This window comes from Pinus tabuliformis, chromosome 7 (assembly GCF_031772625.1).
Source record: "Pinus tabuliformis cultivar Carrire ecotype Pingquan chromosome 7, CPIR1, whole genome shotgun sequence".
NCBI lineage: Eukaryota > Viridiplantae > Streptophyta > Pinopsida > Pinales > Pinaceae > Pinus > Pinus tabuliformis.
Genome location: NC_142293.1, coordinates 694,726,177 through 694,798,265, shown reverse-complemented (window position 1 = coordinate 694,798,265; position 72,089 = coordinate 694,726,177). Strand labels below are relative to the sequence as shown.

Genomic DNA, 72,089 nt, shown 5'->3' with positions numbered 1-72,089 from the left:
GTAATTCATCATTCTACTTTGCTATGTGGTTGATCCACTAATGAAAAAGGTATTATAGACTATGTGTGAATTCGCTTATGTTACTTAATGCAATGGATCGAAAAGATTGTGAATAACATAAACACATAAGCAAATTGAAAACACATTTAAACACATCAACACAACCAAATTTAGTAAAGGAGTTCGCAAGAATTTCTCGCTACGTATCATGGTCCTTTCGCTTCCAGTGCTGACCTCTTTATTTTGTCTTCAAAATGATGTTATAGGTATGAGCTCAAAAATAGAGGCTCAAATCAAAAAATGGACATCACCACTGCGTCCAGCTCAAAATTTCGAGTCAAATGAGTATAAACTCGATCATATTTGGCCACAGTGAACTCCAAACCCCTTGGCAAGTCAAAAACCACCTTTGTCCCAGCAAAAACTGTTTTTGCTTGTGAGAAAACCACTCTCTGCAATTAAAAACCGCTTTCAGGATGCGTGTTGTGGTATGGCAGGTTTGGCACCTACATAAACTTAAATATAAGTTGGGCAGCTTGAATACCAAGCTCCACTACTTGGTATATTGGTTACCGAACTTGTGTTAAAGCGTTGGTATATATAAGAGGAGGTCGGCGGGTCGAAACCCCCACTCGACACTCCGGCATTTTACATGGCATATATATATATATATATATATATATATATATATATATATATATATATATATATATATATATATATCTATATCGCAATATATATGTTACGATATAATATATGACATATGACTTGTATGGTGGACATGTATATTCATATGATTTGCGACTATGAGTGGTCCGGCGGTTATGATATACAACAAATGTTAAGGGACCGACGGTCGTGGGGTTGACCTCGACTGTCCGACCCTTTTCCGATGGTTAACACCTATCCACCATAAATACCATATCCGCACTATTACAAACAAGCGATAACATAGCTCATTCGGTGAGCAGAATCTGGCTAAGTCTTAGCCTTTCCAGGAGGTCAGGGGTTCGATCCTCCTTGACCCCAAAAATTTTGGGATTCATGCCAACATTGGGCAAATCTGGGCTGCCATGTGTCAGCATCGGATTGGCCCATGTGAACCAATAAAAAATTGCCACGTCACCTTCTTTGTTGATGTCATCCAAGACATATGGCGCATTCCCGGGACGACACGTGTCCTGATGACGAAAGCATTGACCGTTGACCTATTGACTTTGACTTTCCTTTGACTTTTGACTTTTTTTTCTTTTGCCCTAGTTTTCCTTGAAACTTTTACTGTCCTTAACTTCTTCATCCAAAATTGGATTTACGCGTCGTTTGCACCGTTGGAATCGTATCGACGAGCACTTCGATTTGATTCAACTTGAAATTGAATTTGAAGACTTTGATCTCAAGATAAAACTGAATCCATTTTGGATCACTCCTCCCCACTGGAAGCTTTTAGACCACCAAAAGTTGGTTTTAGCTGTCGAGTAAGTGAGGATAAACTTCCTTCACTTTTCCAATCTCTATCCATCGTGATTTACTTGGATTTGTACCTTTGAGTCCAACTCGAAGATACTCAACATTTCCCCATCGCGAAGTCCTTATCCTCTTGTCAAGAACTGTGTCCTCTTGTAGCTCATTGAGATACTCGGGCAGAAGATCTTCAATGGAAGGTAGTTGACCTTTCTCTTCAGGATCTTAAATCAATGAAGGCTAATACAATCACAAGTTTTCAACATTTACGACGGAATAGATCTGCATATACGTTAGTAGATCTAGGCCGAAAGCATTTTCACCAATTTTATCAAGTATTTTGAAAGGACCATATCTAATTGGTTTCAAATTTTTACCTTCCCCTTGCACTCTTTCTTTGCTAATGTACAACCATACTTGATCACCAACTTGAAAACTATGCTCAACTGGATGCTTGTCATGTCGTGCCTTATACTTTGTTTGGATTCTTTCCAGCTGTTCCTGCACTGCTTGGTGAATTTCCTGTATTTGTTCAATGAACTTGGTTACTTTTTCCACATCACTGTGTCCATCAACTGCTATGTCTTTACCAAAGACAAAATCCAAGGGAGATTTTGGTATAAAACCAAAACAAGTCTCAAAAGGAGATCTCTGAGTAGAAGAATGTTTTGCATGGTTGTAAGCATGCTGCACATAACACAAATGCTCATCCCAAAGTTTGGGATGCTTGCTGCAATATCCTCAAAGAAACTGTATCATTGTCCTATTGACCACTTCTATCTGACCATCTATTTGCAGATGAAATGTCATGCTCTTCTTTAACTTTGTGTCCATTAACTCCCATAGACTTGACCAAAATTTCCCGACAAATCGAGAATCTCGATCGGATACAATAGAAGTGGGTAACCCAAAATGGACCCATACATTTTGAAAGAACAACTTTGCAGTTTGTTCAGTTGTGACCTTTTTATTACATGGTGTCAAAATACACATCTTACTAAACCTATCCACAACTACATACAAATAATGATGATCCTTTCTAGACTTTGGCAATCCCCCAACAAAATCCATGGAAACACTTTCCCAAGGATGAGAAGGAATTGGAAATGGAGTATACAAGCCTAATTTTCTATTACTTGGCTTGCTTGTAGCACACATAGTACATCCTTTAATATATCTAGAAACTATCTCATTCATTCGTGGCCAATAGAAGGATCTTTGTAATTGTGAAATTGTTTTACTTACACCAAAATGACTTGATAAGAGAGAAGTATGTGCTTCTCGAATTATATTAACTCTTTCAGTTTGTGGAATGCATAACTTTCCCAAATGATATAAGAGTTTGTCCTTTATGTAATAATCCAATTCTTCTACCTGCTTGCCATGACTTAAAGTTGCATATACATCCTTAAAATCTGTGTCTTGAGCATATTGTTCAATGTAACTTTCATGAATCACTGAATTATGCTTAAGTATTGTGGATGCATTTGTGATTGGCCTTGATAACATATCCGAAACCTTATTATGTATGCCCTTCTTATATCTAATAACAAGATGAAATTTCTGTAGAAAACCCATCCACCTGTAATGTCGTGATTGTTGCAATTTAGTTTGTGAGTGTAAATATTGAAGTGGTTGATGATCTGTGTGTATGATTGTTTCTTTACCCATTATGTAATGTTTCCACTTTTTAACACTCTGAACTAATGCATATAATTCCTTATCATATGTAGGATAGTTAACTACTGCTGATGTGAATGTCTCAGAATGAAAGCATATAGGCTTTCTGTGTTGCATCAACACTACCCCCATGGCATATTCACTTGCATCTGTCTCAATCTCAAATGGATGTTGAAGATATGGCAGTGCTAGTACTGGCGTTGTACTGATCCTTTCTTTCAATGTGTCGAAGGCTTTATGTTGTTTTCCTCCCCACTGAAACACCTGTTTCACACTTGTCAAAGCATGTAAAGGAGCTGCAATCAAAGAAAATTTAGCAATAAACTTTCTCCAATATTGCGCTGCCCCTAAGAAACTTATAACTTTTGTAGCAGTATTAGGCTTAGGCCAATTTACAATGACTTCGACCTTAGAGGTATCTATCTTCAATTCACCACCACCTACAATATAACCCAAATAATTTAAAGATGTTCTGCCAAATTCACATTTTGACAGTTTTACATAGAGATTTTCTCTTTTCAAAACATCTAAAATTTGCTTTACATGCTTAACATGTTCATCCCACGTTCTATTGAAAACAAGAATGCCAACTAAATAGACTATTGCGAAATCATCAATGAATGGCCTAAATACATCATTCATGACCCGCATGAATGTAGCTGCAGCGTTAGTTAAGCCAAAAAGCATAACTATCCATTCATAGAGACCTTGCTTCATTTTGAAAGTAGTCTTCCATACATCCTGTTCTGCAACTCTAATCTAATTGTAGCTGCTTCGCAAGTCCAATTTAGAGAAGTAAACTGCATCTTTTAACTGATCTAACAAATCATCAATACGAGGAAGAGGATAACGATTCTTTATTGTGATTTTATTTAATGCTCTAAAATCAATGCACATTCTCCATGAACCGTCTTTCTTTCACACTAACACAATAGGTGATCCGCACAGTGATGTGCTTGGTCAAATAAACCCTTGATCGAGCAACTCATGTACCTGCTTCCTTATCTCTACATTCTCTAGAGCCGATAACCTGTACATTCCAATGTTAGGTAGTGGAGCATCTTGCTACAAATAAATCTCATCTTCTATCTCTCGCTTGGGTGGAAGCCCTTTAGGATCTTGAAACAGAATATCATAATCGGAAACAACTTTAACTAGATCTGCTTTCTGTTTAGGATTACAGCCTTGGAATGCATCGGATTTATCAATATCCTTTTCTTTTACAATCATAAGTAGAAATTGATTGCTTGCACTTACAATTCTTTTCATCTATCCTGAATTTATGAGAGAGAAATTATCTTTGAGTTTATGAGCCCTTACAATATATTCAATTCCATCCTTAGTGAGTTGATACTTATTTTCAGTTTGATAGGAAATAGCATTTCTATCGTACAAGTATGGACTTCCTAATACAATTCCACACATATCCAATGGGACTATGTCTAACTCAACCTCATCTACAAATTTTGACCCAATAGCAAAACAAAGTTTACATTGTTTCATAGCTTGTAGCTTAGTTTTATCACACACCCAACCTAATGGATATGGATTTTTATGAGGTTTTATTTCTAGACCCAACTTCTTTACAATTGCTTCAGAAATCAAATTAACTTGTGACCCACTATCAAATAAAGTATCAACTTTAGTATGCTTGGAAATGACTCTTATGTGAAATAGCTCATTTCTTTTCTTCTCGTCATTATCATTATCAGTAGAATGCGAAGAATTACTTGTATATGATTTAGAATCTTTACATTTTATACCTATATTTGTAACCGTTGTCTCATCACCTGAATCTGATCCCAAGTCCTTTTGAATAGCAGCAACATTCTTTTGCTCTTTACCCCTAAACTTTTTAGGCTTCAATTCTGGATGTAAAGACCAACAGTGTGCCTCATCATGTCCTTCCTTCTTACAATGAGTGCATGAAGGTTTATCTTTCTTCACAGTGTTTGCTTTCTTCTCCTTCCACTTAAGTTTCTTCTTGCCTTTATTCTTGCTTTCAATAGGTTTGGATGATTTCCCAACATCTTGGGTTACATTTTTACCTCTAGCTTCTAGATGAGTTGCTTGAAGAGATATATCATCTAAGCTAGTTGGATTAAACATAAGTATGGTATGCCTCAATAACTATGAAGACCACCTATGTATTTCAACAATGTCTCTGGTGAGTCCAATGATATGCCTAATGTTAAAGCTCTCTTATGGTTCCTGAGTATAATTTTGAACACTTTGACCTTTTAATTAACGTAGTGTTTGCCAAATCATCATTGCTTGTTGCATAGAAGCCAATGGATAAAATTGCTTTTTAATAGAAGAAACAAATTCATTCCAAGTTGAAATGATTTTACCATGCTTTTAGAGATCTGCATGTGTCTTGCCTTCCCATCATACAAGTGCGGTTCCTCCAAGTCGAAGGCTAGCAAGCTGGATCTTCTTTCTTTCTAAATCAACTTTATGCACCCTGCAATATACATCAATTTGCCTTATCCAATTATCAAGCTTTTCAGCATTAAGTTCTCCATCATAAATTGGCAAATCAAATTTTACATCTAATTTGATCAAAGAGGCTTTCTTTTTCTTCTTCTTAAAAGAACTAGTTTTATGAGAAGAAGATGATGATGATGACGATGATGGTGATGATGGAGGAGATGGAAGAGGCCTTTCTCCTTTTCCTTTATCTTCTTTATCTGGAGGAGTAAAAAGAAAAGGTTCCTCTTCTCCTTTGTCTCGTTTAGGGGATGAAGTGCCTTCACCTTTACCCTTTTTAAACTCATGATACATCTCTTCCACCATGGCTCGTATCATCATGAAACTATCCAAGAATTGTGATTTTGACCCAAGTGGAGTTTCATCTGCCATCCTTCTTTGTGAAAAGACCCTTCCAATCTCTGGATTCGCCTCAACAAGCTCTCCTTCACCTCATTTGAGCCTCAACCTAGTAAGCATCCAAATCTTCACACAAACTTGTCAAACCTTAAAAACCTTGTTGCTCTGATACCACTTGATCCATTTATGAAAAAGGTATTATAGACTATGTGTGAATTTGCTTATGTTACTTAATCTAATGGATCGAAAAGATTGCAAATAACATAAACACATAAGCAAATTGAAAACACATTTAAACACATCAACACAACCAAATTTAATAAAGGAGTTCACCAGACTTTCTAGATGTGTCTCTTGTTCCTTTCGCTTCCAGTACTAACCTCTTTATTTTGTCTTCAAAATGTTGTTACAGGTATGAGCTCGAAAACAGAGTCTCAAATCAAAAAATGGACATCACCACTGCGTCCAGCTCGAAATTTCGAGTCAAATGAGTATAAAATTGACCATATTTGGCCACAGTGACCTCTAGACCCCCTGGAAAGTCAAAAACCACCTCTGTACCTACAAAAACCACCTATGCCTGTGAGAAAACCACTCCTTGTAGTTAAAAACCACTTTCGGGATGTGCGCTGTGGTATGGTGGGTTTGACACCTGCATAAACTTAAATATAAGTTGGGCGGCTTGAATACCAAGCTCCACGGCTTGGTATATTGGTTACCAAACATGTGTTAAGGAATTGGTATATATAAGAGGAGGTTAGCGGGTCGAAATCCCTGCCCGACACTCCGACGTTTTACATGGAAAATATATGGTTATATATATATCGCAATATATATGTTACGATATAATATATGACATATGACTTGTATGGTGGACACATATATTCATATGGTTTGCGACTATGGTGAGTGGTCTGGCGGTTACGATATACAACAAATGTTAAGGTACCGGTGGTTATGGGGTTGACCCTAACCGTCTGGCCCTTTTCCGATGTTTAACACCTATCTACCATAAATACCATATCCACATTGTTATAAACAAGCAATAACATAGCTCATATGGTGAGCAGAATCTGATGAAGTCTTAGCCTTTCCGGGAGGTCAAGGGTTTGATCCTCCCTGACCCCCAAAATTTTTGGATTCATGCCAACATTGGACAAATCTGAGCTGCCATGTGTCAGCACCGGATTGGCCCATGTGAACCAATCAAAAACTTCCATGTCACCTTCTCTGCTGATGTCATCCAAGACATATGGTGCATTCCCAAGATGACACGTGTCCTGCTAACATAAGCATTGACCGTTGACGTATTGACTTTGACTTTTGACTTTTCCTCTTTTGCCCTAGTTTGCCTTGAAACTTTGATTGGCCTTAACTTCTTCATCCGGACTTGGATTTTCGTGCCGTTCACACCGTTGGAATTGTATCGACAAGCACTTCGATTTGATTCAACTTTCAACTGAATTTGAAGACTTTGATCCAGAGGTAAAACTGAATCCATTTTGGATCAGTGGTTCACCAATTGTATTGGTACCCAAGAAAGATGGAACATGGCGCATGTGTGTAGATTATCGAGATTTAAATAAGATTACAATAAAGAATCGATACCCACTACCCAGAATAGATGATTTTCTAGATCAGTTGAAAAATAAAAAGTATTTTACTAAATTAGACTTGAGAAGTGGATATCATCAAGTAAGAATAGTTGAGGAGGACATATGGAAGACTTTTTTTAAAACCAGACAGTGATTGTTTGAGTGGCTAGTTATGCCTTTCGGTCTTTGAAATGCTCCAGCTACATTCATGAGAGTTATGAATGATGTTTTAAGAGAATTTCTTGATGAATTTGTAATTGTCTATTTAGATGATATTTTGATATTCAACAAATCAAGAGAAGAGCATGTCAAGCATGTTAGGAAAGTTTTGGATATCGTAAGAAAATAACAGTTATTTCTAAAGATGTCTAAATGTGAATTAAGGAAAACTTCCTTAGTGTATTTGGGCCACATAGTTGGAGGAGGTGAGTTGAAGATTGATACCTCTAAAGTTTCAGTCATTGTGAATTGGCCAATACCCAAATCAATCACAGAAGTAAGCAGTTTTTTAGGAGCAACGCGGTACTAGAGGAAGTTTATTGCTATTTTTTCCTCCATTGCAACTCCACTACATGCATTAACCAGCGTGAAGGTTGTCTTCCAGTGGGGAGGAAAATAGAAAAAAACATTCGATGCTTTGAAACAAAATATTAGTTCAGCCCCAGTGTTAGCATTTTCGGACTTGAAACAACCCTTTGAAATACAAACAGACGCAAGTGACTATGCCATGGGTACAATTCTTTTACATCATGGTAAGCCCATTTCATTTCATTCTAAAATTTTTAATGGTGTTGTTATTAATTATCCTACGTATGATAAAGAGATTTATGCATTGGTACAAAGTGTGAAGAAACAAAAGCATTATTTTACGGGAAAAGAAACCATTATTCACACTGATCATCAGCCATTGCAATATCTGCAATCTCAAACCAAATTGTAGAAGTCAAGGCACTTTCATTGGATGGGATTTTTACAGCAATTCCACTTGGTAATCAAGTACAAGAAAGGAATTTATAACAAAGTTGCTGATATGCTTTCTAGACCGGTTGTAAATGAAGCCATTTTACTCAAGAATAATTATAATTTGCCTAAAAGTTATGTTGAAAAATACGCACAGGATGCTGAATTTCAAGAGGTATATTTAAACTTGAGTCAAGGCCACCAAGTTGAGGAATTAGACTACTATGTTCATGATAATCTATTGTATCATTTGGGAAAACTTTTTGTTCCATTGGGAGAGAGAGTAAATGTCACAAGGGAAACACACATTTATCTTATTGTTGGACATTTTGGTGTAAGTAAAACAATGGAAAATATTTAGAGGTATTTTTATTGGCCTCATATGCTTGAAAGTGTGTCATGTTTTATAAGAGGTTGTTCATTGTGTGTAGTCAGTAAGCCTAGTAATAGGAAAACTAGGATTATACACACCACTTCTAGCTCCTTCAAGAGCATGGGAAAGTGTTTCTATGGATTTTGTAGGAGGTCTTCCTTTGTCAAGGAAAGGTAATGATTATTTGTATGTAGTTGTGGATAGTTTCAGCAAGATGTGCATGTTAATGCCTTGTAAAAAAATTACCGCTGAACAAACAACTCAACTTTTCTTTCAAAATGTATGGGTTCATTTTGGATTTCCTACTTCTATTGTAAGTGATCATGATTCTCGATTTGTTGGGAATTTTTGGTCAAGTTTATGGAACTTGATGGACACCAAATTGAAGAAAATTACAACCTTCCATCCGTAAATAGATGGTCAAACTGAAGTGGTAAACAAGACAATAATTCATTTTTCTAAGAGGATATTGCAGCAAACATCCTAAGTTATGGGATGAACAGTTGCATTATATTCAGCATGCTTACAACTGAGCAAAACACTCTTCTACTCTAACTTCGCCTTTTGAGGCATGTCTTGGTTATTTTCCTAAAATGCCTTTGGGTTTCATCTTTGAGAAAGATGTAACTATAAATGGACATAGTGACATAGACAGGGCAAAGAAATTCATTGAGCAAATTCAATTGATTCACCAAACAGTTCAAGAACAACTAGAAAAGAGTTGAGGCAGGTATAAGGCAAGGCATGATAAGCATCATGTGGATCATCAGTTTCAAGTAGGTGATGAAGTTTGGCTATACATTAGCAAGGAAAGGCTTCAAGGTGAAGGTGAAAATTTGAAACCAATTTGTTATGGTCCATTTAGAATTATGGAAAAGATTGGTAATAATGCTTTCAAGCTTGATTTTCCCTCATATATGCAAATCTATTCCATTGTTAATGTTGAAAATTTGAGATTGTATAAACCTCCTTTTGATTGAAGATCAAGGAGAGAATTTTCAAATTCCATCTATTGAAGACTTTTCTCCAGAATACCTTGATGTGCTTCAACAAGACACTATACTTGACAGAAGGACAAGGACAACTAAAAGGGGAAATATTGATTATCTTTGGTTGGATCTAAAAGGTACACATCCATCAAAGGAAAAATGGATTAAGTGGGGAAGGTGAGGGAATAGTACCCTCATCTATTCAATAACTGAAAGTGATCCTTTTAGGGTCTAAAAGGCTTCCAATGGGGAGGAGTGATCAAGTGCTCAGAATTATTCTAAAAAATAAAAGTGTGAGAATCTTCTCAAACTCGGCTTTAGATTGAAGAGCTCGTCATTTTGAATCCAACGGTGTGAACGACACTCGAATTCAAGTTCGTATGCAGAAGTTACAACAATTCAAAGTTCAAGTTTGACTTGCCTACATGGCAGGATTAGGATGATGTGGCAAGTCTTCAGTGAATAAGGGGGCACCAAGTGGCAGCCCGCCATTATCCCTTGCAAATCACATATCGTAGCAGTAGGTGGAAAATGTGTTTCAAATCGGTCCCCTACAGGTTCAGGATGTGATGTGATCTAATCGCAATCGCATATCGCAGATGGTGAAGGGGAGAACAGAATAGGTATCAGCAAGGTTTGCGATGTGATGTGATCACATATCGCAATCGTGGTGAACATGTAATCAGCCCAGTGCAGTTAAGTCCTCGCCGATTACGATTTGCGATATGTCCGACAAAATATGGCTTGTGATGCATAGAAATTATTGCCCGGTTAGTGGATTTTGGGGCTAAATTGGAGTTTTCTGCAGGTTTTGGAGCATTTTGTGTTACAAATAATTAGAGAACTGGGAGAAGTCATAACTTCTTTGGTTCTTATCCAAATTAGATGCAAATATGATCAATTCTAGCAGTTTTGGGTATTCTAAAATCATTGGGACAAGTTTCAGAGGCATCTAAGCATTGTAAACACACTTTTGATGTAATTTGAGCATAATAGAGAGGCCCAAACCATTGGAAGCTAGACCAAGGAGATGTAGCCCAAGAGGGGTGAACTACTTTATCATGTGATTGTTATGTGTTGTATATTGATGTTCATTGTTGTTATATTGATGTTGTTCAACATATGTTTTTATGTTAAATTGTTTATAACATTTACATAAGAAACTCTCATGGGAATCTGTTAATTGAAAAAGTTTTTGAATCCTTAAGCACTTGAAAAATCAAATGATAAGCATTTTGGGTTTTATTCTGAATGGGGAATTAGCACAACATTACTAATCTGCTCTAATTTAGATCAGATCGATAGTCTTCCTTTAGCTGTCTGTCCAACATGTCCTCCCAGGTCACCTCGGTAATCAACCTGGCACTCTCGACCCCTTCATTTTCCACTCTATCCGCAAATGCATTAGTCGAGTGTCATACCATGGAAAAGTCCACCATTTTCAACTCCTCTAGGTGGCTCTGAATCCTTTGGCTAATCTAGGAAAGGTGCCAATTATTCGTGACTTTGTTCATGTGAGAGCCACGTTCCAGTTGATGTGCCACTTGAATAGATAATTTAAAATCCCCCTCCACTATTACATTCACCATTCACTCTCTTTGCAATGTTTTGAGCCCTTGCTCTAGGGCTTGGAAATATGCTGCATTATTTGTGGCCTGACCCATATTTATGAAATATAACCTTTGAATTTTACCAGTCCAATCTCGAATGACTCCTCTGACTCTAGCCTTACTTGGATTTCCTTTGGACGCTCCATCGAAGTTCAGTTTCCAGAAACCCTTCAGGGGAGTTTGCCACATTGTAGAACCTAGCTTTACATGGCTTTCTCTAGATCTCCAGGTTGCACCACTCAGGTAATCCAGGTTGAAAATTTTTAAAATTGTCGCTTCTTAAGGGGATGGTTGTTCCTATGAGATTTTAATTCTTCTCCTATTGATGGTTTCCTTAAGTTGACGACAAATTTCTTCCATCTGGTTTGCAACTGGGAGATTTTTTTCACAGAATATTTGGCAGTTGTGTCCCTTCTAGATTGACCAAGGGGTAAATCCGGAATTAAGTTCCAGGTCATATTCGCCACTTTGATCTTAGTAAATCGTTGTTGTCATTTTTAATTGTTTCTTGTATACTTTCCTTGTTTCTGTTAGTTTGTTTATAAATAATGGTTAGCCACTCCCATAGAGAGTCTATGGAGCTATATGTATTAAGAAGGTGATTAATGATTTCTTCTTCCCTCTAACATAGGTAGCACCTCGATGGACCAGTAATCCCTCTCTTAACAAAATTTTCTGAAGTTAACACCTTTCTATGTAGAATTAACCACAATTCTTTTTTAATTTTCAGCCAGTGAGCATCCACCCAAACTTTACTCCATGATGGCTCATTGACTTTGAGATTTTCATCTTTGAGGTAATCCTTAGCTTCCTTTAGGTTGAACTCCCCCCTTCTATTTCCCCATCGGAGTTGGTCCTGGTCATTATTCACCAAGATTTTTCTTTTGTTGAGTTCCTCTGTAATATCTTGGATACCTGAATCACTTATATTTTCCAAACGAAGGATGTTTAGGTTCCATATCCTCCATTTGTTATTTTCCAATCCTTGAGCCCATAAATGATGGACTTCCTAGTGCCCTTGCCTCTCTGTGGCTACCTATAGAGCCTGCCATTTTGGTATATTTAATTTCGGTTGTTGTTGCAAGGAATTCTCCCATAATAGAGCGTCATTTTTGTTTCTTATTTCCCAAAATCTATGTTGTTGTATGATTTCTCTGTTATTCCATGCAAGGTTCCATATAGCCAACCCCTAGATTGAACCTGTGAGCCTTTCTAGGTATTTTATTTGGAAATTAGGGGCATACTTTGCTTTCCATAGTTTCACCCATGGAGTCTCCCCTCCATTAAGCCATCTCCACCATAATTTGGCCCCATTTTCTCTATTAGTTATCTCAGGGTCCTACAGCCCTAGGCCTCCTGCATTTTTAGATTTACATATCATGGTCCATGCCACCAGTGCCCATTTTCGTTTTTCCTCTTCCCCTCGCCAAAGAAAGTTCATTTGAACCTCCCTTATTTTTTGTAGCACTCCCTTAGGCATAGGTAGAATAGATAACATATACCCTGAGATACCCTTAAGCACCGTCTTTACTAGCACCAGTCCTCCTGACAAATTCAACGCTCTCACCGTCCATCTTTTAACCCTATATTCTAGGTTAGAGATTACTCTCTCCTAGTTGGATTTCATCCAAGCTTGTATTGTTTGGGGGACCCCTAAATACTTAGAAGGGATGGGTTTCCTTTGGAACCCTAGAATAGAAGAAAGGTTTCTCTGGATAGCAATGTGACTGTTAAAAGGGAAAATCATATACTTTGACTAGTTTAACTCCATAACTGATGCCACAATGAAGGTATCCATAATGGCTTTGAAATTATGTGCCTCCTTTACCATAGGAATACCATGAAGCATGGTATCATCCGCAAATTGTTGATGAGTGGTCGCCTGAGCATCGTCATGCATCTTAAGTCCTTTTATGTCTCCTCCTTTGTTGGTTGCTCCAATCACCCTCCCAAGTCTTTCCATCAATAAGTTAAACAGGAAGGGAGACAATGGGTCCCCTAGCCAAATTCTTATGGACAGAAAGAAAGGTTTTGACGGGGATCCATTAATCAGAATTGAAAAACTAGGTGATGAGACCAATCCCATAGTCCAATTGGTCCAGTTTTTATTAAACCCAAACACTTCTAGCACCGCCACCATGTATTCCCAACTGATCTTGTCATATGCTTTAGATAAATCTAATTGCACAATCATACCAACCTTTTTATGGGTTTTCAATGAATGAGCTACTTCGTGCACCATAATTACATTATCCAGAATATGTCTCCCCTCCACAAAACCAGATTGTTCCTCATAGATTAAACAAGGCAAAATTGTTTTCATCTAATTAGCCGCTACTTTGAATATGATTTTATATAAAACGTTGCAAAGGGATATTGGCTGAAACTTCTTAGGGGTACTGGCCAATTCTTCCTTGGGAATAAGGGCTATAAAAGTCGAATTTAGGGATTTGAAAATTGTCACTGACTCCTAGGAATCAACCACCACCTCATATATATCATATTGTATAGTTTCCCAACAATCTTGAAAAAAATCTATAGTAAATCCATCCGGTCCAGGGGCTTTCCTGTTTTCCATTTCGTTCACTACCATTACCACTTCCTCCATGGAGACTGACCTGTTTAAATTATTTTTGTACTCATCCGTGAACACCTTCGGGATATGCCTCACAATCCTTTGGATATTTTCCCGTTTCTCCACTTGGGGTTCTTCATAAATATTTTGGAAGTGCTAGACCAAGACCTCCTCAATGTCTTGATGAGCTTCGAAAGTTTTCCCCCTCTCATATTTATTCTAAGGATTTTGTTAGAGTTTTTGTGTTCTATTGTTGAATGATGAAATAACTTAGTGTTTCTCTCTCCCTCCCTAAGCCATAACAGTCGGGATTTTTGTCTCTATAGAATTTCCTCTTGTTTACATATATCCTCCCACTTCTTTAGTAGATACATCTCCTCTTCTTTTCTGTCCTCTAAGTAACATTATGAGATCAGTCATTGTTGCAATGCTTCCATCTTCTGTTCTAGTTCCTTTTTTCTTGGAAGATGTTCCCAAATTCTGTCTTATTCCACTGCTTAATATGTTTCAACCTTGCCCTTAAGGTGTAAACTGTCAAGCCTCTAACTAGGATCTGTTCCTCCCACCATCCTTTGATATTCTCCATAAAGGCAGGGTGTTCTAACTATTAGCCTTGAGGTGTAGTGCTGCTATTTTAACGGAAATGTCCCATGTTTTAGTTCCGATTGTTCATGTCTCCTCTTGCTCCGCTTTGGCCATAAGCTGGACTTAAAAAAATATACACCTACACTCATAAAATCGGCGGGTCCGCTCTCGGTTCATCTCCTTTCCGCTACGCTCTAATTTCTCCGATCTCCAATTAGATCGATCTCCGCCGTCCATTTCATTCGTCGATCCAACAACTATCGCACATCACTTAATCGCCCATCGGCGTATCGCAATTTCATCACACTATCCGCTAACCCTTCACCTCTGCGATTAGCGATATGATCATGTCCATTGATCATATCGATCTGATGGCTCCTGTGCACTCTCTCATCTATTCTTCCTTGGCTCAATCTTCGTTGCTTGACCAACAACCCGACTGTCGATCCACACCATCCAACGACCCCGTACCCCACTTCCCACCAGTCACCCGGGGAGGAAATTTATTGGCTTTGTCAGTGTTTTTTACAGTTGGACAGTTGAACTGAAATAACAAAATGCATCGTTGAAAGGGGAAAAACAATAGCACGATGCGATCGAACCAACATAAATGATCATGGAACGCGCTGGAACGAGTGAACGACCTAACAGTGCAATGAAATTACCAGCATTTGATTACTGTGTTTGTTAGAAACAGAGCTCTCTGAGCTCATGTTGTCTAGTTATGGCATCAAGTAGTTAGAAGACATAGGGGATAGATTAAGACATCTCGAGCTTCAGAGAGTTTGAGAGTATTGTAAAAAGCCTATAAATGGCTGAAAGTTTGAAGGAAGAGAGGTTCAACTTTCGGAGACTGTGGATACTCTATTCCTCCCAATGTCTCATCTTCATTTTAGTAATACAAGCTTCTTTTCTTGTTACATGTTCAATCGCCATCTTCTCCTTTGTTCTAAGCTTGCGCTTGAACGAGTTATTCATGTTTTCTTTTGTGTCGAATGCCAGATAACTGCCATCTTATCTCTGCGATGATAAATTAGATTTGTAAGCTTCATTTACTTTCTGTAACTAGCCATTCATATGTGTTTATGTATGTATCTGCTAGTATAATTAGGATCTCCATCTATTCATTGAATCTATCAACTATTGAGAATTAGTGGTCGAAAACCTTGTCAAGATGAGGGTGTTCATGCATGTCTTAAGTGAAAACAGAGTTGAAATAGTCATCTAAATTGATCCAAACCCCAATCCATTCCAATGGTTCAGAGAATGATATTCAAGATTTATATGTTTCCAAGCATCTCTGAGCTACAACCTAGGAGAGTTTCCTGGAGTGCTAACATAATTGGCGCCATTGCCAGGGAGAGGAGACCGAAGCTCAACTTCCCTGGGAGACGATACAGATCCAGTTTTGATGATAGACAAATTCTAGACACTATTTGGGTTGTAGTCATCTATCTAGCGACTCTACTGGAGGACGAACCTCTTGGCGACTCCACTCCATAATTCTGGCTTAGTTTGTGAGGCATACTTGGGGAAATCCTCAGAAGCCATGAGCTGACCCAGTACCTGACCCTGAAAAAATCATCAAAGAAAGAAAGGCGTTGCAGAAAGGAGCATCAAGTTCAGGTAGCTCTAAACATTATTCTATATCTCTTCAAGAAAATCCTATAATAGAACAAATACATGTTGAGAGTATAGCATCTAATACTAGCAGTGAAGAAAAAATCTCAGAGATTCATAGAGCTCCTTATTCTTTAGGTTCTTCTTTCGTTGTAAGCCCAAAGGAAGCCTCTCCTCCTATCCATCATACTCCTTTAGTCCTATCAGTCACTCCTCAACCCTCTATCATTCAGACTTCCAGTACCCTTATAGTCACCACATCTATGGCAGGTCTACAAGCACCTACCAAAATGGAAAGAATCATAGCTACTAAGTATGGACCTCTAGTACTACCCACTCCTTTGAATGCCATACCTACTAGAGAATATCAAAAGTATATGCCTAAGTTCACTGGGACTGAAGGTGTTACAGCTGAGGAACATCTTGAATCATTCTATAGTTATGCTGATAAATTGGACATTAGTGAAGCTGATGTATGGATGAGAGTCTTTGTCCAAAGTCTAGATGGAGAGGCTAGAAAATGGTTCAGAGAACTGACCCCAAGGTCTATAGCAGATATTGAGGCTTTAGATGATGCATTCCTAAAGCATTGGGGGGATAATAAGGATCTACTCTACTACCACACCGAGTTTGGGAACTTAAAGAGGGAAAATGGTGAGTTGTTGTCTGATTTCAATAAGAGGTTTAACCGCATGTACAACAAGATACCAGCTGAAGTAAAACCCACCACCACCTCTGTTAAACTCACCTATGCCAGTGCCTTTGATTCTGACTTCTGTCTACTGTTGAGGGAGAGACGATGTGCTACCTTGGCTGATATGCAGGATGCAGCCTTGGAAGTAGAATCAAACATCATGGCTGCAGAGAAGCTCAAGGGGAATGTTGATAGAAGGAGACAGAGGGGTGAATATTCATCATCTTCAGATCCTAACATAGATAAAATGACCAAGATGATAGAGTCATTAGCCTCTGAAATCTCCAAATTAAAGGCTGAGCAGCACCCTGGGAAAGGAAGAGTTCCTAATACCTTTGCTCCTAGAAATCCAAATCCATATAGAAGAGCTAATGAGCAATTGCAAATTCTGCAAAGAAGCAAATATGCCAATAGACCAAAGGGTGAAGACCCCTTTCTAGAATGTAGTCATGGAAGAAGAGAAGTTTGAAGATGATGATGAGATCCATTGTCTGGAAGACAAAGGCAATGCCTCCTTTTTTACCTCAGCTTCCTATGAAAAGTCATTATTCAATGACCAGATCAACCAAGAGTGGGATGGTGGAGCTGTTCTGCAAACTGATGATCAACACAGATATGATCTGAGGTTGAAGATGAATAATGCCAAGGAAACTCCTATTAGAGAGCTGTTGTCCCTGCAATACAGCAAGTTAATGAGCAGAAATGACCGCCAGTTGATCCCGTCATCCTCAAAGATCCAGCTCACAAGGTAAGAGGCCTTGATAAGTCTCCTTCTCCTTTCAATTTTGAATCAGAAATTCAGAAGCTAAGCATACCTATACCTCTGATTGAACTAGGGAAGAATGAGTCCTTCAAGAGATCTATCCTCGAGGCCCTTGAGCCTAAATCCATCTAAGCCTCCATTGACTATGTAAATCTACAAGATGATAAACTAACTGTTGTTCTCAGCCCAATGATTGAAAATTGTGATGACAAATCCCCATCATTCTATGTCTCTTTGACTATTCATGACAAAATCCTTCACAACTGCCTTCTAGACACAGGAGCCAACCATAATCTAATGCCCAAGGCTGTCATGGATGAGTTGGGTCTTGACATTACCAAGTCTTATCATGACTTGTTTTCTTTTGACTCTAGAAAAGTGAAATGTTTGGGGTTAATCAAAGACCTAGCCATCACCTTGTCTTAGCTGCCCATGAAGAGCATGATGATGGATATTGTGGTAGTAGATGTACCCCCCAAGTTTGGCATGTTTCTTTCCAGAGGTTGGATCAAGAGATTAGGTGGAACATTGCAAAATGATTTGTCATATGCTACTATCCCAAATTTTGGAGGTGAGAGTAGGAGATTATACAGAGAAGCTCAATTGGCTTATATCATCAGTGATAAAAATAATCCCATTAATCATCCCATCTATGTTGTCGAAACTGATTTTGGAGCCTATATTCTTCAGATTGAAGAATCCCAGTTGGCCTCCATGCAACTTAGGAAACCGGTTTGCCAGATCACAAAGGAAGAAGGCCCACAAATTTGGGACATGTTCTTTGATGGAGCTTTCTCTAAGGAAGCTGCAGGGGTAGGTGTAGTCCTTGTGTCCCCCACACAAGAATGCATTCATTTATTTTTCAAGTTAACTAGATCATTTTTGGGATTCAACTGCGTTAAGTAAGTCATTCAAACGTATAACCATTTCCATGAGAGGTAGTCGTAAAGTGACTAATTTCTCATGATTTTTGAATAGTTCACTTAGCACTCATTGCATCGGGTGATGCTCACAGAGGTGAAGAAGTGGGATTGAAACTAGTGAAATGTGGAGAACGAATCACATAGCATCAATCATCACTTCCGGGGCTTGCACCCGGTAACCAGGACTTCCCAGGAGGTCACCCATCCCAGAACTCCTCTGGCTCAAGCGCGCTTAACTGTGGAGTTTTTCCCACAATCAAGCCCACTTAGCTTGCAAATGGGGTAGCAAGCTAAGTGGGCTTGATTGTGGGAAAAACTCCACAGTTAAGCGCGCTTGAGCCAGAGGAGTTCTGGGATGGGTGACCTCCTGGGAAGTCCTGGTTACCGGGTGCAAGCCCCGGAAGTGATGATTGATGCTATGTGATTCGTTCTCCACATTTCACTAGTTTCAATCCCACTTCTTCACCTCTGTGAGCATCACCCGATGCAATGAGTGCTAAGTGAACTATTCAAAAATCATGAGAAATTAGTCACTTTACGACTACCTCTCATGGAAATGGTTATACGTTTGAATGACTTACTTAACGCAGTTGAATCCCAAAAATGATCTAATATAATGCACTGCGTAAATCCCCCATACTTAAATTCAAAAAGAGTCAAGGGATCTCTACTTGAATGGTTCATGAGGCACAATGCTTGCTAAGGTTTTGCAAATGGGGTAGCAAGCTAAGTGGGCTTGATTGTGGGAAAAACTCCACAGTTAAGCGCGCTTGAGCCAGAGGAGTTCTGGGATGGGTGACCTCCTGGGAAGTCCTGGTTACCGGGTGCAAGCCCCGGAAGTGATGATTGATGCTATGTGATTCGTTCTCCACATTTCACTAGTTTCAATCCCACTTCTTCACCTCTGTGAGCATCACCCGATGCAATGAGTGCTAAGTGAACTATTCAAAAATCATGAGAAATTAGTCACTTTACGACTACCTCTCATGGAAATGGTTATACGTTTGAATGACTTACTTAACGCAGTTGAATCCCAAAAATGATCTAATATAATGCACTGCGTAAATCCCCCATACTTAAATTTCAAGTTAACTTTTCAGGTCACAAATAACATAGCAGAGTATGAAGCCTTGATATTGGGCTTAAACGCTGCTAAAGAAATGGGCATCAAAGGTCTGAAGGTGTTTGGAGATGCAGACCTTATCATTCAACAGGTCAACAAAACTTTCCAAGCAAAGCATCCAAGGCTGAAAGCATACAGAGATGAGGTATGGAAGCTCAAGGGTTCTTTTAATAGTTTCAACATTTCTTACATCCCTAGAATGAAGAACCAACTTGTTGATTCCCTTGCTGTGTCTGCTAGCACATTTATTCCTCCTTTGCCTCCTAAATTGACTTATGAAGTTCAGGTGAAATATAGACCATCTCTGCCTGACAATGTCAAATACTAGAAAGTTTTTGAAGATGATGATGAAATTAATAGGTTTTTACAAGTCATTGATGAATTTTCTGAAATGCACATTGACCAAGAAAACGAAACCATTGAAGAATGCAACCAGTCCAAGATAAGCGACGAGATTGGTCAGGATAGCATTGTTCAGCTGCCTAGTAAACGTATACCCAAAGAATTGGTGCTCCTAGAGAAGTTGTTTGATCATAATGATGTACCTTATAAGCCTGCCAAAAAAGAAACTAAGTCTGCAGTTCATAGACATAATGTAGGGAGTCCAACCCATCCAAAGTACATAAATTTGTCCACTCACTTGTCTTTTGCCCAAAGTTCCGAGTATTGCACCCTGATGAAACAATTTGCTGATATTTTTGCTTGGGAGTACAGTGATCTCAAGACCTATGACACCAACATCATTCAACATAGGATTCCACTGGAGAAGAACACCATCCCTTTTAAGCAGAAATTAAGACTTATCAGCCCTCTCTTATTGCCTTTGATTGAAAAGGAAATCAAGAAGCTTTTGGATGCCAAGATCATAGTTCCCCTAAGGTATTCAAAGTGGATAGCTAACCTTGTGGTAGTAAGAAATAAGAATGTAGAAATTAGGCTTTGTGTTGACTTCAGGAATCTAAACAAATGATCTAAAAAGGACAACTACCCCTTGCCTAAGATGGAACACTTGCTGCAAAAAGTTTTAGGGGCTAGAGTCATGTCTTTCTTAGATGGATTTTCAGGTTACAATCAAATTTTTGTACATCCAGAAGATCAGTAAAAGACTGCCTTCACTACTCCTTGGGGCACTTTCATGTACTCCAAGATGCCTTTGGGACTGATGAATGCTGGGGCTACTTTTCAGAGGGCCATGGACATAGCCTTTGTGGGAGAGAAGAACAAGTTTGTCCTTATTTACCTTGACGACATAACAGTCTTTTCCAGCAGTCACAAGGATCATTTGCAGCATTTGAAGAAGCTTTTTCTAAAGTGTAGACATTTTGGAATTTCTGTGAACCCAAAGAAGTCACAGTTTTCTCTAGAAGAAGGAAAACTTTTGGGACATATTGTTTCTACTGAAGGTGTGAAGATCGATCCAGCAAGAGTTCAAGCAATTCAGACATTGTCCATCCCAAGGTCAAAAAGGGACATTCAATATTTCCTGGGTAAGATTAACTTTGTTAGGAGGTTTATTCAAAACTTTGCAAAGCTAGTGAAGCACATCACTCCCATGCTGAAGAAAGGATCATAAATAAAATGGACAGATGGTGCAAGAAGCTCTTTTGAAGCCATCAAACAAGCTATCATGGAAGCTCCCACTCTAATCAGTCCAAATTATACCAGGGAGTTTTATATCTTCTCTTTTGCCTCTTATGATACACTTGCAGCAGTTCTATTGCAGAAAAATGATGAAGGTATAGAGCACCCTGTCGCCTTTTTAAGCAAAAATCTGAGGGAGGCTGAACTAAGGTATGACCTTCTTGAAAAACAAGATTATGCTCTCATAAAATCTTTAAAGGCATTCAGAATTTATATTCTGCATTCCGAAGTGGTTGCGTATGTACCTTCAGCCTTAGTAAAAGATGTCCTAACTCAACTAGAAATTGATGGAAAGGGAGCTAAATGGATTGAAAAATTCATAGAGTTCAACATAGAGGTGAAGCCCACCAAGCTTGTCCAAGGCCAGGGCCTGGCTAAGCTTATGGCTGAGGAAAATTGCAGTTTGTTAGGCATCAATTGCATAGGTTCAAATTCAGGTGGTGAGCAAACAGAGGGAGCAGCAGAAGAGCAAGAGCAGAATTAGTCTTTGGCTGAAAATCTAGCCACCTATGAATGGTATTCCAATGCAGTTCATTTTTTAAAGAAGCTAGAAGTCCCTCCAGGGAATAGCTCAAGTCAAGCCCGGGCCGTTAAGCTTAGATCAGCCAAATTCTGCATTACTAAAAACCTACTTTATTGGAAAGACCCATCAGGGATCCTCTTGAGATGTCTAGACAAAGGACAATCTGTGGAAGTCATGTACCAGTTCCATTCTAGCATCTATGTAGGGCATCATTATTGGAAAACCACAGCCCACAAGATCCTAAGAGCTGGGAATTATTGGCCTACTCTGTTCTCTGATGTGTTTTCTTTTGTGAAGTCTTGTGCCAAATCTCAGAGGTTTGCAGGAAGACAACAACTAAAATCTCTTCCCTTGAAGCCAGTACATGCCAATGGCCCCTTCCAGTAGTGGGGCTTGGACTTCATAGGCGAGATCAATCCACATTCCAGTGGCCATCACAAATGGATCTTGTTAGCCACTGATTATTTCACCAAATAGATTGAGGCTATACCCACTAAAAATGCTAATCATTAGGTTATCATAAAGTTCTTGAATGAGAATATTTCAATATATTTGGTTGTCCAACCAAACTAGTCACCGATAATGTAGCAGCTTTCAGGGCAGAAGAATTGGTGGACATGTGTGAATCCATGGACATTCAATTGGTGCATTCTGCCTCCTATTATCCTCAAGGAAATGGCTTGGCAGAATCATCTAACAAGAGTCTTGTAAGGATAATCAAAAAACTGCTGGAGGACAACAAAAAGAACTAGGATTCCAAGTTGAAATTTGCACTGTGGGCTGACAGAGTTACCAACAAGAAGTCCATAGGAAATTCTCCATTTAAGCTAGTTTATGGTGCTGATGTTGTTTTTCTTATCTAGCTGATTCTTCCTGTGGCCAAACTCTTGCAAGAAGAACATGATGAAGAGAACGACATGGCGAGGAGAATGAGTAACTTGGTTGAATTACAGCAGATCAGAGAACAACTAGTTGAGAAGTCAAGAATTCATCAAAAGAAGATCAAAGAAACCTTTGATGGAAAGGAAAAAATGGACAGTTTTCAAGTTGGTGACTGGGTTCTCAAATGGGATGCATTGAAGGAAAAGAAGGGAAACCATGGTAAATTTGATGCCTTATGGATGGGACAATTTGTCATTGCTCAAGTTCATATGAACAACACTTTCATTCTGCACAATTTGGAGGGGGAAGGTGATTTTGATGGCCCAGTCAATGGGAGGTTTTTGAAACTTTACTTCATATGAGGCTTTAAGGCCTTAATATTGTAATAGGTTTTTTTAGTTTTTGTTTTCTATGCAAATAAACTCTATGCCCAATGGAACACTAGGAGATAAGTTTGTTTTGGTTGTTACTGGAAAGGCAGTAGTCTGCTTATCCTTTTTGTTTTGTTTTGTTTTGCTTATCCTTTTCAAGTTTTATTAGCTTTACAGCTTTATTTTATAGTTTCTATTGTTCTTGAATCTCAAATTCCTTTCGGTTTTTGTGTGGGCATTGTAATGGTTTGATCTTGTTATGAAAGTACTCTTTCTATTACACTTATTCTATTACTGTTTTAAATATATGTACTATGATCCTGTAATGAACTATTTTGTTGCTCTAAGAAGTATTTACTCCATTCATTTATTATTACCATTACTTAAACAAAAGTTATGATACTTATCTGATTAACTTATCGTAAAATACCAAAGATATCTGAAAAGTCTCCCCTCCCAGCCACGAGCCTGGCGATTAGGTCCAGGCTCTCCCCCGAGCACTTTCGCTATTTTGCACTAGATTATATCCAATTACAGTTGGTGCCTTGGGCCTCAGGACACTTTCCAACCTCAAGTACTGCACTTGATTCGACTGTTAATGAGAAACTTCCCACTGCTCTCTTATTTTCCCAGCTCTAGGATAGCCCCCAATTTTCCCTCTTTCCCCCTCTATATTTCCCTTTCCAGGACAGGGGTGTCATTGTTTCTTGTTAACTGTCTCTTTTAATTGTATCAAACAGTTTATTTTTATTAACATTTCTCAATTCCTACTCAATCATAAATTAGGTAACAACTCGTTATCTATCTTTCCAGCCGCAATGATTGTCATAACGCAAAAGAAAATAAATGCAGTAAATCATAAAACTGAATTTAATAACCACAATCCTTCTTTCATGGAGCCTCAGGTGTTATAGAAACAGTGAATCAAAACCTGAAACGTTGTGTGGAAAATCAGTTAGCCTAACATGTAGCAGAGTTCTCTTGACAGACGTGTTGGAAATAATACTGAGAGGGGGGGTGAATCAGTATTATAAAGTAAAATATTCCTTTTTCAAAATCAAATGATATTCGCTACTTCAGTTATTTAAACCCGCGTATATATGCAATTATGTAGAAGAAAACCCGCGTATATAATGCAAACTTTTAATTTACTTTATCTTTCTGATGTTGATTGTTAATCTGTGTTTCAGAAGCAAATAACCAGTAACCAGAAACAGTAAAACAGAGCAGAAAGACAATCGCACACAAGAACACAAGATATAAGGTGGAAACCCAATGTGGGTGAAAACCACTTGCTGCAATTCGTCTCTATCTTCTCTTTAATTAGAAACTTCTTTTTACAATTGTACTGGTGCAGTCCTTTACCAGTACGCAGGCTGCAACCTGCAGAGAGCTACAACCCTCTCTCGTTTTCCAGCTTCTCCTGGAAGGGAGCTACAACCCCCTTAGCTCTTGCACTAGCCAAGATACTAGTACGTAGGTGCTGGCCTACATAAGGCTACAACCTTCTCTTTCTTTTAGGGACCACATTTCATAAACTTTCAGACTGGATCCATGAACATCAATCAAACATCAAGAATTTCTGCATCAACCAATCACCTTTTCACCAATCAAAACTGAATCAACATAAACACTTCTCTGATGACTGTACCTAGATCACAGTAACAGTACCACACACCAAATCTGAACCCAGAACACTGCAGCAATAAACAGAAGCAGCAAGATCACAACTCAAAATATATACACTACTTTAATGGCCTGAAACCTGCGTGCATATGCTTCTGCGTATGGAACAACCTGTGTATACGTTGTTTTCCTTCATTGAACCAGTGTATATACGTGCCTTCACTTCTCTGAACCTACGTACAGATCTGTAAAGGATAATTCGATCTTTCAGATATAAATAACCCAGATTATCAGTTTTATAGATCAAGCAAGCGCCACAAATAACAGATCAAAGTCATACAAAGATACTATCATTCAAGCTTAAAGATTATGATCCATCAATAGAACTTATCCTTCTCTTTGCGCTAAGGTTCCTCCTTCATCCAGATCTGCACCATAACCCAATTACCAGTATTCCAGATCTAGCACTTTATCAGATATTCAATAATAATTCAGATGATGCCTTGCCAAATGATCTCCTTCCTCATTTATAGTTTTAGGCCTTCCACAATACCACGGTCCAAAACCATAATAAACCAATACCATGGACCCAATACCTGGGATCAACACTCCTGACAAGGTACCATGGTCCAAAACCATAGGTTCAAATACCAAGGACTAACTACCACATACCAAAGATAAGTTCTCCAACATATACGCGCTTTTCCTTGCATGAAAGTGCGTGTATACGCATACGCGCCTTTGAAACATATAACCCGCGTATATACGCGTCTTCGTCTAGATGAACCTGCGTATATGACTTTTCCTTCATTCTGAAACTCTGAACTGAGATCTGTTACCAAAGAGAGTTTCCATCAAGGACAACACCTGTGCCATAGCTCCAATCTTGTGCCATAATGCCAACAATCTCCCCCTTTGGACTTGATGGCAGCCCAAAATCCTCAAAGTCATTCTCCACCTTTGACATCAAGGGCAAAGGGTTGTGCTCCCCTAAGTACATGCTGAAAATTCTGCCTTGCTGTGCTGACCATGCTCCCCCTGACTGTAGGCAAGATCTGCAAAAGATGTTCTTCACGAAGAACCAAGACATATACATCATGAAAGACCTTCCTATCACCAAAAGACTCAATACATACATCCATCACCCAATCAAGTGGGGATACATCAGAAATTTACATATGACAACCAGGTTCATTACATGTTCATCCCAAGCATAGTGGGGAAACCAAAATAGGCCTTTACATGACCTTGACACCATAAACGAGATACCACAAAAGAGATGCATGACATAGAGACGAAATATCTAGAACAAGACTTATGAAAGTCATTGATAGCAGCAGCATCTGTCAATCACCATTCAGATCAACAACCAAGATTTCCTTATGTTCTCCCTCTGCCTTTGATCCATCTGAAACCAAAAACAGCTATGATCTAGAACCAAAAGCTTCTAAGATAATTCCAATAATGCATTATTAGAAGATTATCTTCTCCCCCTGAACCTGTGCCGGATTGGTCTCTGTTAGACCCATATCAGAATATCTTCAACCAGAGCCTGTCCCTACTGATATCCATCAAACCTCCATATACGTGACTGTCTCTGCACAAACCGGCGTATGTACGCGGATCCTCCTCAGGCAACTCGCGTACACCTATTTTTCTCTGAAACAGACAAGTTTTAACAGCAAGATGATGCATCAACTACTCCCAACTTTTGTCTGAGGTATTCAAATGTCTCCCTGGGTAGTGGTTTGGTGAGAATATCAACAACTTGTTCCTTAGAAAGAACATACTCCAATTTGACCTTTTGTTCCAACACTTGTTCCCGAAGAAAGTGATACTTGATCGGTATGTGCTTGGTCTTTGAATGCATGACTGGGTTCTTTGAAATGTTGATTGCACTTGTATTATCACATAAGATGGATATAGGTGGTGTACAAGTGATTTGAAAGTCTTGCAAGGTTTGCATCATCCAAAGAAGTTGAGTGCAACAAGATGCAACAGCCACATATTCCACTTCAGCTGTAGATAAAGCAATCGAACTCTATTTCTTGCTGAACCAAGATACTAATCTGGAACCCATAAAGAATGCACCACCACTTGTGCTCTTCCTATCATCCACGCTTCCGGCCCAATCTGCATCTGTATAAGCATGAAGTGTGAGATCTGTATCTCTAGGATACCATAAGCCATAGTTTTGAGTTCCTTGAAGATACTTGAAAATTCTCTTCACTGCCTGAAGATGAGTTTCCTTTGGATTTTCCTGAAATCTTCCAACTATTCCCACTGCATGCATGATGTCTGGTCAGGTACCTGTCAAATAAAGTAGACTTCCAATCATAGATCTATAGGTTGGTTGATGTACTGCTGCTGATTCATCATTTGCACTGAGACTGCATCCTGTAACCATAGGAGTACATACTGGTTTCGAATCTTCCATGCCATACTTCTTCAGAATCTGCTTGAGGTACTTGGTTTGAGACAAGAAGATACCGCCTTCATTTTGTTGGATTTGCAATCCAAGAAAGTATGTCAGTTCTCCAAGCAAAGACATTTCGAATTCTTTTTGCATCACCAAGGCAAAGCTTTGACTCATAGCTTCTTCATTGTTGCCAAAGATAATATCATCTACATACACAACAAGTATTAGCAATTTGTCATTTTCAATTTTTATATAAAGATTGCTATCTGCTGATCCTTTTGAAAAACCTTGTTGATGAAGATATTTGTCCAAACGGTAGTACCAAGCCCTTGGAGCTTGTTTAAGACCATAGAGAGCCTTTTTTAGTCTGCATACAAGATTTGGATCATTCCCAAGGATGAAACCATCTGGTTGCTCAATGTACACTTCTTCTTCTAAGTCTCCATTTAGAAAGGTTGATTTCACATCCATTTGAAATACTTTGAACTTCTGAAAGCTTGAGAGAGCAAGGAACATTCAGATGGCCTCAAGTCTAGCAACGGGAGAAAAAGTTTCTTCAAAGTCTATTCCTTCTTGTTGAGCATACCCTTTACACACAAGTCTGGCCTTATTTCTGATTACTTCTCCATTTTCATTCAACTTATTTTTAAAGATCCATTTTGTCCCTATGCCATTCTTATCTTTTGGTCTAGGAACCAACTCCCAAGTGTTGTTCTTTTCGATCTGATCAAGTTCTTCATCCATTGCCTTGACCCAGCATTCATCTTTGCATGCCTCTTTTACATTTTGTGGCTCAATGGAGGAGAGCAATGCCAAATAGCTTGAGGCTTCTGCGATTGTTCTTCTTGTTTGTACACCTGCCTCTTTCTGCCCCAAAATTTGAGATTCTGGATGATTCTTCTGAACATACCTGGATGGAGTCTTCTCTTCTATCCTTATCTGTTCCTCTGGTGCCTCTTGAGGTTCTTCTTCATCATCAGTCTAATTTGGAGAGTAATCTTCATCATCTTCGATATTTTCATAATTTACTTGCCTAGGAATGTATCCTTTTTCATCAACCACTACATCAATGCTATCAACAATTCTTCCAAGTCTTTTATTGTAACAATTATATGCTTTGTTTTGGGGAGAGTAACCAAGGAGAATGCCTTCATCTGCTCTAGGTTCAAATTTGCCAAGCTGTTCATCATTATTCTTAATGTAGCATTTGCTTCCAAAAATTTTGAAATGCTTTACCGAAGGAGTCTCACCATACCAGAGCTCATGAGGAGTTTGAGTGTTATTCACTTGGACATTTGTTTTGTTGAGAATAACCAACGCAGCAAATGCAGGTTCACCCTAGAAGGTTGCGGGAGTTCCAGACTCATCAAGCATAGCACGAACCATTTGTTGAACCGTTCTATTCATTCTTTCCACCACTCCATTTTGTTGAGGAGTCCTAGCTATAGAGAATTCCCTTCTTATTCCATGTTCTTCACAGAAATCGAAAAATTCATTTGAGGTAAACTCCCCACCTCTGTCAGACCTGAGGCACTTAATTTTGTGATCTGATTCGTTTTCAGCCAAGGCTTTGAAAGATTTGAATTTTTCGAATGCTTCGTCCTTGTGTTTCATAAATCCCAACCAAACCATCCTGGAGAAGTCGTCAATGAATAATATAAAGTATTCTTCTCCTCGAGGTGACCTTGTCCTAAATGGACCACATACATCTGTATGGACTAGTTCAAGAGGCCTGCTGGATGATCCTTCCTTCTCAGGGAAGTTAATTCCGGTTTGCTTACCAAACTGACATGATTTGCATATGGTGTATCTGGAATTTTGATATCTGGAAGACCACGAACTGCCTGGTATTTGCATGCTTTCCTTATTTGTGAAACGCTTAGATGACCCAACCTCCGGTGCCATAACCAATGTTCATCATCCTTGCTCAAATAACATTGTTGTTGTCCTTCTTCAAATATGTATAGATTATTTGGAGTTCTTCTACCTTTGATCACTGTTTTTCCTGTATCAAGATCATGAACACTACATCCATTTGATAGAAATATTACCTCGGTTCCTTGATCGCAAATCTGACTGACACTCAGTAGATTATGCTTCAAGCCATCAACATACAAAACATTTCCAGCTTTGACCTTTTCTTTCAACTGAGCAGTGCCTTGTCTTTTTATGGCTGCAGGGGTATCATTTCCAAAAGAAACTTTCTTTCCCTTTTCTAAAGCAGTATATGCTTCAAGTTTTTCTTTATCACCTGTCATATGCTTCGAACATCCGCTGTCGATGTACCATGGATTTTCCTGTCCTTCTGCATAAAAAGCTATCCCACATCTTTCTGGTTGTGGTTCCTTTATTCTCCATGTTCGGGTGCTTGAGGCTTGTTCCTTTGTCTGCCAAAACCTGCTCCTGCATTCAGAATCTTCATGAACGAAGTTATTACAAATAGAACACTCAATTTCATTTTCAAGGGCTGAAAAATTGTTATAGGTCCTTTTCGTAATCCCAGTCATACTTCTTTGTTTTTGAGCTTCTCTAGTCATGATTGTCTTATAGGCAACACATTGAGCTGCTTTGTGACCAAAGTTATGGCAAGAGAAACATTGGCCATTGAAGAAACTTCTGCGATTATCAAATCTACCAGCCAAATGATTATAATTTCTATTGTCATCCATTCTTGAAGCAAATTGAGAAGTTTTTACCTGTGGTTGGTTGTAGCTTTTGTTCACCCTTAAGATGGATTGCCCCTGCTTTACCTGGTAGTCTCTGTTTGTTCTTGATGTAATTCATCCCTGCTTTACTTGATGAGCTCCATTGGGCTTTTGCTCATTCCTCCTTGCTGCATCAAGATAACTCTTTGAGGTGGATGCTTGAGATGTTTCTCCATTATAACCCAGACCTGTCTTGATTAGTGGAGAACGCTGTACATTGATAATCTCATCCAGAGTTTCAGATCCTTTAACAAACTTAATATTAAGAGCCTTTATTTTCTCAATTTCTTTTCTAAGGCCAACAATTTCACATTCTAACTTCTCAAGAAATTTTTCTTTTTCATCAAGTTGAAATTGCAAAGTATCAATGATCACATTCTTTTCTTCTAAACATGTCTTGAGTCTAGAAATCTCTTCATAAAAGCCATCCACATCTATAGCATCCATGTAATCATCATCTTCAAAAGCCATTAAAAGTTTATAATCATTACCTCGTTCATCTTCGTCACTATTTGATAGGCCATCACTGTCTTCATGAGTGTAGTAACTTTTCTTAGTTGCATTATGTTTCTTGTTCCATCTAACAGGTTCCTTCCCTTTGTCAATCTTATCCTTGTGAGGACATTTGGCAGCATAGTGACCGAATCTTCCACAAGCAAAGCATTTGAAAGGTAACTTACCTCAGAACCGTCCAGTACCCCGTTGAAGATTTCTGACAAAATTTGATTCTTCTTCTTCTTCTGACACGTGTCCTGACTCGTAGTACTCTCCTTTGCCTGAAGCCTTGAAGGCAGCTTCTCTCCTGTCTGATGGACCTCCTTTCCTCATTTCATAAGCAGTTAGAATTCCGTGCAGCTGTGACATTTTAAGGTTTTGTAGATTCTCTTTTTCTTCTATTGCAGAAACTTTAGATTCAAACCTAGGGGACAAAGATCTTAGAACTTTTTCAACCACAACAGCCTCTTTTATTTCTTCACCCAAATTTTTCATACAATTTACAATCTCATCTACACGAAGAAAATAGTTAGCCACGCTTTCATCATTATACATCCTGAGATTTTCATACTGAATCCTGAGGGTTTGAAGTTTTGCTCGTTTTACCTGATCATCTCCTTCATAGCTCAAAACAATCTTGTCCCATATCTCTTTTGCGGATTTAAACTGCATTACCTTGACAAATTCTGATTGAGATAGGCATCCTAATAGAGTATTGACCGCCTTTGCATTTGTTTCATATTTCTTCTTCTCAGCCGGATCTGTAGGAGTTGCTGATCGAAAATTATACCCTGTATCTATGATATCCCAGACTTCTGTGCCTAGAGATTGAAGATAGGCGGTGACTCTTACCTTCCAATAAACGAAGTTTGTCCCATCAAAAATCGGTGGCCTGATTGATGCTTCCCTCTGTAGTCTCTCATGATGCAAGATCTTTCTTCAAGCAATCAAGCTTCTTCTGAAGAACCTGCTCTGATACCAATTGTTGGAAATAATACTGAGAGGGGGGGTGAATCAGTATTATCAAGTCAAATATTCCTTTTTCAAAATCAAATGATATACGCTACTTCAGTTAATTAAACCCGCGTATATACGCAACTATGCAGAAGAAAACCCGTGTATATAATGCAAATTTTTAATTTACTTTATATTTCTGATGTTGATTGTTAATCTATGTTTCAGAAGAAAATAACCAGTAACCAGAAACAGTAAAACAGAGCAGAAAGAAAATCGCACATAAGAACACAAGATATAAGGTGGAAACCCAATGTGCGTGAAAACCACCTGCTGCAATTCGTCTCTATCTTCTCTTTAATTAAAAACTTCTTTTTACAATTGTACTGGTGCAGTCCTTTACCAGTACGTAGGCTGCAACCTGCAGAGAGCTACAACCCTCTCTCGTTTTCCAGCTTCTCCTGGAAGGGAGCTACAACCCCCTTAGCTCTTGCACTAGCCAAGATACTAGTACGTAGGTGTTGTCCTACATAAGGCTACAACCTTCTCTTTCTTTCAGGGACCACGTTTCATAAATTTTCAGACTGGATCCATGAACATCAATCAAACATCAAGAATTTCTGCATCAACCAATCACCTTTTCACCAATCAAAACTGAATCAACATAAACACTTCTCTGACGACTGTACCCAGATCACAGTAACAATACCACACACCAAATCTGAACCGAAAACACTGTAGCAATAAACAGAAGCAGAAAGATCACAACTCAAAATATATACGCTACTTTAATGGCCTGAAACCTGCGTGCATACGCTTCTGCTTATGGAACAACCTGCGTATATGTTGTTTTCCTTCACTGAACCAGTGTATATACGTGCCTTCGCTTCTCTGAACCTATGTACAGATCTATAAAGGATAATTCGCTCTTTCAGATATAAATAAGCCAGATTGTCAATTTTATAGATCAAGCAAGCGCCACAAATAACAGATCAAAATCATACAAAGATACTACCATTCAAGCTTAAAGATTATGATCCATCAATAGAACTTATCCTTCTCTTTGCGCTAAGGTTCCTCCTTCATCCAGATCTGCACCATAACCCAATTACCAGTATTCTAGATCTAGCACTTTATCAGATATTCAATAATAATTCAGATGATGCCTTGCCAAATGATCTCCTTCCTCATTTATAGTTTTAGGCCTTCCACAATACCACGGTCCAAAACCATAATAAACCAATACCACGGACCCAATATCTGGGATCAACACTTCTGAGCATCTGAAGTGCCTAGCTAAAAGTATCATAGGTAAGGAAGTAATTTCAGAGTTTAGAGAAGTCTTGATCAATATCAATCTTTGTCTCCTTCTCAGAGATTCCGCTGGAAATAGTTGATTTCTGCGAAGTGGTGGAAGATTATTATGCTGTATCTCCTTTAGGGGCGGGACGGGCATCAGTTTCTTTGGAAATGACTCAAGTTGACTCATACCTACACTCTTTGCTCAGCCTGCTGGCGGCCTCAGGTGAGTATATTTAATCTGTGAGTTGTTGCCATCCACTATCTTTCTGCTAATTATCAAAAATAGGTATGTAAAGGAACTATAAAGCAGTAGCCGTTTTATCGAACTAAGAATTATGGAGCTGGTGATTTAGTTTTTCTTGAGTAGTATGAGATTGTTTAGAATGGACAGGGAGTAGAGTGGATTCAATCAACCATAATTTCACCCCCATGTCAATGGATGTGAGACGGTCATGGGCATCGTTCCTAAAACCTAAGAATTTCTTTGTTATTTCCAAGCCATGCTCAGACTTTCGATTTAGGATTTGCCATTGGTGGTGTGTTTTCCAATTAGTGTGTTGCTATTTTCTTTGCCCAGGGGATTCTTCCTGAAAGCCCTCCCTCTGCAACCAGACCTCTTTCCCTTTGCCTGAATCTTCAGAGGTTTTCAGGGCTGGCCTTTTTTTTTTTTTTTTTTTTTTTTTTTCCGGGATCCGATTCCCGCTCTCATAAGTACAAAGTTTTAAAATCATGCTCTGTCTGGAATTTTGGTTTGTGGAAACTTTGTACTTTCCCTGGAGTCTCGAATCTACTGAAGAGCCACATATGAATTTGGGAAATAAATCTAGCCGTCGTTCTCCATTTCCTTTTTATGTCTGTCAGTATCCAGGTCATAGTTCTGTCCTCCCCTGTTATAGAAACTCTGTCTGAAGGATAAGCATTTAAGTCCTCAAAATCCCTATATAAGGGCTACTCTATCCCGAGGCTTTTCGGATCTGTACTGCAGCTTAATTTCAATTTTTTAGGGTTTTGGGTCTCTGGGTATTATTCAATACTCTCTGTCAGTCCATCCTGGATCATATCTGTGCAGGTCTGGGTGTAGTCCTCTTGATCCAAGAAGTAGGTGGAAAATTAAATAATGTCTGACACCTCTGATCTCGAGGCAATGATTCAAGCAGCGATTCAGGCGGAATCGGCTCAAAAATCTGCCAGAGGGGATTCCGAGTGGCACTCCATGCTGGAGGAGATGCTTATTCATCCTTCGGTCCCACACAATGAAAAAAGTGGCCTGCCATTTGAAAAATGTGTTATTCCAAATCCGGGAATGGATGTAACACATAAATCAGGGAAAGAAGTTCGTTTCAAAGGAAATAACAAACCTGTTAAAACCATTCCCCCTCCTTCTGCCATTAGCATCAACAATAGCCACCTATCAGATCGCATTGACAGCCTACAATCTAAAGCTTTAGTTGGGAGATGGCATTTCCCAGAGCTAGATAATGTGAAAATGAGACGATGGTTGGAACAGCAATGGAAGCCATTAATTGGTTATATGCCGATAACCTCCAGGCTTTTAAAGGAATGGTATTGTTTCCACTTTCTAGACTTTGTTGATCTGGAAATCATCCTAAATCATCAATGGGTTTATAAAAGAAGTTTTTTGGCCCTTCACAGGTGGTACATGGGATATAATCCACTGAACAACATCCCTTCTGATAACTTAATCTGGGTCAAACTACCGGGTCTACCATTAGATCTGTGGTCAAAGGAAACGCTAGAGGAAATTGGCAATGCTATTGGAAGGTGCGTCTATGTGGATCCTTGGGTTTTAGGGGAAAAAGACAAAAGGATAGCCTGGATTTTGATAGATAAACCTTTCAGGGGGGATTTCCGGCTCACATAGACATTCAATGGAGAGACTTAAAAATCAGGCAAAGGCTCGACTTCTTGGGAATACCATTTAGGTGCTCTGGCTGCCATCGCACAAGGCATCTAATCAAGAACTGCCCAAGACATCTTCCAATTAATCGCAAACAGCTTGGTCATTATAGATACGCCGCGAAGATCGTCAAAAGCTCATCCCCGGAAGGGGATTCTGAAATTTCGCGTCCTAAAAGGAATATAGTGCGTATGGATTCTGATAATCGATTGGATTCTTCAGAGAAGGAACCCCGATCATCATCCCAATTGAGGGAGTCAACTCCATCTACGGAACCGGTCTCGGACCATGGTCAGCCTGTAAACCCTCAATTGCTGGAGCCCATTTCTCCGTCCATGCCCCCTCTGGAGCCTGCTTCGGACCACGATTGTCCGGTTATCCCACATATTCCGGAGCCCATTTCGCCATCTATGCCCCCTCTGGAGCCTACTTCGGACCATGATTATCAAATTATCCCTCATATCCCGGAACCTCCTTTGAACCACGAGATCCCTTGCCCAAATCCATCTCCTCATCCTTCTATGGATCTGCTCCTGACAATCGGTTCCAATCACCCTATTCATACAGAGGAAAAGAAATCATGATTTCGCCCACTCCAGCTAACTCGCCTTCCTCATCTCCCACGAATTCGGTAGGCAGCGATTTGGACTTCCTACTGAACAAGAAATCACTCCAACTAAGAGAGCTTACAATCCACAAACCCCTCGGCCAATCCGTAATCTCTCTCTGGTTGATGTCCCAATTGTAGACATGACTGAAGACAGGCCTCTTAGAGCATGCAAGGCCGGGACCTTTTCAAAATGAATTTTGCAATCTCCATGAATATTAGAGGATTGGGGGCAGACCCCAAGTTTTTGGCTCTAGAATTTTTTTTTCATTTTGAAAATCCTAAATTATTCTAATACAGGAGACAATGCATGATGCCTATGATGCCATTTCTTATTTTAGAAAGATGTATCCCTCATGGCATATCTCGGCCACTGAAGCGAAAGGCCTCTCGGGAGGACTAGCGGTCCTCTAGGACCCCTCCTGGATCAAGGCGAGAACTTATAGTTGTCTGGCAGGGATTTTAATTTATGGAAAATTGAGATGACACAAATTTCCCATCAATGTTCTCAATATGTATGCACCCTACAGGGATAGAATGATCTTCTGGGAGAAAATATTGGACTCTGAAATTTTTGATTTGGAAAATTTATTGATTGCAGGTGACTTAAATCTTACTTTAAGCATGGATGAGATATGGGGAAGCAATAGGAAAAAGGATCCTATAGCCGAAAAACTGAAAAATGAATTTCTTAAAAGAAATTTAGTGGATGTCACTCCTTCACAAATGAGGCCGACTTGGGAAAATGGCAGAAATGATGAAGCATATGTGGCAAAGAGATTGGACAGGTTCCTTATTCATGCTAGTGTGATTGATTGTATGGGCATGCCGTTTTCTTCAATAGAAAACATTGTCATTTCAGATCATAGACCAATTAAGCTAGGCTGGATGGAAAGGAACTTCAGGAAGGGATACTCTTTCAAGTTCAATAGCTCTTTTCTGGAGGATCAGGGATTTAATGATCTCATTAAAAAATCATGGTCTGAGCTCTCAAAAAACAAAAGTCCTTCCACGCTCCTGATGACCTTTAAGGACAAAATGGACCACCTCAGGAGAATTGTGAAAATTTGGCAATATGAGAAAAGGCAATCAAATAGAAAAGAATTAAGAAGTATCCAGGAGGCTTTAGATAAGGCATCAAAGGCTTTTGCTTCTCAGAGTCTGTCATTGGACTCAAGATGCCTCATAAAGGAGCTGCAAAAAAAGAAAATCAAAATCATGGAACAAGAGGAATCCTACTGGCAGCTAAAAAGCAGAGCGACCTGGATTAAACAAGGGGATAGAAATACAAAGTTCTTTCATAAGTTCGCAAATGCAAGGAGAGAAAAAATACCATCTGGAAGATAAGAAATGGCAACGGTCAGCTTATTTATTCTCATAATGATATTACAAATGAGGCAGTAAGTTTCTTTGGGAAGCAATTTCAAAGGTCTGAAGTATGCAACTTTAAAGATATCTTGTGGGGTATCGAAATTTTCCCGAAGATGTTTGATGAAGAAGCAAATGTTAAAGTCTTCCAAAAAATCTCTGAGGAAGAGCTTCTTGGGATTATGAAATCATTTAAAGCTGATAAATGTCCAGGGCCGGACGGCTGGACAATAGAGTTCTATATCCATTTCTTTGACCTGTTCAAAGGTGATTTGCTAAAAATGGTAGAGGGTTCAAGAATGGCGGGCAGTATAAACTCTAAAGTTGCATCCACCAATATTGCACTCATCCCAAAGAAAGATGAAGCTGAGTCTTTTATGGATTACTGGCCGATCTCTTTATGCAACATATCTTATAAAATTATTGCGAAAATAATCGCAGAAAGGATAAAAGATTACTTATCTACGTATATCTCATCAGAACAACATGCATTTCTAAAAGGGAGGAACATACAGGATGCTGTGGCAAGCACACAGGAAGGACTATTTACTATACAGAAAAGGAAAAGGAATGCAGCCATTCTTAAGATTGATCTCCAAAAGGCATACGATTGCCTAGATTGGGGATTCCTCAGATGCTTATTGGTAAAAATCGGCCTTAATTCTGGTATGACAAACTGGATAATGGCGTGTGTCGAGATGGTGAATTTCTCGGTGATCATAAATGGAATCCCCTCCCCTTTCTTCTCTGCATCCAGAGGGCTCCGACAAGGATGCCCCTTATCGCCTCTGTTATTCATTCTGGCAATGAATACTCTTAGTCTCCACATAAATAAAGCTATCGAAGAGTCCAGAGCTTTTCCACTTAAAGTTTGCAGAGGAATCTCGATATCTCACAACCTGTTTGTTGACGATATCATATTATTCAGAATGCTATGCAAGATTACTTGGGCATGCTTCTTCGTCATTTTGGATAATTTTCAAAAAGCAACAGGTCTCAAAATCAATTATGAAAGGTCTGCCTTTTTTCACAACAGCTCGATTCAGGAGATGATCGATTGGCTGTCGGAGTTGTTTGGAATCAATGCCCATCCTATCGGGCGTGGGCTAAAATACTTGGGCTTTCAGTGTAAAGCCGCAGGGTACAAAAAGGAGGACTGGGGTTGGATCCTAGACAAATACCATAAGAGAATTTCCGTCTGGCAGTACAGATTTCTTTCTCTTGGAGGCAGAGTAATCCTTGCCCAGTCGGTGTTAAATCAGATGATGGTATATTGGGCACATTTATTTCCCATCCCTGCTAGCATTATTTCGGCAATGAATAAGCTCACGGCGAGCTTTATTTGGGGAGACTGTGCAGCGGGGAAAAAATATCATCTATCTTCCTTGGCCAATTTATCCAAACCAAAGGTACTCGGAGGCTGGGGCCTTTTAGATTTGAAATCTTTCGGCAAGGCATTACTGTGCAGGTCGCTATGGAGAGGAGTGTTTAAGGATGGGCCGTGGAGCTACATTATTTGAGGCAAATACCTAAGAAGGAGGAGCCTGGCACATTGGCTCAGAAGAAAGCAACTGGGCTCTCCAAGAGGATCACCAATATGGCAAAGCTTACGAAAATTGGCATGTTTTTTCTGGAAAATTTATCCTGGCATTTTCAATCAGGCAAAGATATTCTCATTGGAAAAGACTATTTTATAGCCGGTCCTGATGTGATTGAGATTCAATTTCCTTTGCTAAATTTCTTTCCACAGATTTGGTATTTTTTACTGGGAAAACCTCATTGCATAATGGAACGGTCCCATTGCCCAATGGAAGGACGCTGATCTTATGCAGATGCCAGCAGACATTGCCTCTCTGTGGGACAAAATTAAACTGCGTCTCAGAAACTGTGGAATCTTTCGTTCAAAGGAACACGATAGTCTAACCTGGAGAAGTTCTAAGGTTTTATATCAGGTCCAAGTTAAGGATGTTTATAAAGACTTGATAAGCAAAGCTCCTTCGTTGCTCAATCCGCCCTTTCCGTCCATTCTATGGAAAACAGGATGTCCCTTAAAGATGATTTTGTTTTCTTGGCTGGCTTTTCACGACAGGAACCTTACTTGGGATAACTTAAGGAAGCGTGGTTGGCAGGGGCCGGGGGTTTGTCCCATCCGTTGGGCTGAAGAAGAATCTAATTTCCACCTTTTCTTTGCCTGCAAGAAGACTCGTCTTTTATGGAGGAATTTGGAGCATGCCCATGGTGTCCAGCTCCCATCTCTTTCTTCGACGATTGATGCATTCTTATGGTGCTGCCTTCAAAAGGAAACTTGGAGATCAATTTTCATATTTGCGGTGTGGTGCATATGGAAATGGCATAATAAGGTTATCTTCAATGGTAAGATCCCCCATCTCTTGGAAATTCTTTCCTCCATCTCTTCTATTTTTGAATCAATCCCGCAGAGTACTCCTAAGATGCCTCTCCAAAAAAAATGTGGGATTCAGCAGGACCTATCTGTCATGCCGAGAGCTTTCTTCGATGGGGCTGAGCAGGGGGGCCAATGTGGCTGCGGGGTTCATATTGTGGTAAATGAAACATGTATTTTTCAGCTGTTCTGGAACGGAGGCAGTGGCTCAAACAGTAAGGCGGAAGCAATGGCCCTTGCTGGTCTCCTGCATTTTTGCCTTTTTCTCAATCTTCAGGGTGTTTCCATCTTCGGTGATTCAAAGGTCTTGGTAGATAGTCTCTGTGGTAAGAACTCTATTAGAAATCCGTAGCTCTTGGGATGGATTGAGAGGATTAATTTTTTTTGGAAATCCGCTAAAACTCTAAGATACTTGCACTGAAGTCCGGCAATTTGTTTATTACGTGCAATGAAAGTTACAACAAGTGGATTGGATTTTCAAATTGCAACTCTTCCTGCAAGCAGGTAAATGGGATATTTGCACGTGTAAATCTTGTTTTCATCGCCCCACGCCTCTCTAAACTTTCTCAATACGCTTTCATTCAGAAGCTCAACGCCCTTCTCTCTGGCGGCGGTCAAAGCAGAAGAAGATTTTAACCATCCCAGGTACGCCTCCGACGAAATCTCTCTTTCCAGAATCGCTTCCATGGGATTCCCTTCCCCTCCTTTCCCATTTCCCAGCACTGCCTCGAAAGGGAAAGGCAGAGTCCTGTATCCCTCCAACACATACCGAATTCCTGGGTTCCAATAAGGCCTCGCCGATTCATACAAAGCATTACACACCGCATCCACGGCAGGACTCACGCTGCGATTCGCATAAGTCCACACAGCAATCACACCACCTGGTTTGCGCAGGAGGCGTTTAACTTGAGAGTAAAAGGTGTCGAGGTCGAACCAGTGTACTGCCGTCGCCACCGTCACCAAATCCACCGATCCCTCCTCCCCAACGATCGAAAACAGCTCTTCATCCGTCATGACGGGTGAGAGTGACAGCATATGTCACTTTGGGATGCTTCGGGGCCAACTCCAGCTGTTCTTTGCTTATGTCAGTGGCGATCACTCGATCGTAATGGTCTGCAATCTGCGCTCTCAAAATTTCACTAAATCAGTTTTAGGCGGCAATGATCTCATAATTTCATGTGAGACCTGACAATTACTAGAAATAAAAAGAGCAGGAGAGTGCAATGAAATGAAATGAAAGAAGAGGGTAAGAGAGGTTACAGAAACAGAAGCCTGCCCATTGCCCGCACCCACATCTCAAGCCAATTGGTGATTGGCAGTGAGAGATGCCAACATGGAAAACCAAGAAGCAGAATAAGTAGGCCTGTGCTCTAAATATTCCTTCGCTTGTTTATCAAACGACCCCAAAATAAAAATCTGACTATAAATTTTATATATTCAATCTACATAAAATAAAATAAAATAAAATCAATTATAGTTATCAAAATAATTATTAAATTGATTCGAAATTTATTAAATACCTATCCATATAAATTCAAACCTATACCATATAATCCCTCCATACCCTCACATGCAACGATCTCATGATCTTGACGGTTTCATAAAATGCCATATCTTCTTTGACAGTCTACAATTAAATGAGATTCTCATGTTAATAGCCATATCTAATTCTACATTGAATAGGATACTTCATCAATGACTTCTTGCGTTCGCGTTCAACAATGTCTTTCTGGTAGGTAAATGAGATTCTCATGTTAATCGCCATCTGTAATTATATGTAATTCTATATTGAATGGGATATTTTATTAATGACTTATTCTGTTAAATAATGTCTTTTTAAGTAGGTTTCATGGAATTAGGGTTGAAATTTGCTGGGAAAATTGTTATGGGGTAATTTGCTAGTGAAATATAGATAAAAAACTGTAAAACTGTTAAATTTTTTTTTGTTGAAACTGTAAATACAGATGGGAAAGTATTAACACTATCTATTTTGAAATTCCAACCCTACACTAAACTAATCATCAAAACATATAATTGACATATGTTTTTTTTTATTATTTAACATTTTTATTATATAAATATTTTTCAAAATAAATATTAAAATAATTTTCAAAATATAATTTAAAATTAATTAAAATTAATTTTTTATTTTATTTTAAAAATAAATTAATTACTGGATATTTAAGATATTTAAATTTTACATTTTTTTATGAAAAAAATTACTTTTCATAAATCCTCAATAAATCTGAAACCTTTTTTAAAATGATAAAACATAATTTATAAAAAAAAAATACAAAAGAGTAAATTATTTAAAATATTTAACTTTTATCAAAGTTAAATTTTACCTTTTCATAAATCTTAAATGGATAAACATTTTTTAAAATGATAATAACATAATTTAAAAAAAAAAAAAAAAAACAAACATAAAAGAGTAAATATTATTTTTAAAGGTGTATGATTAAATTTCAAACAACTTATTATTATTTTTCAAGCTAGAAATAATCATAATAAATTATGCATTAAACATTATAAAAAAAATTAAAATTATTTAATTATAAAATATTTTTAAAGCATAAAAATTAATAAATATTTAATTTGATTAAAAAATATTTTTATATTTTTATTAATAATAAATTATGTATTAAACAATGTAATATATATATATATATAAATAATAAATTATGTATTAAACCATATAAAAAGATTTAAATGATTAATTATAAAATAATTTGTAAAGCATAAAAATTTAATAGGATATTTACATTTATCAAAAGAGATAATTTTATTAAAATTTTATAAATTCAAAAATAAAATAGATAAAGATTTTTGAAATTAAAATATATATAAACTTACTCATTTATATAAAAGTGTCATCTTTTTCCATTGAAACCATATTAATATCGTAAATATAATATTTTAAATCTTTTTCCCATTGAAACCATATTAATATCGTAAATATAATATTTTAAATCTTTTTCCCATTGAAACCATATTAATAAGGCATCACTCAACAACAGACCACCTTGTTACGCTTAGGATCATTGCGGAGGAATGTCGTAATGATAAATCCAATTTACTTTGCTGCTTTGTAGAATTTAGAAAGGCTTTCGATACGGTTCCTAGATACAACCTTTGGAATAGGTTAGAAGAGCTAAAGGTTCCTCTTGAGTTGAGAGCTGCTGCTATAAGGCTATACGAGAATGTAATTGCCAAGCTAAAGAACAATGAGGGGTGGTCAAAAGATATTAAGTGTAACATCGGAGTTAAACAAGGTTGCCCCCTCTCCCCTACCCTATTTGGCATTTACATCAATAAGCTCGAAGGTTATTTAGAAGAAGCAGGATGTGGTGGCACAATCTTAGTTGGGATAGTCGTTATCCTTCTTCTCTATGCAGACGATATTGTTCTTTTGGCAAGGTGCCCTTCTGATCTTGATAAGCAACTCAAGCTTCTTAAGGATTTCTGCTCTACCATGGGTATGACTGTTAACACTGACAAAACAAAAGTTATGATTATCAAATCCAAGAAGGACACTTGCGCTAATTTTATGTATGACAATAATAACTTGGAGGAAGTGTACTCTTACAAATACCTAGGAATTGATATCCATCACAAGCTCAACTGGAACCATAGTATTGAGAAAAGGATCAATGGGGGATGGAAAGCTTATTTTGGTCTTGAAAATAATTGTAAAACAGCAAACCTCGTAATGTGGGATAAAAAGAAGTTCCTCTTTGAAACTTTAGTCACTCCTGTTATCTTATATGGCTGTGAAGTTTGGGGCTGCAGCATCTCCAGAGAATCATGGAGAAAGATTGAGCAAATCCAGAAGCGTTTTATAACTTATAACCTGAAAATTAAAAGTAATACACCCTATCCTATTCTCCTTATAGAAGCAGGTCTTTCTCCTATTGAGAGCCTGGCTATGCTCAGGTTTCTGTTGTACAAGCACAAGCTCAATAACATAGACAATCATAGACTTCCTAAGCTAGCTTTAAATTCCAGCCAAAACCACCTAAGGCTTAACCGAGGATGGCATAAGGACACAAGGGCTTGGTTAAACTATTGGGAGATCAATGAGAATGATGCTTTGCAAAACATAAATAACATTAAAGATATTGTTACTTCTAAGTTCAAAGAAAAATTGTGGTGTGAGAAAGATTTAGCGTCTAAAAGAAAATTAAGTTATTATAAGAAGGTCATCAACCCCACCCTTGAAGATCAAAAGTATCTCTCTATTTTAACTAGCTCAAAGAAGAAAATTAATATAGCAAAGATTAGAACGAATTCTCATGAGCTCCATAGTGAAACTGGCCGTTGGGCAGTTCCTAAAACACCATGGATGGAAAGGATCTGCCATATTTGTGAGAATAGGAGCATCGAGGATGAAAACCACTTCCTCTTAGAGTGCCCTGCATACAACCACATTAGATCTCAATTTCACAACCTTTGTTACAATACTGACCTTCCTAGCCTTTTACAATGCCAAAATTATAGTGAACTCGGGAGGCTTCTCTCCAAGCTTTTGAGCATAGGAATAAAATCTTAAATCAAAATAAATAATTTGTCTTTTTAGGTCCGATAGATCATTATTTGGTCTCAGCGGACGTTAACCATCATCATCATCATCATCATCATCATCATCAATATCGTAAATATAATATTTTAAATCTTTTTCCCATTGAAACCATATTAATATCGTAAATATAATATTTTACTTTTATTTATTAATGATGATAACTTTACCATATAATCTGTAATATTTTGTTTAAATTCTTAACAATATTTATTAAATTAATTTTACAACATGTTCAGGGACCAAAGCATAAAACCAGAATGATGAGCGAGACCGGTCACTGACAACCCTGCGGATTGTCCGCAAGTTGGATGCAATGGGAAACTGTAACACCTTAACCATTAAATAAAAACACATAAAAAAAAATTACTTTACCCAACATAGACTTATGAACCATATATATAAAAATATTATGCATGCTTGTTAACCATACATTAATTGATTGGATACTTGATATTACATTTCTCACGGTAGGCGATGGGGGTTCTGCCATGCATTGAAGAGGCACATGACCTTACTGAAGGTTTAGCACTTGTTTCACGGTAAGGGCTAACCAGCTTGTCATAGGGAATTAAATGCCCAAGTACATGCATGCTCTATAACAAAATAACACACCGTCCTTATTTTTAATTTATGTAGCCAGCGCGCGCGTTATATTTTGTTATAGAGCATGCATGTACCCGCGCATTTAATGCCCTATGGCAGGCTGGTTAGCCCTTGCCCTTGTTCCACTACTCTGTTGTAAATGCCCTGGGTACCATCCTCCACGTGGCACGATCTGGGACTGTCCTCTAGTTGACTTTCGTTCATCGATGTAGCATTGGCTTGCCAATTGTGGTCCTTCGCATTTGTTGATCTGTCTAGAGGAGATCCGACGGCAGAGAAATGTTGAGTTAGTTTCAACTACCTTGCTCCCGCCTCCGACTGAATCGAGGGTCATTTGCGTTGTGAGGGTTGAGGGTTTTGGTCGCTCTGCAACTGTTCGACTACCAGGTCCCTAGTCGACTCTACAAATGAGTATGTCGAGAGCTACGGTGGTGAACGAACGCTTGTCTCCGGGAGGTAATGGAATCCCTACCTTGTTTTACAGTTCATTATACAACAGTGGTTTAATATGCCTATTTTACTGCCTCATGGTTTGTAAGGGTTTGATAGGTGAATATCCATGTCTGGAGAGCTCGCCACATGGTTCTGGTTCATCGAGGGTTGAAGGGCTTTGCACTCGACTCCAAAGAGGTGAGCCTGCATTCTAAGGTATTGCTCTTGTAGTTGAAAATGACTCCGCATGTTGTTAATGCACAGGTTTGGTGGCCATGCAGGTGGAATACCTCCGATGGAAACTTCAGGGCTCAGGTGGGGTTTCAAGCCTCGACCACTCTATTTTTAATTGATTTTCGAATACAAAGCATTACCTAGACATTGATATAATGTTGTTGATGATGCTGCAGGTAACTAATTGTTCTTACCGGGGTTCTCATGGAGTCAATCCCGTGCCCTCCGAGGCCACGAAGACTAATATCCCTCTCGGTTGTCTACAAGTTGGAATGTTTCACCGAGGTTTACTCAGTTTGTTTGCTATGGTTTAGATGCTTGCGAGAAATAGTTCGCCAGAGGGCTTAGACCAGACCTACCCAGTTTTAATTCTCTTTATGAAGAAGACTGTATAAATAATTTAGAAGTCATCTCTGATATTTAATATGGTAGTAGGACTGCTCTATTTTCTGGGTTCGGGAGACTATTTATTCTCTGATATTTTTGTAACTTATGGGTACACAAACCCTTCTGGAACTGTGAATATATGGTTGAACTATGAAATACGAGGGTTTCCCTCTTTTTGAGCTTCACCTCCGTGGATATGTGGATGTCAATTGTGCATCCGGTTGTTGTAAGACTCGGTGATAATAATATATGTTTATTTGCAACATTTTGTTTAGTTTTCTATCGATTCGACTATGAAGGGTTTGACAGCGTTAAATTCTTGCTGGGCATAACTTTTAGGAACTGCGTCTTTCAATTCGATTCATCTGACAGCTGTTAATGAATAGGCTACAGTTTGAGGGTTTCAATTAAGTATTTCATTCTGTTCAAGCTAAACTGAAACTCTCTTCTCGAATGCTGAATTAAAATATTTTCCTATGCTACTGTGATAGAAGGTTTTCTCTGTTATGCTCTATGAATACTGTGGTATTATACCAACGGCAAGGAGATTAGTTTCTGTTTGCAAATTATATCTACATGCTGTAGCTAATAAAGTAGGGACTGAATGCTTATTGTTTTCAAGTTTTATTAGCTTTACAGCTTTATTTTATAATTGTTATTGTTCTTGAATCTCGAATTCCTTTTGGTTTCTGTGTGGGCATCGTAATGGTTTGATCTTGTTACGAAAGAAGTCTTTCTATTACACTTATTCTATTACTATTTTAAATATATGTACTCTGATCCTGTAATGAACTATTATGCTGCTCTAAGAAGTATTTACTCCATTCATTTATTATTACCAATACTTAAATAAAAGTTATGATACTTATCTGATTAACTTATCATAAAATACCAAAGATATCTGGAAAGTCTCTCCTCCCAGCCACGAGCTTGGCGATTACGTCCAGGCTCTCCCTCGAGCACTTTCACTATTTTGCACTGGATTATATCCAACTACAGTCGGTGCCTTGGGCCTCAGGACTCCACTGTCCAGCCTCAAGTCCTGCACTTGATTCGACTGTTAATGAGCAACTTCCCACTGGTCTCTTCTTTTCCCAGCTCTAGGATAGCCCCCAATTTTCCATCTTTTCCCCTCTATATTTCCCTTTCCAGGGCAGGGGTGTAACTGTTTCTTTTAATTGTAGCAAATAGTTTATTTTTATTAACATGTCTCAATTCCTAATCAATCATAAATTAGGTAACAACTTGTTATCTGGCTTTCCAGCCTCAGTCATTGTCATAACGTAAAATAAAATAAATGCAGTAAATCATAAAACTGAATTTAATAACCACAGTACTTCTTTCATGGAGCCTGGGGTGTTACATCTCCCCCCCCATGTGAGGAACACCATCCCTGGTGTTCTTTCTAATTTAAGCAAATAACGCCGGATAAGCTTCCCACATAAATCCTTCCTCTTCCCAGGTGGCCTCATCTGGGCCAAAGTGCTTCCACTACACTTTAACCTGGGTGATGGCTTGCTTCCGCAAGGTGGTTTCTCTCCAATCGAGAATACAAAGAGGTTCTGCCAAAAACTCTCCTTCCAGTTCGACCTGCACATACATAATTCACAGTCATAATTCCCTCAAAACAACTTATAAAAATGTATATATTCCCTTAACTTTTTACCTGAATATTTTCCCAATTTATTATATGATGTGGATTGTACACATATTTCTTTAACAACGAAACATGAAAAACGTTGTGGACCCGAATGTGGCTTGGTAACGCAAGTTTATAGGCTACTGGTCCAATTCGTTCCAAGACTTGAAAAGGTCCACAATACTGGGGTGCTAACTTAGCACAACCCCTCCATTGTAAGGAACTTTTTCGGGGCTTTACCCTTAGATATACATGATCTCCTAGCTGAAATTCTCTGTATGTTCTCTTTTTATCTGCATACATTTTCTGCCTATCTTGGGTAGCCCTTAGATTCTATCGAACCTTCTTAACGGTTTCCTCCATCTCTATTAGCATGTCGGGACCCAATGCTAGCTTATTAATAGGGTTATTCCAGTCCACGGGCACTCTGCACTTTCTTCCATTTAACACCTCAAAGGGGCTCATACCCAGTGATTTGTGATGTCCATTATTGTATGTGAATTCCACAAGGTGGAGATAATCCTCCCATTTATGTGGTTGTTGCATCACAAACATGCATAGCATGTCTTCCAGCACTTGATTTACCCGTTTCGTTTGCCCGTTCGTTTGGGGACGATAAGCCGTACTAAATTGGATCTGGGTACCCAATCCTGAAAAGAGGGCTTTTTAGAATGTGGATGTGAATTTCACATCCATGTCTGAAATTACCACCTTGGGTATACCGTGTAGGCGAAAGATTTCCTTCATAAATATGTTTGTGATTTCCACAGTTTTGTATGTGGATTTCACAGGTATGAAATGTGCGATTTTGCTCAATTTGTCTACTACAACCATAATTGAGTCATGTTGTTTCCTAGTGTGGGGTAAACCTATGATGAAGTCTAATGATATGGTCTCCCATTTCCATTCTGGAATGGGTAGTGGTTGCAACAAACCAGCGGGATGCTGATGCTCTGCCTTCACCAACTGACACTCCAAACATTTGGACAAATACTCAGTGACATCCTTCCTTAATCCAGGCCAAAAATACCCTTTCTTGATGGCTGATAATAGTTTCTGGTAACCTAGGTGGCCCGCACAAGGTTTTCGATGAAACTCATCCATTATTAATTGTTTAACAATGCTCTGGTTAGGAACATAAATTCTGTTTTTGAAGGTAAGGATGTCATCAAGATTTATTTTGAAATCTGATTTTTCTCCTTTTAATAGAGCTTCCTTTGTCTGCTGCCAAAGAAAAGTGTATTCTGGATCTTTGACCGATGCCTCCTTTATAATTTTTGGAATGTTTGAGCGTGCTTGACTGATCTGAACCTCATAAATGCACTGTACCTTCCTACTCAATGCATCAGCCACCCGATTTTCTTTCCCCTTAAGATGCTTCATTTCAAAATCAAACTCACTTAAAAATGTCGTCCATCTGGCCTGTTGAGCATTTAGGCTAGACTAGTTGAAGAAATTGGTAAGGTTGCTATGATCTGTTAACAGCAAAAATTTCTTCCCCAACAGGTAGTGTCGCCACATTTTAAGTGCATGTACTACCGTTGTTAATTCAAGGTCATAAGCAAAGTATCGTTGTTCATACTCCTTCAATTTTCGTGATTTGTAAGCAATAACTTTTCCTTCTTGTGTTAGCACTCCGCCAACACCTTCTTTACTTGCATCCATGCAAACCACAAAAGACTTTTTCGGATCTGTTACTTTTAGCACAGGTGCAGTGGTAAGTAGGTGTTTTAATCTTTCAAAGCTTTGCTGACATTCGGCTATCCATTGAAAGGTGCGTCCCTTTTTCTGTAAGGAGGTCATTGGAAAATAAATTTTTGAAAACCCTTCAATGAATCGACGATAGTACCCGGCTAAACCCAGGAAGGATCTTATATCAGTGACATTCTTTGGAGCAGTCCATTCCATAATGGTTTTGATCTTCTTTGGGTCCACCACTATTCCCTTTGCTGATATAACGTGACCCAAGTATTGGATCTGATCTTTGAAAAAGTCACATTTGCTAAATTTAGCATATAACTAGTTCTCCTGTAAAGTTTGCAGCACAATTCTCAAATGTTCTTTGTGTTCTTCTTGATTTTTAGAGTATATCAAAATTTCGTCAATAAAAATTAACACAAAGTTATCAAGATAGGGCTGGAAAATACCGTGCATCAAACTCATAAAGGTATTTAGGGCATTGGTGAGGCCAAATGGCAACACCACAAACTCGTAATGACCATAACGAGTTCGAAATGCAATTTTGTAGATGTCCTCCTCCTTTATCCTTATTTGGTGGTAACCGGATCTTAAGTCGATTTTTGAGAATACTTTGGATCCCTGCACTTGATTGAATAAATCATCAATATGTGGTAAGGGATACTTATTTTTTATGATCAGCGTATTTAACTGATGATAACTGATACACAATCTCAATGTTCCATCTTTCTTCCGTACGAATAGTACAGGGGCTCCCTAAGGGGACACACTGGGGCGGATGTATTTTTTATCCAGAAGCTCCTGAAGCTACATTTTGAGTTCTGTCAACTTAGGTATGCTCATGCGATAAGGTGCCTTGGATACCGGGGCTACACCTGGAATTATTTCAATGGTGAAGTCAATATCCCACTTGGGTGGTAATCCAGGAATGAATTCAGGAAATAAATCAGCAAATTCCTGAATGACAAAAATATTTTTGAAGAAGGTCATTTTATTCTTGGTGTTGGTAAATCCTACTTGAACAACATATATTTGACAACCCTTCCTAATACATTTTCCTAGATGACTAACAGTAATATGGCACAGTTTGGCATTAGTCTTGATTCCTTGAAGTTCCCTCCTTTGTCCTGTTTCTTAAATAAAACTGATAGTTTTTTGTTTGCAATCAACCAAGGACCAACATTTTTCCGACCAATCAATTCCGATTAAAACATCATATGAACCCAAAGGGTGAATGTTGAGGTTCATGTGAATGGGTTGTCCTGAGATGGTTACGGGACATTGTTCTTTTTGGCAACTACCTTTCTTTTTGGCCCAATGGCTAGTTGAACTAACCATGGTTTTTGGAAATTTACTACTCTGCAGTTGACACTTTTCTATCACTTTAGGACTAACATAACTTAAGCTACCACCGGGATCAAATAAAACCGAAATAGGTTGCTTAGTAATCATACGTTCACATTCAATCAAGGTAGGCTGATATTTTGCTTGATGATCATCCAAGGCAGCATTAATTTTGGGTATGTCCCTCGCCACTTCTCCAACAATGGATGCTTCCTACATGTTTGCAAGTTGTTCTGTTCTCACCTTGTGTGGACAGTTTTTGAAGTAGTGGGGTTCTCCGCATCCCCAACATTGCAGCGACGGTTTTGACTGTTGATCATTACTGAATTTATTAACCCCTTCTGACTGTCTATTTTCATAATAGACAGCCTTGGGTTGGTTCTTTGCTGGGAATTTACTAAGAGCATTTTGCTGTAAATTTCTACTATTAGAAAAATTTGGGTGTCTGCTTGGAATCAGACTTCTTCCCTTCTTATTCAACCCTCCTTTAGATCCTTCATTTTTCTGTTTCATTTGCTGGTAACATATGTGGGCTTTCCGCACTGCATCATCCATTGTTTTGGGGTAGTCAAACTCAAGTTTCTCCTTCATGAAATTGGGTAAGCTACTAATGAAACACTGAATCTTGGCTTTCTCTTCCTGCATATAAGGCACATAGCGCAGAAGGGAGGTGAATCAAGCCACATATTCATCCATAGTTAAGGCCCCTAGTCTTAATTCGTGAAATTCCTTTGCTTTTTCATCATAATAACGCTCAGTTAGATACTTATCTTTAAAATGTTTTTGGAATTCGTTCCACGTCACCTGTTCCTCGTCAATCTTTCTTACTATTTTGATTTCTTCCCACCACAAGGTTGCCTTACCTCTTAACTGATAAACTGCCAAATGCATCTTCAACTTATCTGTGTATTCATAAATCTGAAAATATCTACCCATTTCAATTAACCAAAATTCCGCTACTTCTTCAGATTCCCCTTCGAAAAGTGATGGTTTAGTCTTTTTGAATTGTCCTTGTAATTCCAACTTTTGTCTTTTTGTTTTGCACTGGTCGGAAACATTATCTGAGCGTCCTTCTTTGTCCTCCCCGTGTCTCTCAGCTGATTCAACATTTTCCTCACCATGCTGAACTGTTGGGGTCTTTTCTCTGTCCTCAGCACTGGGGTCTGGATGTCTTTGGTTCTATCGATTAGACAGACTTCTGAGAATCCTCTCCTATTCCAGGCTTAATTGTTCATTGTCTGTTCTTAAATTTGTCATCTCAGCGCGTAACTGTTGAACAGTTTCAAGTAAAACTGCATTAGCTGCCCAGCTGCATCCAAATGTCAGGGATAGCATTCACATAAGTTGGTTCTGAAGTATTGGGCGGTCCTGAACTTCTCTTCATTCTGCCCTTTGTATTGAGACTATCTTTGTGTCCACATAAATGTTTAATTTAGTTAGACTTAATAAATCACGGTCTTTTTATGTACACACATACACACACACACACACACATATATATCCCAAAGAGTCTCAGTGTGCGAACCTGAGCTCTGACACCATTTGTAACACCTTAACCATTAAATAAAAACACATAAAAAAATTAATTTACCCGGCCTAAACTTATGAACCATATATATAAAAATATTATGCATGCCACGGTGGCAATGGTACTGTTAACCATACATTAATTGATTGGATATTTATTATTACATTTCCCACAGTCGGTGATGGGGGTTCTACCATGCATTAAAGAGGCACATGGCCTTACTCAAGGTTTAGCGCTTATCCCACTGCTATATTGTAAATTCCCTGGGTACCATCCTCCACGCAGTGGGATCTGGGACTGTCCTATGGCTGGCTTTCGTTCATCGATGAAGCATTGGCTTGCCAATTGTGCTCCTTCGCATCCGTTGATCTTGCAAGAAGAGATCCAATGGCGGAGAAATGTTGAGTTAGTTTCAACTACCCTGCTCCCGCCTCCGACTGAATCGAGGGTCATTTGCGTTCTGAGGGTTGAGGGTTTTGGCCACTCTGCAATTGTTCGGCTACCAGGTCCCCAGTCGACTTTGCAAATGAGTATGTCGAGAGCTACGATGGCGAACGAATGCTTGTCTCCGGGAGGTAATGGAATCCCTGCCTTGTTTTACAGTTCATTATACAACAATGGCTCAATATGCTTATTTTACTACCTCACGGTTTGTAAGGATTTGATAGGTGAATATCCATGTCTGGAGAGCTCGCCACACAGTTCTAGTTCATTGAGGATTGAAGTGCTTCACACTCGAATCCAAAGAGGTGAGCCTGCGTTCTAAGGTATTTCTCTTTCAGTTGAAAACGAATCCACATGTTGTTAATGCACATGTTTGGTGGCCATGCAGGTGGAATACCTCCAGATGGAAACTTCAGGGCTCAGGTGGGGTTTCAAGCCTTGACCACTATGTTTTTAATTGATTTTCGAATACAAAGCATTACCTAGACATTGATATAATGCTATTGATGATGCTACAGGTAACTAATTGTTCTTATCGTGGTTCTCATGGAGTCAGTCCCATGCCCTCTGAGGCCACGAAGACTAATATCCCTCTCGACTATCTACAGGTTGGAATGTTTCACCGAGGTTTATTCAGTTTGTTTGCTATGGTTTAAATGCTTGCGAGAAATAGTTCGCCAGAGGGCTTCAGTCGGACCTACTTAGTTTTAATTTTCTTTATGAAGAAGAATGTATAAATAATTTAGAAGTCATCTCTGATATTTAATATGGTAGTAGGACTACTCTGTTTTCTAGGTTCGGGAGACTATTTATTCTTTGATATTTTTGTAACTTATGGGTACACAAACCCTTCTGGAACTGTGAATATATGGCTGAACTATGAAATATGAGGGTTTCCCTCTTTTTGAGCTTCACCTCCGTGGATATGTGGATGTCAACTGTGCATCCGGTTGCTGTAAGACTCGGTGATAATAATATATGTTTATTTGCAATATTCTATTTAGTTTTCTATCGATTCGACTATGAAGGGTTTCACAGCTTTAAATGATTGTTGGGCATAACTGTTAGGAACCATGTCTTTCAATTCGATTCGTCTGACAACTGTTAATGAATAGGTTACAGTTTGAGGGTTTTGATTAAGTATTTCATTCTGTTCAAGCTAAACTGAAACTCTCCTCCTGAATGCTGAATTAAAATATTTTCCTATGCTACTGTGATAGAAGGTTTTCTCTGTTATGCTCTATGAATACTGTGGTATTATACCAGAGGCAAGGAGATTAGTTTCTTTTTTCAATTTATATCTACATGTTGTAGCTAATAAAGTAGGAACTGAATGCTTATCGTTTTCAAGTTTTATTAGCTTTACAACTTTATTTTATAGTTGCTATTGTTCTTGAATCTCAAATTCCTTTCAGTTTTTGTGTGGGCATTGTAATGGTTTGATCTTGTTATGAAAGTACTCTTTCTATTACACTTATTATATTACTGTTTTAAATATATGTACTATGATCCTGTAATGAACTATTTTGTTGCTCTAAGAAGTATTTACTCCATTCATTTATTATTACCAGTACTTAAATAAAAGTTATGATACTTATTTGATTAACTTATCATAAAATACCAAAGATATCTTAAAAGTCTCCCCTCCCAACCACGAGCCTGGCGATTAGGTCCAGGCTCTCCCCCGAGCACTTTCACTATTTTGCACTGGATTATATCCAATTACAGTCGGTGCCTTGGGCCTCAGGGCACTTTCCAACCTCAAGTACTGCACTTGATTCGACTGTTAATGAGCAACTTCCCACTGCTCTCTTATTTTCCCAGCTCTAGGATAGCCCCCAATTTTCCCTCTTTCCCCCTCCATATTTCCCTTTCCAGGACAGGGGTGTCATTGTTTCTTGTTAACTGTCTCTTTTAATTGTATCAAACAGTTTATTTTTATTAACATGTCTCAATTCCTACTCAATCATAAATTAGGTAACAACTCGTTATCTATCTTTCCAGCCTCAATGATTGTCATAACGCAAAAGAAAATAAATGCAGTAAATCATAAAACTGAATTTAATAACCACAGTCCTTCTTTCATGGAGCCTCAGGTGTTACAGAAACAATGAATCAAAACCCGAAACGCTGTGTGGAAAAGTAGTTAGCCTAACATGTAGCAGAGTTCTCTTGACAGACGGGGTCGCAAATCCTCCCCATCGATGCATCAGGCACATGGCAGATTGAACCTCGGACTCAAAAGGCGGTTACACAAAAATTAACCCTTTTCAACGGAGTCGTTGGATGATTAACCCCGAGATCGATGGAGTGAGAGCTTGCCATTGTCCATCTCGCTTGTATACACCTGGAAGGGTTCCCGATGGTACACTGTACAATTTATTTAATACGGAAACCAAACACAGTAAATATCAAACCTCCCAGTAGATCATACATGTACTTAGTCTGACAGATGGAACCCAAACCAATTGGTGGAACCTAAGCTGGCATGTGTTAATGATATGGGGTACGATAACACATTAAAGAGCAGTATTGAACTTAGGGGTTAAAGGGTAGTGGTCTAGGAATTTAGATGTTAGTATTTTTTTTTTATTTTTTATTTTACATGGCATAGGAAGTTGTTACAATCAGGAGGCCTTAAAAGATATGTCCCTGGTATACATTCAACATTTGAAACTCTCCTTGAGTTTGGGCCAAAAAAATCCACAACAAGATACCAATTAAGCCAGTAGACAAAGGTTCCATGCCAATAAATTTACAGACTACTTAAAAAAATGAGGCTAACAAAAATTGCCAATACTATCAACAATAGAATTACATAAATGTAGTATGGACATTACAACGTTGAAGGTGATACCTTGAAAAAAAAAAAACAATGAAAATTTATGCATAATACCTAATGAGAGTTCATGTACTAATCCAAATATGATGTAGGATTGACTAAATGGAAGACATAAATCTAGCATATGGTGAATTTAAAGTTCAATTTTGGTTGTGGTCTTCTCTACCTATGTAGCATGAGTTTTTGATGCAGGAGCATAGCATTGTAAATATTATATTCATGGGCCAAATTCAATTGGCAAGTGTAGGCAGTGGTATTGATGAAGTGTAAGTGGTGGTACTTTTCTGGATTCTACAAGTTGGAAAATTGAAATCAAAACTAAACAAATAAAAGTAAAATGGATTTTAATTTGGTTTCATTGAAAAAAAAATAGTGCTAAGAGATTCTTGCAAAAATTATACCCTTATCACAAATTCAATTAAATTAAATGACACTCTAAGCAATAACATAAAGCCTTGTGAAAGGAAATTAAAGCAGAGTAAAAAGAAATATCAAAGCATTGTGCAAAACAAATGTAGAGATAAAAAATGATAAGAATTGTATGTTATTAGTAACACGCATCTTAATGTATTTGGTGTTTGGCGATATATTTTTTTATAAGATTATTATGTGTTTTATCTCTCCAGCCTGGAGTTTTGGTGTTTCGAATCAATTTGCACAGTCCCACCCGTGTTCATTAAATTATAATTTTAAAAAATATATTTAAATTATATCAATTCAACAATATAAATTTTTCGTTTCTCCAAATTCTAATTGAATTTTGAATTAAAAAAAAATCTTAAAAAATACCCAAAATCCACCTCTTCACACTATTGCTTTCTTACTCATTCCAATTAGAGCATGACAGACCTTAGACTTCAGACTACTGCTTTCCTACTCATTGCAACTGGAACAAGACAAACCTTAGACTTCAAAAATAAAGGCACAGAATTTACTCTATAATAATATGATAATACCATATGATAGGTGCAGTAAAAGTAAAAATGTAAGAAAAATCTTGTAGTTGCAGTAAAAGTAAAAATGTAAGAAAAATTCCTCCATGAAAAAACGTGCACATGTTGAATGCTTTAAAAAGAATTTGGAGGCATACTTAGTTCTAGAGTGTTTTTCTAAGCATCAAGAAAATAGCTTACATGAAAGAGATAATGGAGTTTCTCCTTTAACTTAATCCCTGGGCCTTAAATGCTATACATGTCATTAATATATTGGCAAAAAGAAAAAAAATGAACAAGAAGATATCTAGCCATGGGGTTCTATGAACGATTACAAAGTCGTGAAAGGAATTCAGATCTATGCAATGAATCAATTGCTACAGAGGATTATGTTGGATTTGATCTTTTAACCCATGGAGTTACTCTTGACCTTCCTATTTGCAAGGTTTCATTTACAGTGGTAACATTTTACTTAGATATAGATAATTTTCACAATCCTCCTCCTAGGTCAAAAAATGGTCTTCTTTCCATTATGACAAATCTTCAATGGAGATGCCTATATTTGACAATTATTCTACATTAGATCTAGCTTAATATTATCAAGAGTTGCATAAGATTATAGACAAATTTGGATCCGTATAGTAGTATTTCTCTCCATATTTTCTTGGACAACAATTGATAAAATGCACTAAGGTTTCCAACTTCTGTCATGTTTGGTGTACATTTCATTGATATAGTCCAAGAAGACCTAAATTTAATGAATTGTGGGATGTTAAACCAACTAATCTGGTGGCAGAAATAGCCCCTAATGTCCCCTTCACATTAATATGTTAAGATAAACTATAATTTATTCTTACATATAATTTGTTAGTTAGTTAAGGTTAATTTCAGGTAAAATCTATCAAATGTGATAATATTTTAGTCATTTCTAAGATATAAATATAAAAACAAAATTTATGTGTATGCCTTGAGTTATTTTAAGTAAAAAACTAATTTATCTTGATTGAATTCAGATATGTACTTGGAACTGGTAAAATGCTAATTTATCTTGATCGAATTCAGAGTTCCAAAAGTGTCTTGAAGTATTTTGTAAAGTGAAATACTAAAGGGTAGAAAAACTACACTGCAAATATACAAGTACAACCATAAAAGATTCTACGCACTTCAATTTACACCAAATTCTACAAAATTCACTAAAAATGTCGAATGAAATTCCGGAAATTCAGTGCCTTTTGCTGTCAGAAGTTTAAATTCACTATTTCTTCTAATCAAATACCTTAGATTTGGCAACCTTTGCAACATGAAAGCTTAATTTTAATAAAAAAAAAATTAAAAAAATGAACAGGGGAGTATTTTTCCAAATAAAACATTAATATAAACTTTTCTCCAAGGATCCAACAACTTAAAATACCACAGATGGAAAAGGCTTGAGGCTGGGAGTGTAGGCGGGCAGCTGAGCAGAGTGTAGGGACGTCATGATAGCCAACCGGGAAGCAGGTAGATGGAACAACGTTATCAGCCAACCAGGAAGCAGGAAGATGAAATCAACGGTCGTCTATCCAATGCATGTTGAGTGACAAGGGTCTTTACAAAAATGAGACCTGTGGCAGAGGATGGTAATAAGCAGGGCACGTAGGGACGAGCCAGAGCGACATATGGCTAGAGGAAATGCTTGTCAGCCCAGTTTAAACTCTTAGGAAGGCAGTAGAATCCGATTTTTTTTCTGTCGGCTTAGTTTCTTCGTTTTCCCTGAGCATCTGAAGTGCCTAGCTAAAAGTATCATAGGTAAGGAAGTAATTTCAGAGTTTAGAGAAGTCTTGATCAATATCAATCTCTGTCTCCTACTCAGAGCTTCTGCTGGAAATAGTTGTTTTCTGCAAAGTGGTGGAAGATTATTATGTTGTATCTCCTTTAGGGGCGGGACGGGTGTCAGTTTCTTTGGAAATGACTCAAGTTGACTCATACCTGCCCTCTCTGCTCAGCCTGCTGGCAGCCTCAAGTGAGTATATTTAATCTGTGAGTTATTGCCATCCACTATCTTTCTGCTAATTATCAAAAAGAGGAATGTAAAGGAACTATAAAGCAGTAGCCGTTTTCTCGAACTAAGAATTATGGAGCTGGTAATTTAGTTTTTCTTGAGTAGAATGAGATTGTTTAGAATGGACAGGGAGTAGAGTGGATTCAATCAACCATAATTTCACCCCCATGTCAATGGATGTGAGACGGTCATGGGCATCGTTCTTAAAACCTCAGAATTTCTTTGTTATTTCCAAGCCATGCTCAGACTTTCGATTTAGGATTTGCCATTGGTGGTGTGTTTGCCAATTAGTGTCCTGCTATTTGTTTGCCCAGGGGATTCTTCCTGAAAGCCCTCCCTCTGCAACTAGACCTCTTTCCCTTTGCCTGAATATTCAGAGGTTTTCAGGGCCGGCTTTTTTTTTCCGGGATCCGATTCCCGCTCTCATAAGTACAAAGTTTTAAAATCATGCTCTGTCTGGAATTTTGGTTTGTGGAAACTTTGTACTTTCCCTGGAGTCTCGAATCTACTGAAGAGCCACATATGAATTTGGGAAATAAATCTAGCCGTCGTTTTCCATTTCCTTTTTATGTTTGTCAGTATCCAGGTCATAGTTTTGTCCTCCCCTGTTATAGAAACTCTGTCTGAAGGATAAGCATTTAAGTCCTCAAAATCCCTATATAAGGGCTACCCTATCCCGAGGCTTTTCGGATCTGTACTGCAACTTAATTTCAATTTCTTAGGGTTTTTGGTCTCTGGGTATTACTCAATACTCTTTGTCAATCCATCCTGCATCATATCTGTGCAGGTCCAGGTGTAGTCCTCTTGATCCAAGAATTAGGTGGAGAATTAAATAATGTCTGATACCTCTGATCTTGAGGCAATGATTCAAGCAGCGATTCAGGCGGAATCGGCTCAAAAATCTGCCAGAGGGGATTCCGAGTGGCACTCCACGCTGGAGGAGATGCTTATTCATCCTTCGGTCCCACACAATGAAAAAAGTGGCCTGCCATTTGAAAAATGTGTTATTCCAAATCTGGGAACAGATGTAACACATAAATCAGGGAAAGAAGTTCATTTCAAAGGAAATAACAAACCTGTTAAAACCATTCCCCCTCCTTCTGCCATTAGCATCAACAGTAGCCACCTATCAGATCGCATTGACAGCCTACAATCTAAAGCTTTAGTTGGGAGATGGCATTTCCCAGAGCTAGATGATGTGAAAATGAGACGATGGTTGGAACAACAATGGAAGCCATTAATTGGTTATATGCCGATAACCTCCAGGCTTTTAAAGGAATGGTATTGTTTCCACTTTCTAGACTTTGTTGATCTGGAAATCATCCTAAATCATCAATGGGTTTATAAAAGAAGTTTTTTGGCCCTTCACAGGTGGTACATGGGATATAATCCACTGAACAACACCCCTTCTAATAACTGAATCTGGGTCAAGCTACCGGGTCTACCATTAGATCTGTGGTCAAAGGAAACGCTAGAGGAAATTGGCAATGCTATTGGAAGGTGCGTCTATGTGGATCCTTGGGTTTTATGGGAAAAAGACAAAAGGATAGCCTGGATTTTGATAGATAAACCTTTCAGGGGGGGATTTCCGGCTCACATAGACATTCAATGGAGAGACTTAAAATCAGGCAAAGACTCGACTTCTGGGGAATTCCATTTAGGTGCTCTGGTTGCCATCGCACAGGGCATCTAATCAAGAACTGCCCAAGACATCTTCCAATTAATCGCAAACAGCTTGGTCATTATAGATATGCCGTGAAGACCATCAAAAGCTCATCCCCGGAAGGGGATTCTGAATTTTTGCGTCCTAAAAGGAATATAGTGCATATGGATTCTGATAACCAATTGGATTCTTCAGAGAAGGAACCTCGATCATCATCCCAATTGAGGGAGTCAACTCCATCTACGGAACCGGTCTCAGACCATGGTCAACCTGTAAACCCTCAATTGTCGGAGCCCATTTCTCCATCCATGCCCCCTCTGGAGCCTGCTTCGGACCACGATTATCCGGTTATCCCACATATTCCGGAGCCCATTTTGCCGTCTACGCCCCCTCTGGAGCTTGCTTCGGACCATGATTATCAGATTATCCCCCATATCCCGGAACCTCCTTTGGACCACGAGATCCCTTGTCCAAATCCATCTCCTCATCCTCTCTATGGATATGCTCCTGACAATCGGTTCCAATCACCCTATTCATACAGAGGAAAAGAAATCATGATTTCGCCCACTCCAGCTAACTCGCCTTCCTCATCTCCCACGAATTCGGTAGGCAGCGATTTGGACTTCCTACTGAACAAGAAATCACTCCAACTTAGAGAGCTTACAATCCACAAACCCCTCGGCCAATCATCCCCTCAAATCAGTCCGAAGTCAGCCATAAATATAACGGTGAGAAGGAAAACAAAAGGGGGTAGTAGGCATTTTAGGGGGAGAGGGGAGGGCAGGGGAATCCGTAATCTCTCTCTGGTTGATGTCCCAATTGTAGACATGACTGAAGACAGGCCTCTTAGAGCATGCAAGGCCGGGACCTTTTCAAAATGAATTTTGCAATCTCCATGAATATTAGAGGATTGGGGGCAGACCCCAAGTTTTTGGCTCTGATTTTTTTTTTTCATTCTGAAAATCCTAAAATTATTCTAATACAGAAGACAATGCATGATGCCTATGATGCCATTTCTTATTTTAGAAAGATGTATCCCTCATGGCATATCTCGACCACTGAAGCGAAAGGCCTCTCGGGAGGACTAGCGATCCTCTAGGACCCCTCCTGGATCAAGGCGAGAACTTATAGTTGTCTGGTAGGGATTTTAATTTCTGCAAAATTGAGAGGACACAAATTTCCCATCAATATTCTCAATATGTATGCACCCTACAGGGATAGAATGATCTTCTGGGAGAAAATCTTGGACTCTGAAATTTTTGATTTGGAAAATTTATTGATTGCAGGTGACTTAAATCTTACTTTAAGTATGGATGAGATATGGGGAAGCAATAGGAAAAAGGATCCTATAGCTGAAAAACTAAAAAATGAATTTCGTAAAAGAAATTTAGTGGATGTCACTCCTTCACAAATGAGGCCGACTTGGGAAAATGGCAGAAATGATGAAGCATATGTGGCAAAGAGATTGGACAGGTTCCTTATTCATGCTAGTGTGATTGATTGTATGGGCATGCTGTTTTCTTCAATAGAAAACATTGTCATTTCAGATCATAGACCAATTAAGCTAGGCTGGATGGAAAAGAACTTCAGGAAGGGATACTCTTTCAAGTTCAATAGCTCTTTTCTGGAGGATCAGGGATTTAATGATCTCATTAAAAAATCATGGTCTGAGCTCTCAAAAAACAAAAGTCCTTCCACGCTCCTGATGACCTTTAAGGACAAAATGGACCACCTGAGGAGAATTGTGAAAAATTGGCAATATGAGAAAAGGCAATCAAATAGAAAAGAATTAAGAAGTATCCAGGAGGCTTTAGATAAGGCATCAAAGGCTTTTGCTTCTCAGAGTCTGTCATTGGACTCAAGATGCCTCATAAAGGAGCTGCAAAAAAAGAAAATCAAAATCATGGAACAAGAGGAATCCTACTGGCGGCTAAAAAGCAAAGCGACCTGGATTAAACAAGGGGATAGAAATACAAAGTTCTTTCATAAGTTCGCAAACGCAAGGGGAGAAAAAAATACCATCTGGAAGATAAGAAATGGCAACGGTCAGTTTATTTATTCTTAGAATGATATTACAAATGAGGCAGTAAGTTTCTTTGGGAAGCAATTTCAAAGGTCTAAAGTATGCAACTTTAAAGATATCTTGTGGGGTATCGAAATTTTCCCAAAAGATGTTTGATGAAGAAGCAAATGTTAAAGTCTTCCAAAAAATCTCTGAGGAAGAGCTTCTTGGGATTATAAAATCATTTAAAGCTGATAAATGTCCAGGGCCGGACGGCTGGACAATAGAGTTCTATATCCATTTCTTTGACCTGTTCAAAGGTGATTTGCTAAAAATGGTAGAGGGTTCAAGAATGGCGGGCAGTATAAACTCTAAAGTTGCATCCACCAATATCGCAGTCATCCCAAAGAAAGATGAAGCTGAGTCTTTTATGGATTACCGGCCGATCTCTTTATGAAACATATCTTATAAAATTATTGTGAATAATCGCAGAAAGGATAAAAGATTACTTATCTACGTATATCTCATCAAAACAGCATGCATTTCTAAAAGGGAGGAACATACAAGATGTTGTGGCAAGCACACAAGAAGGACTATTTACTATCCAGAAAAGGAAAAGGAATGCAGCCATTCTTAAGATTGATCTCCAAAAGGCATACGATTGCCTAGATTGGGGATTCTTCATATGCTTATTGGTAAAAATCAGCCTTAATTCTAGTATGACAAACTGGATAATGGCGTGTGTCGAGATGGTGAATTTCTCAGTGATCATAAATGGAATCCCCTCCCCTTTCTTCTCTGCATCCAGAGGGCTCCGACAAGAATGCCCCTTATTGCCTCTGTTATTCATTCTGGCAATGAATACTCTTAGTCTCCACATAAATAAAGCTATTGAAGAGTCTAGAGCTTTTCCGCTTAAAGTTTGCAGAGGAATCTCGATATCTCACAACCTGTTTGTTGACGATATCATATTATTCGGAATGTTATGCAAGATTACTTGGGCATGCTTCTTCGTCATTTTGGATAATTTTCAAAAAGCAACAGGTCTCAAAATCAATTCTGAAAAGTCTGCCTTTTTTCACAACAGATTGAGTCAGGAGATGATCGATTGGCTGTCGGAGTTGTTTGGAATCAATGCCCATCCTACGGGCGTGGGCTGAAATACTTGGGCTTTCAGCTTAAAGCCGCAGGGTACAAAAAGGAGGACTGGGGTTGGATCCTAGACAAATACCATAAGAGAATTTCCCGCTGGCAGTACAGATTTCTTTCTCTTGGAGGCAGAGTAATCCTTGCCCAGTCGGTGTTAAATCAGATGATGGTATATTGGGCACATTTATTTGCCATCCCTGCTAGCATTATTTCGGCAATGAATAAGCTCACGGCGAGCTTTATTTGGGGAGACCATGCAGTGGGGAAAAGATATCATCTATCTTCCTTGGCCAATTTATCCAAACCAAAGGTACTCAGAGGTTGGGGCCTTTTAGATTTGAAATCTTTCGGCAAGGCATTACTGTGCAGGTCGCTATGGAGAGGAGTGTTTGAGGATGGGCCGTGGAGCTACATTATTCGAGGCAAATACCTAAGAAGGAGGAGCCTGGCACATTGGCTCAGAAGAAAGCAACTGGGCCCTCCAAGAGGATCGCCAATATAGAAAAGCTTACGGAAAATTGGCATGTTTTTTTCTGGAAAATTTATCTTGGAATTTTCAATCAGGCAAAGATATTCTCATTGGAAAAGACTATTTTATAGGAAGTCCTGATGTGATTGAGATTCAATTGCCTTTGCTAAAATTTTTCCACAGATTTGGTATTTTTTACTGGGAAAACCTCATTGCAGAATGGAACGATCCCATTCCCCAATGGAAGGAAGCTGATCTTATGCAGATGCCAGCAGACATTGCCTCTTTGTGGGACAAAATTAAATTGCGTCTCAGAAACTGTGGAATCTTTCATTCAAAGGAACATGATAGTCTCACCTGGAGAAGTTGTAAGGTTTTATATCAGGTCCAAGTTAAGGATGTTTATAAAGACTTGATAAGCAAAGCTCCTTCGCTGCTCAATCCACCCTTTCCATCCATTCTATGGAAAACAGGATGTCCCTTAAAGATGATTTTGTTTTCTTGGCTGGCTTTTCACAACAGGAACCTTACTTGGGATAACTTAAGGAAGCGTGGTTGGCAGGGGCCGGGTGTTTGTCCCATCTGTTGGGCTGAAGAAGAATCCAATTTCCACCTTTTCTTTGCCTGCAAGAAGACTCGTCTTTTATGGAGGAATTTGGAGCATGCCCATGGTGTCCAGCTCCCATCTCTTTCTTCGACGATTGATGCATTCTTATGGTGCTGTCTTCAAAAGAAAACTTGGAGATCAATATTCATCATTGCGGTATGGTGCATATGGAAATGGCGTAATAAGGTTATCTTCAATGGTAAGATCCCCCATCTCTTGGAAATTCTTTCCTCCATCTCTTCTATTTTTGAATCAATCCCGCAAAGTCCTCCTAAGATGCCTCTCCAAAAAGAATGTGGGATTCAGCAGGACCTATCTGTCATGCCGAGAGCTTTCTTCGATGGGGCTGAGCAGGAGGGCCAATGTGGTTGCGGGGTTCATATTGTGGTAAATGAAACATGTATTTTTCAGCTATTCTGGAACGGAGGCAGTGGCTCAAACAATAAGGCGGAAGCAATGGCCCTTGCTGGTCTCCTGCATTTTTGCCTTTTTCTCAATCTTCAGGGTGTTTCCATCTTTGGTGATTCAAAGGTCTTGGTAGATAGTCTCTGTGGTAAGAACTCTATTAGAAATCCGCAGCTCTTGGGATGGATTGAGAGGATTAATTTTTTTGGATTAGATCAAAAGGGGCGTCCATTTGTCATATCAAGAGGGATCTTAATCAGGTTGCAGATGGCTTATCCAAAAAAGGTCTCCGGGTGGCCCCAGGTTTATGGTTCTTGTAGGTTTCCTTTGAGGGCAACGTTATCTCCATTCAAGACTTTCTTCCTCCTGATTTCTAATCCTTGTTTCGGTCCTCTGGTTTTGTTTCATGAAAGCTCTAACAATATTCCAGGTTGATGAAGGTTTTCTTTCACTAATTTTGTTTTTCTAGTGATAGCAGGTTGTGCCTTCAATCCTCAGTCGATGGTCGCTGTATGCCAGATCTTGTTTTCTTTTTTGGGTTTTTGTGCTTCGCTATGGGCTATGTTTTTCGCCATAGCTTTCCTGGTTTAATAAGGAGTTTTAGTCAAGACGCTGTTTATTGGGTGGTTTTGGACTATGCTATTCAATGGGAGGTTTTGGACAAATATATGTGGAACTTTTTCGTGTATTACTCCTGGCATGTGCCTGGGGTAAAAAATCTTATATGTTTCTTCCCTCCATAGTCATGAGGAGTTGATATTTTGTCAATGTTTATATTTCTGATATAAATGAAATTCTGTTTTTTTCGCCCTGAAAAAGAAAGCTTAATTTTAATAAAAATATGAATGAAGTACGACATCTTTCCACCAGCAAACTTAAAGTTACTAATAATTTGAATAGATGTGTCAAATTTAACAAACTTAAAATTACTAATAATTTGAATGGAAGTGTCAAATTTAAAACTCTTTATCACCAGCCAACTTAAAGTTACTAATAATTTGAATGAATGTGTCAAATTTAGTGGTCTTTACAACAACAAGGATAAATTTACTAAGAATTGGAATAAAATGAAAATTTGATTGAGAGTCTTTGGACATGAAATTTATAATTTAATAGAATTAAAATCGTGACAGCAATCAGACCTCGTTACTATATTTTTGTTTTCTGATCCATTACTCTGTTTTGATTACACAGTCATTAAAGCACAATTTTAGACAACAAACATCCTTATAATATGTCTCATTAAAGAGACGCATATTATTTATCATTATACCCATTGAAATTGTAGAAATATGTCTCATTAAAGAGACGCATATTATTTATCATTATACCCATTGAAATTGTAGAAAATATTTTCTTGCCAACAAAAAATGTATTTAAAATATATTATAAAAATGTTAAATATAACAGTCGAACAAATTTATCCGCTAAAACTCTAAGATAACTTGCACTGAAGTCCGGCAATTTGTTTATTACGTGCAATGAAAGTTAAAATAAGTGGATTGGATTTTCAAATTGCAACTCTTCCTGCAAGCAGGTAAATGGGATATTTGCACGTGTAAATCTTGTTTTCATCGCCCCACGCCTCTCTAAACTTTCTCAATACGCTTTCATTCAGAAGCTCAACGCCCTTCTCTCTAGCGGCGGTCAAAGCAGAAGAAGATTTTAGCCATCCCAGGTACGCCTCCAACGAAATCTCTCTTTCCAGAATCGTTTCCATGGGATTCCCTTCCCCTCCTTTCCCATTTTCCAGCACTGCCTCGAAAGGGAAAGGCAGAGTCCTGTATCCCTCCAACACATACCGAATTCCTGGGTTCCAATAAGGCCTCGCCGATTCATACAAAGCATTACACACCGCATCCACAGCGGGACTGACGCTGAGATTCGCATAAGTCCACACAGCTATCACACCCCCTGGTTTGCGCAGGAGGCGTTTAACTTGAGAGTAAAAGGTGTCGAGGTCGAACCAGTGGACTGCCGTGGCCACCGTCACCAGATCCACCGATCCCTCCTCCCCCACGATCGAAAACAGCTCTTCATCCGTCATGACGGGCGGAGTGACAGCATACGTCACTTTGGGATGCTTCCGCGCCAAATCCAGCTGCTCCTTGCTTCTGTCTGTGGCGATCACGCGATCGTAATGCTCTGCAATCTACGCTCTCATAATTTCATTAAATCTATTTTAGGCGGCAATGATCTCATAATTTCATGTGAAACCTGACAATTACTAGAAATGAAAAAAGGAGCAAGAGAGTGAAATGAAATGAAATGAAAGAAGAGGGTAAGAGAGGTTACAGAAACAGAAGCCTGGCCATTGCCCGCACCCACGTCCCAAGCCAGTTGGTGATTGGCAGTGAGAGATGCCAACATGGAAAACCAAGAAGCAGAATAAGTAGGTCTGTGCTCTAAATATTCCTTCGCTTGTTTATCAAACGACCCCGCCATATTCTCCTGAGTACTCGACCCTCGCACTTACAGGTTATGAAGAGAACAGATTCTGAATTCTGAATCGTCCTTCCCCATCGTCAATATATAGCTATCCGGAGGCGGTCAGGTTAAGTCGATTGCAGATTTCCTAAATACTCAGGAATCTGACGGAGAGAGATGGGTGTGGTCAATTAGAACCGACAAGCTTAATTTAATTGCAAATTCCCCAACTATTCAAGAACATGACGGACATTGCGCATTCAATTGGTCACGGTGTGCCACTGTTTGTTTGTAGGTGATGATGAAAGCAATGATGCTTATATACACATCTTATTTCTTTTTAAATTGTTGACTCTTTAGATGACTGCTGGGTGCAATTATGCATTTTTCCACATCTCACACGCAACATCCCAGAAAGGATCTATATCCTCAATCCTCAATCTTCGCCTCATATGTAAGAAAGGGACATTTGAGTGCAGATTCTGGGCAGTTCCTATTTCAGACCTATAGCAATATTAATGCGGTGTGACATGGGGCCGATATAACACCCAATATATAACACGATACAACACGGTGATGAGAGAGAAAAAAAATGGCGGCGTGTTGTATCGTGTTATATCAGCCCCATGTCAAACCACATTAATATTGCTATAGGATCTGAAATAGGAGTTGCCCAGATTCTGCCTATTAACAATTTGTATGGAGTCAAGTCAAATCAATGGTTAACGCTGTTTGAAACATAAATTCATATACTTAAAAAAATTTCTAATTATAAATTTTATATATTCAAGTTACATAAAATAAAATTAAACCAATTATTAATTATCAAAATAATTATTAAATTAATTCAAAATTTATTAAACATCTATCCATATAAATTCAAACCTATAACATATAATCCTTTAATTTTCAAAACAATTATTAAATTGATTCGAAATTTATTAACTAGCATTTGCACCAGATGTTGCAAAGGAAACGCTGTAAGGCATAAATTGACAAAAGCAAATAGAACAAAAAAATGCTTTGATAAAGAATAAAAATATATTGAACACTGAAATCAATGCCCCATTAACTGGAACCACTTAGTAGACATTCCATATGTTTTCACTGACCTTTGCAAGCCATTGTTGGCCATTTATGTCTATTCTCATTTGGGCAAACTGGGTTTTGTGCTCTTGTTTTCATTCAAGTAAATTAGAGTTTTTTGGGGAATGTTCCGTACTGCCAAAATGTTCCAGTTGATATCCTAAACTGCATTCTGATACTAGATTTTGTGTGTGTGAGAGAATTATGTCATTACAGGGTGTTGGGAAACCTTCATTTACGACTTTAGGAGGCGAAGAGAAATGTATTCTAGTCGAGCTGCTAGGATTTAGGCCTTCTTGTTCATGTTTTGAAGAATCCCATCCCCAAATTGCTTCCTCTCTACGTAGAATTGTTTGGGTTGTATTGTGATTCTATGGGATTGATGTCGACCTCACAGGCAATGCCCATTCCTAGTGAGTATAGAAGTTTTTTTGGGTGGCATGATTGGAGGAATAGTACTGCAGACTCTAATTCTTATGTTTATCACGTATAGGACTAACTGGGACAGAGAGGTATTTACCTATAATTCCAAATCTACTCTTTACTAGCATTCTTCCCAAGCTTCGTAATTTAGTATATTGCTGGTTTTACAATTATATGCAATTTGTTGTGCTACCTCTTCTTTCTCACTTGTAACTTGAATGTTGGCAGACCTTGTACTCTGTTTCTCTGGGTCTGTATGTGTATGCTTGTTTTTGTGTGCATGTGTGTACTCAATGGCTTGGAGTTTGACTGGTACTTATGCATGTCATGTAAGGTATGTATATTTCAAATGGGTCTATCTGTCTGTTGAAGTAGAGACATCAATGAATGGTGGAACTGAGTTGATGTCTCTACTTTAAATGGCTAAAATGAAAATACTTGCCAAAATGGACTAATTACTCTTACTCTAGCCCTCTGTATCAATGCAGCTTTTGCAGGGCTAAAATGTGAAGCAAAGGAGGATGAAGATTGTGAGAAGTTATTAAAGAGCAATGAAATCATCACACGCAGCGGGATGCATTTTGGTGCACCTCAAACTTATGTGAGGTTGAGTATTATTGACAGAAACCAGACCTTCAATCTTCTGCTTCATAGGCTCTCAACTATTCATGGATGATTAGTTGAATCGCTCAATGATTGATGCGAGATCAAATATATTCCTTTTCAATGTTTACAACTACAAATACAGTAGTATCTTTAACTAGAAGGTCGAGCGACCATGGCAGGATGATACAAGGCTTTACAAAAGTTTATCCACTCTTCACAATTCTACAAGCAAATTCCCAAATGATGTTGAAAAATATACAATCTTCTGCCACATTCAAGGGCAGGGAGAGTCATTTTGTCAAGTTGCAATGACTTGTCTAGACAATTGTTTAGTTCCCTCATTCATTATCCTCATGGAACCACCCTGTTCTTTTATTGCAAACTAACTTTTACAAACGTTGATTAATGGTTTTCTAATGCTGATTAATGGTTTTCTATTTTCCCTAGCATTACGTGACTATCAAGCGATGTTGAAAAATATACAAATAGAAGGAAAACTTCACCATGTTTATGTGAATTTAAAGCATGGGACATATTTAAATGTGAAAATTATTTTTGTTTGTTTGTAGGGTTTAATCTTTATCAGGCTCTAGGTTTAAATTTCTTGGTGAAGGGTTGAGGATTGAAACTCTCCTATGGAACATCTAGACTCGATCAAACATTAGATACTTTTAATGACAACATCACACAATTGAATAGATTATTCTTCCATCCAACATAAAGCTGAACCTGACATGAAACTAGCCCAACCTAAACTCAACCTTCAACTTATAAAAATATAAATAACAAAATTCATATAGCTAAGAAGAAAAGGACTACCATAGAGTGTGTAAATAAAAGGGTATTAAAACTTTATAAATTCTATTCAAATAGCGTCTACATTCTAACTTCAAATAGCAAAGTAGCATAATTAATCTGTTCACTTACCTTGGTATCGTTTCTTGCCTCTTGGTTGATTCTTCGGCTTTTACATTGTGTGGGGGCACATTCGTTGATGTCGTTCACCACATCTACTCTCCTTTCTACTTGACTCGAACCTATGTCTGATGAAATCTTTCTCTACTGGCGTTTTATCTTCTTGAAACATCTTAGTTATCTTGTTTTTCCCCTAGGGCTTGAATTGTTGGACAGATCTTTTCCAAACGAATCCAATCTCATGTTTCTTCCCAAATTGTTGGACAGATCTTCTCTAGATATAATCAATGTCATGTTTTTTTTGCTAAATTGTATTCTAATATCGTCTTCGAGCCTTCCAATATCATGTTCTTGATTAATGGAAACATCTTTGGCAAATGATTTCATGGGTTTGCTTTTCATAAATCTCGGAATTTTATTGTGAATAGTCATATGCTTGTCTGAAAGATTAAGCCATGCATATCTACATATTAACCAATTCAGACTTTCAAACTTTAAAACTGTGGATGGCTAATAAGATCCAGTCTGATCACAATGCTTTGAATCTAATTAGATTTCCCTACAGACAAGCCACCTCTTCAGTCTTAAATAAGTGCCGAACATATCTTCTTTAGACAAATCCGATGTCATGTTTCTTCCTAGATTTCCTTACAGATCTTTTCTAGACAATCCAATGTCATGTTTCTTCATATTTCTTACCACACACAAGGCACCTCTATATATTTAAATAGATTCAGTGGGTAGTTATAAGTCAAGGAAAAGTGTGTTGAGCTCAGGATAAATAGTATTCAAACTGCCCTATTTTCCTGAGTAAATTTGGCCTTAAATCTAGTTTGAATTATGACGGAAGTCAGAGTTCTGTTTATTGGAGGTGAACTTTGCCTGTGGAATTTATTTTTGGAGTTTTGGCTGATTATCTCTTTTCAAATAAACAATAAAAAAGAGTGGAACTTTTGACTCGTGGAAAAACAAAACTCACCAAAAATGAGGCGATATGAGTGCTAGATATCAAACATGGATCTCAATATAATTTCATTGCATCGACCTGGTTGTTAAGTTACCAATGATGTGATTCTGTACACGTTTCTCGTTTATTGGTAAATAATACATTTCTTCACCAACCTCGTTTTGTTGTCAATGAAACCATAATGTTTCTTGGAGAAATAATCTCTGTTACTTACCTGAGATAAAAATATTTAAACCCAGATTTGGCCACTGCAACAAAGTAAGTCATTTTCCCTTAATGTTATTGTATTCTCTAATTATCATTTGTTTTTGGTTTAATTTCTTTTCAGGTTGTTGCATTTGTCAACTAGGTTCGTTTGTTGAGAGGATTAGAAATACATCATTTTTTTATCAGAGTATTGATTTAGACTTGTTTCTTCATTAAATTTTATTTATTTCTAAGCTAATTGGATCACTCACTAGTTTTTTTTTAAATGAAGTTCAGATTTGCTTCCTTTGGAGTATACCTTCCCACCTAGATCTAGATTGGCACTCTCTCCTCAGTCTCCCTATTTCAATTTTGAATTGATTTGGAACCCTTGTTTCAATAAAAAGACTTCATCGGATCTAATCCATGGATCTTGGCATTCCCACTAAGATTTCACTGAATTTCTTTCAGGTCAGTTAGTTTTGTATTAGTTCTATTTTTTTTTACATTCATTCGTCTCTTACCTCACAACATTTTAGCTTTGTTATTCTCTTCCATTACGAGCTTGCTTGAACCCAACATCCACTTTTCTCTACGATTAGCCTATCACTGGCCACATTACACCTCTATCATTGCTCCTGCAGATCAAGATTTTATGCTGTTCACGGTATCTAAAAGTATAGGTCATGCAGGAAGTTAGATTGGGTAAGTAATGTTGATTCTTTTACAATTATATACAATTTGTTGTGCTACCTCTTCTTTCTCACTTGTAACTTGAATGTTGGCAGACCTTCTACTCTGTTTCTCTGGGTCTGTATGTGTATGCTTGTTTTTGTGTGCATGTGTGTACTCAATGGCTTGGAGTTTGACTAGTACTTATGCATGTCACGTAAGGTATGTATATTTCAAATGGGTCTATCTGTCTGTTGAAGTAGAGACATCAATGAATGGTGGAACTGCGTTGATGTCTCTACTTTAAATGGTTGAAATGAAAATACATGCCAAAATGGACTAGTTACTCTTACTCTGGCCGTCTGTATCAATGCAGCTTTTGGAGGGCTAAAATGTGAAGGAAAGGAGGATGAAGATTGTGAGAAGTTATTGAAGAGCAATGGAATCATCACACACAGTGGGATGCATTTTGGTGCACCTCAAACTTATGTGAGGTTGAGTATTATTGACAGAAACCAGACCTTCAATCTTCTGCTTGACAGGCTCTCAACTATTCATGGATGATTAGTTGAATCGCTCAATCATTGATGCGAGATCAACTATATTCCTTTTCAATGTTTACAACTACAAATACAATAGTATCTTTAACTATAAGGTCGAGCGACCATGGCAGGATGATACAAGGCTTTACAAAAGTTTATCCACTCTTAACAATTCTACAAGCAAATTCCAAAATCAGCGTTCTTTTCTCGGTTCTGTTCCAAATAATCTTTATATGTATGTGCACCACCTGCTCTTCATAAAAAATCATTCTCAAGAT

The 72,089-nt window shown here is 38.4% G+C and overlaps 3 protein-coding genes and 1 pseudogene across 4 annotated transcripts; 2 read left to right on the top strand and 2 right to left on the bottom strand.

Moving 5' to 3' along the window:
- Positions 1 to 35,736: 35,736 nt before the first annotated feature.
- Positions 35,737 to 36,570, top strand: LOC149249401 (uncharacterized). Its single transcript, XM_089452828.1, has one exon. It carries the CDS (start codon positions 35,737 to 35,739, stop codon positions 36,568 to 36,570), a length of 834 nt encoding a protein of 277 aa, XP_089308954.1.
- A 2,818-nt stretch (positions 36,571 to 39,388) lies between these two features.
- Positions 39,389 to 48,531, bottom strand: LOC149249400 (uncharacterized; annotated as a pseudogene). The gene is made up of 4 exons (XR_016265165.1): positions 48,406 to 48,531; positions 40,557 to 40,619; positions 40,253 to 40,408; positions 39,389 to 40,112 (listed from the first exon to the last, which is right to left on the bottom strand). The product of XR_016265165.1 is annotated as an uncharacterized LOC149249400 (transcript).
- A 12,046-nt stretch (positions 48,532 to 60,577) lies between these two features.
- LOC149249399 (uncharacterized) lies at positions 60,578 to 61,420 on the top strand. Its single transcript, XM_089452821.1, has one exon. The coding sequence runs from the start codon at positions 60,578 to 60,580 to the stop codon at positions 61,418 to 61,420; it is 843 nt and encodes a 280-aa protein (XP_089308947.1).
- Positions 61,421 to 65,352: 3,932 nt separating this feature from the next.
- Positions 65,353 to 66,565, bottom strand: LOC149249398 (uncharacterized). The gene is made up of 2 exons (XM_089456240.1): positions 66,283 to 66,565; positions 65,353 to 66,139 (listed from the first exon to the last, which is right to left on the bottom strand). Exons 1-2 carry the CDS (start codon positions 66,430 to 66,432, stop codon positions 65,498 to 65,500), a joined length of 792 nt encoding a protein of 263 aa, XP_089312366.1. The 5' UTR covers positions 66,433 to 66,565; the 3' UTR covers positions 65,353 to 65,497.
- Positions 66,566 to 72,089: the final 5,524 nt, after the last annotated feature.

What these genes read in the sequence shown, in the direction of transcription:
- LOC149249399 (XM_089452821.1), top strand. Translation starts at nt 60,578, where the DNA reads ATGATCTTCTGGGAGAAAATCTTGGACTCTGAAATTTTTGATTTGGAA.
- LOC149249401 (XM_089452828.1), top strand. Translation starts at nt 35,737, where the DNA reads ATGTATGCACCCTACAGGGATAGAATGATCTTCTGGGAGAAAATATTG.
- LOC149249398 (XM_089456240.1), bottom strand. Translation starts at nt 66,432, where the DNA reads ATGGCGGGGTCGTTTGATAAACAAGCGAAGGAATATTTAGAGCACAGA. An exon ending in ATGGCCAGGCTTCTGTTTCT is followed by an intron (nt 66,140 to 66,282) that starts GTAACCTCTCTT and finishes ATGAGAGCGTAG; the next exon opens with ATTGCAGAGCATTACGATCG.